Source organism: Lycium barbarum, chromosome 5 (assembly GCF_019175385.1).
Source record: "Lycium barbarum isolate Lr01 chromosome 5, ASM1917538v2, whole genome shotgun sequence".
Taxonomy (NCBI): domain Eukaryota; kingdom Viridiplantae; phylum Streptophyta; class Magnoliopsida; order Solanales; family Solanaceae; genus Lycium; species Lycium barbarum.
In genome coordinates, this window is record NC_083341.1 from 131735541 (window position 1) to 131807629 (window position 72089).

The following is a 72089-nucleotide window of genomic DNA, read 5'->3' on the forward strand; positions in this document are numbered from 1 at the left end:
TTGAAAGCGCTAAGTCCTGAGACATTCAACAGAGACATGCATTGAAATTCAAGAGAGTTTTATAACCCTTCAACCATGAGTATATCCATATTGATAGACTTGGTCTCCTTTAGAAAGTTAGAAAACTGTATAAATTACAAAACAAATTTACTGGACCGTAAATTAATTTTTGAATGCGAATTGCAGTTTCCGATTTCCGTAACAACAAGCAACAAAGTTAAAGCTAAAAAAAAGAAAAATGAGAAACAATTAAACGAATAACAAAACAAAAAAACGAAAATTAATTTTTAAATGGGAACACTTACTTTGTGGTTTCTGATTTCCGCAACAGCAAGTGAACGAAATTATTAATGCTAACAAACGAAAAGGAGAAACAACTAAATCGAAAACAAAAACAAAAAAATGAAAATTAATCAACAATGAACTGCAAAAGGAGAAACAACTAAACGGAAAACAAAACAAAAAACGAGAAATTAATCAACAATGAACTACAAAAAGGAGAAACAATTAAACGGAAAATAAAACCAAAAAATGAAAATTAATCAACAATGCACAACGAAAAGGAGAAACAACTAAACGGAAACAAAAAACAAAAAAAAAACTAAAATTAATCAACAATGAACGAAAATTGAAGGAACAATGAAGAACAACTGAAATTGTGGAAGAATTATTGGGTATTAACCCCTAAGAGAAAGAAAGATATACAGTTGAGAGGAGAGAAGATGATCCTTTCATTATTCAGAAAAAACCGAATGAATACAAACTGTTTGTTATCTTCACCTTTATACTTCTAACTAACTAATGACACTTTAACTAGCTAACTGTAATTGGGACTTCCTAACAATAATTGTGAAAAGACTCTTTTGCCCCTTTACTCACGTGACACCTTTCTTTACACTCCCCCTCAAGCTAGGCATTGCAAAGATGTTATACAATCCTAGCTTGGAACAAAGGTATTCATGTTGTACTCGGTTCAATCCTTTTGTTAGAATATCAGCAGGCTGATCATGTGTGGAAATGTATTCTGTGGCAATCAACCCTTGCAAGATCTTCTCTCTTATGTAGTGACAATCAACTTCTATGTGTTTAGTTCTCTCGTGGTAAACTGGATTTGCTGCTATTTGTAATGCAGCTTTGCTGTCATTGTATATCTTGACAGGTGTTGGAACTTCCCAGCCAATTTCTTTAAGTAATCCTAGTATCCATACTAGCTCAGTAACAATGTTGGCAAGGCTTCTATACTCAGCCTCAGCTGAGCTTCTAGACACTGTGGTCTGCTTCTTAGCTTTCCAAGTTATCAGGGATTCACCCGTCTTTACTAAGTAACCTGAGACTGATTTTCTTGTCAATGGGCAAGCAGCCCAATCTGCATCATAGTAGGCTGTGATAGTGTTGTTTTCTTTGCTTGATAGTAAGATACCTTGGCCAGGTTGATTCTTAAGGTATCTTACAATCCTAATAGCTGCTTCCATGTGTGACTCCTTTGGCCTTTGTAGGAACTGACTTAAATTTTGTACACTGAATGATATATCAGGTCTGGTCATTGTAAGATACAGCAGTTTACCAATCAACCTCCGATAAGTACTCTGATCAGACAACTCTTCATTATTAGTGATCTTAGTTTGGTCACCGCTAGCTATGAAGTCATCATACTCCTTAGTTGTTAACTTCACATTATAGTCCAAAGGTGTAATTGCAGGTTTTGCTGCACTTAGGCCTGTTTCAGATATGATTTCTAGGTCGTATTTCCTTTGATGCATCAAGATGCCTTATTCAGTTCTGGCAAACTCAATTCCAAGGAAAATTTCAGCTCACCTAAGTCTTTCCTTTTGAAGGCTTTTTGTAATGCTATTTTGGTTTCTTCAATCAACTTCAAATTGTCACCAGTGATGAGCAGGTCATCCACATATACTAGGACTATAGTGATACCCTCAGTAGATTTTTTGAAGAAAAAAGAATAATCATATTGACTCTGTTGAAATTGATCTCTTACTAATGCTTCAATCAACTTAGCATTCCATTGTCTTGGGGCTTGTTTTAAGCCATACAATGATTTGATCAGTCTACATACCTTCTTCTCCCCCTGACTGACAAATCCTTGAGGAAGGTCTATGTAAATTTCATCCTCTAATTCCCCTTATAAGAAGGCATTGAAAACATCCATTTGATGGATGTGCCACTTATTTGAAGCAGCCAGTGACAACATAGTTCTAACAGTTTTCATTTTCACCACAAGTGAGAATGATTCTTGGTAATCTATCCCCTCTTTTTGACTAAATCCTTTAGCCACCAACCTTGCTTTAAACCTCTCAATCTCCCTATTTGACTTGTATTTTATTTTAAAAATCCATTTGCAGCCAATTGGACTTTTCCCATTAGGTAATGTCACCACCTTCCATGTATTATTGGTTTCCAGTGCTTCTATCTCATTTTTCATAGCTTATACCCACCTAGGGTCTTTTATTGCTTCTAAGTAGGTAGCTGGTTCAGTTTCATTTGATGATCCAGAAATGCAGGCTTGATGTTTGGCTGATGGATAGTTATAAGTCATATAGTTTGATAAGGAGTATGGATTGGTGTGATGAGCATTTAAGGAGACAAAATCATTCATCCATATGGGTGGTTTCTTGCCTCTACTAGACACTCTATTATTTTGCATAGAGTGATAATTATGAGAAGTTTGTGCATCTGGTTGGATTGGAACTGATGAAGGTTGAGCACTGGGAAGAGGTGGAGTAGATAAAGAATGATTTGGAGATTGAGATATTGGCATTTCAGTTGGTTCTAGTATATCAGTGTCAGTGTTAATAGGTTGAGTAGAAGGGTTGATCATACCTGAACTATGTTTATGAGTAGTGTCTTGTAGGTGAGTCATAAGGTTATGTAACTCAACAAGAGTGAAGACAGGTTGTGCTTCTAAGTCACTAGTTTTGAAAGGAAAAATATGTTCCCTGAATATCACATCCTTACTAACAAACGCTTCTTTGGTAGCAAGATCATACAGCAAATAACCTTTCTGAGTAGCTACATATATAGCAACGGTTTAACGTGCGTTCCATCTGCTCGCGTGCCAATATATCTATGGCAACGGTTTCTGCAACGGTTGGTAAAACCCGTTGCTATAGCCATATCTACAGCAACGGTTGTTCCTCTTACTGATGCAACGAGTTTTTTGTGTGTATTTGGAACGGTTTCCAACCGTCCCCATACCCCTTTAAGCAACGACTTTTGAGGATATTGCAACGGTTTCGTAGAGGTTATTGCAACAGGCTTTTCCGTTATTGCAACGGTTTTTGTCTATTGCAATGGTTTATCTGAAATAGTATCCCTGGTTATAAATTGATATATATATATATATATATATAATACATTACAAATTACATAAATCAGAAAATACAATTTTTCATAATCCAAAATATCCAACATTCCTAATCCAACATATATACCCGTAAAACCAAAATGTTCAACCCAAAATACATAATTAAGTTTTACATTTCAAGATTTAGGATAAGTTTCAAAATGTTCGATAGCAAAAAGATTCTTGGAACATGTAGAAAGCTTCATAAAAGATCTTCTCAAGTAAGATCAACGTCTTCACTGTCTCCTTCCCTTTCTTCATTTTCGACACCTACAAAAGAGAATAAATAATGTCACTACCCTTCAAATGCACGCGCACATAATACAAAGATAAAACTTATTATAAACAGATACCAATTTTGAAAAGGGACAGGGACTGAATAATTAACTCCTTGAGGTTTGAACAAATCTAAACTTGAAACAAACATGGGTAATGGGATATGAAGAGGTACATCATAGTATGCTACTTAGTTGCACAAAGGCTGGACAACTTGTGCAAATAAGGTTGTTGTTGGTGGATGGCTGCTGTGATGGTATCAGAAGCATGTATAACTTGGTATTATTGCTATTGCATCTCAACAGGTCTGGACAACAATGCAAGATATAGCAGAGACAACATACAAGGACACAAGACAAGGCCACACATGCAAGACTCCTGCTGGTTTTTTTCAAAGAAAGACTGCACCAACTGGTCTGGATAGCATAAAGCAGATAATATTAATAATAATATTCAAACCAGTGGGCTGCCTCATCTGAAGATGTTCTAGTCACTTTGCTCCCATCAACATAAATGGTATGCATTCTAAGGAAATGTACAATAAATTTATCATGACAATTCTGTAAAAATCACTAAATAGAGTCATTGAAAGCCTCACACCTGCAATGCATTTTCAGCATTTCTGCATAGCTTTTTCAGCATTTCTGCACAGTTTTTCAGCATTTCTGCATTGCGTTTCAGCCTTTCTGCACAGTTTTTTCAGCATTTCTGCACTGCATTTCAGCATTTCTGCACTGCTTTTTCTGTATTTCTGCACTGTATTTTTTGCTGCATTGAGTTTCTGTATTTCTTAAATGCAGTTTACTGTTTTCTAAACTGCGTTTCAGTATTTTTGTAGTGTTGTGCTTCAGCAGTGATTTTTTTCTGCACTGCGTATTTGTATTTCTGCACTGCATTTTCTGCATTTCTGCATAGGTTTTTCAGTATTTCTGTACTGAGTTTCAGCATTTTAGTATAGTATTTTTAGCATTTTTGCACTGCGTTTCAGCATTTCTTCACAATTTTTCCAGCATTCTGCAGTGTATTTTTTTGCACTGCATTTAAGCAGATTTCTAGAAATTCTCCAACTGCCTTCATCACCCATATTTCACACCTTCCTCTACAAGAAACACTATTTTAGCATTCTGCGTATTATTATCTTCACACAACATTTCTGCATAGCATTTTTATATTTTTGTACAATGTTATGTATTCCTTTTATTGTTGGACTAAAGTATTTTTGTTCTCTTTATGAAGAATGAATCCAAGAGAAAAGAAAAAGGTTTTGAATCCAAACAAAGCTCAAAGTCCTATGAAGAAGATAGGTTACGATTTTCAATTTCGATCGAGTGCTGAACTAGCCAAGCAATATCAGATTAAGAGAGAAAATTTTGCTAATGATCAGGAGAATAGAGCTGTGAAACAGCAAGCACCATTAAGTCATAAAAGGAAGAATCCTATGTCTACAATATCAAATGCAAGAGAAGGACAAAGTAGACAAAGGTTAATTCAATCTAAGGAGTCCATTCAGCAGCAAGGAAATGGTAAATTACCTATGCACAAATCCACAGTCCAACTGTCTTCAAAGGAAATTCTTAACACTTCAAATATGATTGAAAAGAGACAAGGAGAAGGAGAAAAAGAACTTGGCATTCATGAGCTACAAAATGTCAAAATGGTGAAGAGAAAGTCGGTCTTACCGACGACAAGTCTTGATCTTTTCCTACAACAAAAAGGAACACATGTGGGTGGAGAGAAACTACCTAATATTCAGCCAGTTAATGAGGCCAGATCTATGTCATCCCCTCTTGTTGATGTCGTCCCCTCTTGTTGATGAGTAGCCTCTGGAGGATGAGTCGACTTGCTCTCAAAACAAAACAGTAGAACTTCAGCAGTGTCAGTCAATAGAATTGCTCCATTCCATGCATTCTTGTGGAAAATGTTCCTTGAGAAGGAGGAAGATTATAAGATACCCCTGAAACCATTAGTATCACTTCATTTTTAATTCTCAGCTTCATGGACACAGTGAGAAAGGAAAAAGGTTCATTGGAATTTTTAATTCTCAGCTTCATGGACATAGTGAGAGGAGTCATCAAATAATTTATCTATTGCCGTACAGTTGGGATAATTAGTCAGCCTACTACACCACTTTAAGGTACTTACAGATGCAGCTAATTTACTAGAAGAAGAAAATAAAAGATATTAGAAAACGGAAACGACCAACACAGTGAGAAATTCTACAGCATATCTTCGATCAATAATGAATGAATAACTTATCTCTAAACCCATTTTTTTTCACTTTATCCGCAACACATATGATTTTGTTCAGAACATGAATCAGATAATTAGTGTTTTGACTAAACACATGCTCATCTTCAACAATTTTTACGGATCAAATTCAATTACCAACGAAACCAATATAAAATTCAATATCAAACAGAATTGTAAGAGCTACAAAATATTATTGAAATTACCTTTCGACGAGCAACGAATTGAGACGTTTGAGAGTTGAGAATGCTTCGAGCTTTCACCATGGACAACGAGCTTAGAACAAGAATAAACAAACACAAATGAGAAGCAAAAGAAAGGAAATTCCAAGAGCAAAGAAAGCCTAATTTCTGTTAGATTCTTGAGAGAAAAAATCATGTCTCACAAGCTCATTTTATACAACAAAATCAGAACAACCCAACATTAGACACAGCATTAACTTCGAAAAAAGTAAAGCTCACATCTTTCCGCTAGATATTTACTAAATCGAAGTAATTCACCCAATTCTTACAACAACAAAATAAGCAACCAGATATTGTAAAAAGATTGAGACCAAAAAACAAAAAGGAATATCAAGAAATCAGAGTCCATACTTATTCAAAAAAAATAAATCAAAACCCATACCCCTAACGATTTTATTTTAGAATTGGAAGAACATGCAAAATAAATCAAAAAAAAAAAGATGAGAGAATAGAGAAGATAACCTGGAATTGAGTATAACGGCTACGAGATTCAGTAGAGCATTGATAATTAGGGTGCAAAGTGAAGTAGAAATTAGTAGAGAGAGAGAGAGTGAAGTGTTTAATTTGGTTAAAGGAAAACAAAAGTGACCTCAATACAGATTTTATGATTTTTGGCTAAAAGGAAAAATAATGTGGTCTCTGCTTTAGGCGGGTCTACAGTGAAAATAAGGAAACTTTGGGAGGGAATTTAAAACTGTTGCAATAGAAACAAAACTGTTGCCATATTAAAACTATCGCAACGGTTAAATAAAATCGTCCCATTAGGTACATGTATGGTGACGGTTTAGATACAATTGCAACGGTTTAGACGCTAAAGTGTAACTATAGCATTCTGTCCTTGTGCAACGGGTATAACCGTTGCAGTACCTCGGTTACAGCAACGGTTGTATAATCGTTACAGAGGAAGGCGTTGCCATAGCCCTAATTTCCAGTAGTGTTTGCTCAATGTTTCACTTATCATATCTTGTTTTGTAGTAATCATTTTACTAAGGGCAGTAGTAGATACATGGCCAACCCTCTTATGCCACAATTCTATATTTTCAGCTTCATTGTCTTTGTCTCCAGCCTTGATGTTTAGTGCTATCTCTCCATTACTTTATGATTTTGATCCAGTGAGTATGTAAAGTCCATCTTCTTCTCTATCAATTGCTCTCACCCTTCCAGTGAAGAGATCCTGGAATAGGCAGAAGTCAAGACAAAATAAAACTGAGCATCTTAATTCTCTAGTGATCTTAGAGACTGAAAGTAGATTGTACTTGAACTGGGGTATATGAAACACATTAGATATAGTATCCCCACTAGCTGATGTACTTTTTCCAATATGTAAAACACTTGTGACATCACCATTTGGGAGAAACACTTTCTTTGGTTTTTCAGGTGCCACAACTGTGTCCTTATCTAATGAATTCACATCAGAGACCATATGGTTTGATGCACCTGTGTCAACTATACATTTTAACAACTGATTATTTACTATCAAGGCACTGTGTTTACTTGCTGGACTTTCTGTTGTTGCATTCCTTTCATAATCCTTGTTAGCATCTTTGTTCAAGAATTTCAGAATTTGTTCACATTGCTCTTTAGTGAATGAGCACCCCTGTAAACTTGGATTTTTCTCAGGACCAACTGGTGCTCCTTGGTTGGTTGTACCCAAGTTTTGACTTTGCATCATATAAGCATACTCTTGCCCATGGACACAATCATCCATTTGATGTTCTTGAGTGTTGTACTCTGCTATGACATTATGAGCAGTGCTCCTGTTAGGAGGCATACCAGGACCCCCCTTTCTTCTTGTACTTAAAACTAGGAGGGTAACCCACAATCTTGTAGCAAGTATCCTTGGTGTGCCCCTTCAGCTTACAGAATTCACACTGAATATTGTAGTCCTTCTTGAACCTTTGACTTGGATTATTATGCTGAGTAGTGCTGTGACTACTATACTGGTTACCATTGTAATTTCCATTAGAATTTGCCCCTGATCTTGAGTACATTGCCACATCAAATTGTGATCCTGGATTTGGTCCCAATATCCCAGAAGTTGCAGCTACAGACTTTTGTCCCTCATCACTAATTACCATGCCATAGGCTTGATTTACTGTTGGGATTGGATTCATCAACAATATTTGACTCCTTGCTTGACTATACGATTCATTTAACCCCATGAGGAATTGAAAAATCTTTAATTTCTGCAGATGTACCACATAATCTTTTGACACTGGGCATTCACATGTAGGTGCTGGTATAAGGGCATCAAACTCCTCCCACATATTCTTTAATCTTGAAAAATATGCAGATACAGATAGTGTTCCTTGACTAAAAGTTGCTATCTCTTTATGTATGTTATAAGACCTTGAACTGTCAATCTTGGTGAACCTTTCTTGAAGTTCTTCCCAGACTACTTGTGCACTCGTTGCATACATTATCCCCCCAATTAGACTGCTAGAGACTGAATTCATCACCCGTGACAGAACGATGGCATTAACCCTTTCCCATCTATCCCCCATAGTTACAGCAAACTTTTCTTTTGCATTAACACCATTCACCAACCCTAGTTTATTACGACCTAGCAAAGCAATACGCATAGATCTGTACTAAGCAGTGTAATTTTCGATACCTGTGAGTTGAAATGATACGAGGTTGATTCCACTCACATGTAGGGGTTAAGAAAAGAGGATGATCATAGTCAATTTCAGTTGTGCCATTGCCGCCGTTGCTTGTTTCAACACCATTAATCCTTTGATTAGTATCAAGATTTCTAGTCATGTTGATGTTGGTCAGATATATCAAGATTTACAGACTTTATTAGATTTTGCAGAATTAGAAATTGAGAATAGCGATTGGTGAATTTCAGAAATTGAGAATGAAAAACAAACTAGGAATTCTAATTTCAAAAGCTCTGATACCATGAAATTGTGGAAGAATTATTGGGTATTAACCCCTAAGAGAAAGAAAGATATACAGTTGAGAGGAGAGAAGATGATCCTTTCATTATTCAGAAAAAACCGAATGAATACAAACTGTTTGTTATCTTCACCTTTATACTTCTAGCTAACTAATGACACTTTAACTAAGTAACTGTAATTGGGACTTCCTAACAATAATTGTGAAAAGACTCTTTTGCCCCTTTACTCATGGGACACCTTTCTTTACAACAACAACAAAGCGAGAAAAAAAATGAGAGAAAAAAAAAACGACACACACGCTAGTGATTTAATTTTTTCCGATGAGCTTGCAAAAGTGCAAGCGTACGGAATTTATTAGTGCAATATCCACAACTTCATTTACAGTCGTGGTGTACAACTTTGTTATGAGCTACTAAACCAGCTTTTTTTGCAAATGTTTTTTTACAACTATAACATTGAGGCATCCTTTCAAGAAATTCTGTTTGAGTGAGATTTGAAAACTTTCCTACGTGTATATATAGATACAGGGGGCGGGGTGTACGAAGAAAAAAAAAGGAATGATCGCCTCTGTCATCTCACAGCGGGTGCTGCGTATCCCCGCCAAACCAGTTTTTTTGCACAGTTAGTTGGGGTCTTTTAAGTTTTGCCATACATCTTTTTGTTGACTTTGAATCAAAATGCCAAACTGATTTGAACTTGTGCAAGATATTTTAAGCTCTAGAAAATGATTTTAAAAAGAATGATGTCTCTTTTAATACCAAGACGTTCCGAGAGGCTTCTTTATGCCCATTTGAATATTTTCATTTTTTAGAGATCAAGTACTGTTTTCCCTAGTTATCGATTTAATGCTAATGTTTTGTAACTATCTACTTTAATTTTCATACTATTATATTGCATAAACTTTAAAGGTTATTTTATTTTATACTTGCCTACATTTTTACAATTCACATTTAAGCCTAATTAATTAAGTTCGGTCTGTTAATCATTGTTAATGGATCTTAAAGGATGCTTAATACCTTCCCTTTAGATTAATTGAACCCTTACCTAGAATTTTTGGTTTCGTAGACTTTAAAATGGAGTTAACTTTAGACATTTACTTTAATAATATTTAGGTGTCCTAATTCACCATAAATAATTAGGTGGCGACTTCTTAACTGTAATTAACCCCGGAATTATTGGAATGTTGTAAACCATTTTGATTCCGACTAAAATGGGGTATGACAGCTTGGCGACTCCGCTGGGGACTATACTAAGGTTCTAACCATAACAGACTTAGTTTAAATAGGCTTTGTGTGCTTGTTTTAATTACTTTATTTGTTGTTAACTGTTTATACATACTATTAATTGTTTGTTTGATATAAACTGTTTAAGTGTTACTGTTTTAATATAAACTGTCATCCCGTATCACTTTTCTCCACATCTGGAAATTCACATTATCACACGTACACGCGAGGTGTGTTTTGTGCACCCGCAAATTTCTTTCAAAATCCCAAATTTTAGGAGAGTTGGCATATGCGCGGAGTGTCCGGATTTTTCGTGTGACCGCGTAGCCTTCTCACTCGAGTTGTCAGATCGGGAACCTTGCATCTAGTGAACCCACTCTTAGTCAACCTAAAGTAGAGTTATACCAACACCCTTTATTAGGATCATACATTTCATGACCTAGGAGGTTTGATACCCTTGGTGTATTAAGCTCATTAGATGACTTTACCCAAATATTCAAGTGGGCCCACGACCCCAAGTGACACTAATCATACTTTATATGCATGTTTGAATGATAATTGTGCCTAAATATTGACTAGTTGCTCTAACTAATTAAAATTTAGGAGGGAGGGAATGGCTAACATTTCTATGACAGGTATGGGTTTTATATTGGAGTACGTCTGTGATCAACAACTGATAAGAACCAAGGACATCACAAAATGGAGCCACAAATTTAGACATGATAAATTGTATTTACTTTACTTAGATTAGCAAGTACTTTATGTTGTATTCATTTGATATAAAATAAATATTACATTACTTTTGTACTTTATTTTGGGAAATTGAATTTGCTTAATTAGCCAAGAGCAATGGGATGACGTATTATGGCACATTTTACCCTTCAAACAAACGTTAAGCCTACCTCTAGCACAAAGAGGTCACATGCATCTAGGACGCATTTGATATACTTGTTACATTTTGCTAGACAACTTATTTGCCTTTATTTGATGAATTATTTGCTACTTGACTTATCTAACTCTACGTGATCATGACTTTATTTAGATATTTTATAATGAGACTAATATCATTTGCATTTTATGTTTCTTTTTTCTTATTATTTTTCTTTTTATTTTTATTATTCCCAAAAGAGTTGATTCGTGTTGACATTCGAGCTGGCCGATCATCCTTACTTCACAAGGTCAAAGACGTCAGCATTACCTCGCTGTAGTTGCTCCAAGGAAGGAAAACTACTATGTCTAATCTAGCCGCATCTATTTCAACTGGTTTGGAAAACATCGTGATCTCTAGTGATCCTCCCGAGACTTCCAAACATAGAACTACTATTCAACATGATGAACATATCGCCTGCCTGACTCAAGAGATTGAGGATCTACGTGGAGAGCTGAATCGGGTTAGGGACTTGACCAATTTGTCCATCACACTCCAAAGTCCACCTCCTGAACCTAGAAATGTCGCACCAAACCTACCTCGTTTTCCATAACTTGAATCGCTAGTTCCTGAACATTTCCCTCCACAAAATAATGCACCTACCAACAACAACTTTCCTCCAATCACCCTCGCAAATCCACCAAATCCATCATCCGTCTATACTCCTCTACAAAGTCAACCACCCACCTACACTACCTATGCTACACCTAATCCAGCACCTGTCAACCCACCAAGTCAATCACTAGTTCATACTCCTTATGTTCCTTTATCCACTAACACTAATCCACCACCTACAACTACTCCTCTAAACCTACTAAACCAACTACCTATAAATAACACTTATAACATACCACCTCCAATCCAAAACACTCCCACCGTCCAAACTTATCCAACCCAGCATATATGAGGGGCACATTTTATCACTCCTGATGCACAATATGTTCCTCCGGTATATGCAGCGGAAACACAAGCCTTTAGCAACCCAGTAACGGTCAGGTTCCAACCCGAGGTGGATCAATAGGAGGAAATGGAAAATGATGCAAAAGCAAGGGCGGATGATATATTATTAAAAGAGATCCACAGTCTCAAAGAAGCAATGAGAAACCTTCAAGTTGCTAGGGGAAGCAAAAGTGTAGAATATGAAGATTTGTGTGTTCAGCCTGACGTTGATTTGCCCGTAGGCTACAAGCCGCTGAAATTTGATACATTTAATGGAACAGGCGACCCTCATACGCATTTAAGGGCTTATTGTGACAAACTGGTTGGAGTAGGTAGAGATCAGAATACAAGGATGAAGTTATTCATAAGAAGCTTATCTGGTGAGACTCTTACTTGGTATACGCAACAAGATGTCCGTAAATGGCGTGGTTGGAGTGATATGGCACAAGACTTCATGGACCGATTCAGTTTCAACACCGATATCACACCAGATAGAGTCTACATGACTAAGGTAACTAAGAAGTCAACTGAATCATTCCGTGAGTATGCGCTACGTTGGAGGTCAGAAGCAGCCAGGGTTCAACCCCCGATGAGTGATAAAGAAATGACTGCTACCTTCATTGAATGCCAAGCTGGCATATATTATGAGAAAATGATAGGCATGATGGGACAAAAATTCACAAAAGTTGTCAGAATGGGAGAAGCCATAGAAGAAGGAATCAAATCGGGAAAAGTTCAGGATCTTACTGATTTGCAAGCTGTAAGCAAAGCTATTCAATTTGGTTCTATCAGCGGGACCAAAAAGAAGAAAGAAGATGTAGCTGCAGTCATGAATATCCAAGGACGTAAGCCGAGCCAAGCAATTACATACCTTAACCATCCATAGCAACCTTTCTACCCTTACCAATATGTTGAACCCTACCAAGCTCCACTAACTCCTTACCCTGTCTACAACGCCCAAGCAAACTACTACCAACCCCGAGCACCTCCCTATCAAAACCCACGTCCATATCAATCCGTTCATGCTCCAACTTACCAAAATAAACCACATGCTACACCTAAATCCCGTTCAAACCCTGAAATCAGAAACACCCACAACTACACCCGATTCGCCGAACCTTTGGCTCAATTATTTGAAAGATTGAAAACAGCATGCGTAATATAATCGATTGAAGGGAAAATTTCGGAACCTATTCCGAGATGGTTTGATGGTTCTAAGCATTGTGCATATCATTCGGGAGTTGCTGGGCACGACACTGAGGATTGCTATGGTCTCAAAAACAAAATTGAAGCCTTAATTAAGGAAGGAGCGATCCAACTTACTGGAGCTCGGCCCAATGTGGACAACAACCCTTTACCTACTTATGAAAATGCCAACGTGAAAATGATAACTGTTGAGGAAGATAGGTATTTGAAAGGAACCATTATGCCAATTGGAAAGGTGGAAAAGGGCATGTCAACAACCTTTGTTGCTCCCGTGGGAATAGTCCAAAGACAAGCACCAATTAAGGTTGCTTCTACAACTACTTACAACACCAAGACACTGACCATCTGGGGTGCCGAACCAGGAGAGAATTTGAAGAATTGGACTTGTACTCCGTCCCTGGTTCGCCGGGAGTCTTGGTAGATTGAACATGTAGTGAATTTTTGAAATAGCACAATTTTAAAAAAAAAAAAAAATTGAGGCTTTTATAGCACAGATGTATGAAGTCACATGCTCCTGTGGGTCCGTTGTGCCGTCATATTTCTAGATACCCAGCATTTTGAACCTCTTCGGGATCAATTTCGGAGCCGCACTTGGAGGAAAAGGCCTTTGGATATACCTCTTCGAATCCGGTCCCTTTAGAATAGGCGGAGCCCCCGGGATCTGGTCCACCCAAGTGTTATATGTTTCCACCCTTTTCTCAGTTGAGTCTACCCGCTTTGCCGATGTCTCGAGCATTCTCAGAACTTTGGTGGATGAACCAGCTCCCGACCCATTGCTTTTAACGATCAGTGTTTCATCCCTTCTGGGTGCGGCGCCGCCTTTCGACCTCTCCGGGGCCACTTTGCATGTTTGCTTTGCAGCTGGGCTATTGCGATTCCTTGTTCGGAAGTGGCGGTTCTCTGCTCCTGCAACATTTCAAAAATTAAACGTTAGTTAATCTCATCTGAGGTATCCGGCACTTTCCAACTTTGTGCCCGGGGTAAGGTAATTGAATTCTGAGTATTTAATGGATTAGTGACTGGCTGGGTGGCATTCTCCTGGTTCACGGTGTTCTGCCGATTGAGGCCTTCTCTCGAATCAACGAAATTTGGGTCAATGGGATCTGCTAGCAAGTCCCTTAGCCCACTGTTCTCGTTTTTGGCAACGATCTCGTTGTTAACATGACCAGATTGTCCACTGCTTGCCATTTGGTCCGGTTTCACAGAGATGGACAAAAGATTTTTTAATCTAACGGGTAAGAGATAGAAGCCAAGATTAAAAGACCACTACCATCCTAGCCCCACGGTGGGCGCCAAGCTGTTTATCCCGAATTTAGGTAATCAATTGAATTTGTAAGTGAGGTATAGGATATGTGGATAAACTTTAATCTATTTTTGGTTTATGTGGAATATATATGGATTCGTGTGCAATGGTATGTATGTATATATATATATGCATTAATTACTTGGACAAATGCATAAATATTGATGATTAAGCTAAAATTATATTGAATGAATGAGCCCAACTCCACTAGTTCGGACCAGAAAAATGAGAGAGAGAGAAAGCTTTAATGTATATTTCCTATTACAATGTTATAGATCTCAAAAAGTCAACCCTTAAAAGTAAGGAGATGCCCCCTATTTATGATTTTGTCTTATGGGTCTTGCATACAAAATAAAGCCTTTTTAGAATAAAGAAAATCCTAAAATGATAAGGTTGAGCCGTACGGTCTGACACCCGTACGGCTGTCGGTATAATGTGACAGAACGGTCTTGACGCGTGGCAATTTTGTGACTGATTAACCGAACTAACGACCACGATCAACTCGGTCATGGAGAAACCGGACTTACGGCCACGATTAACTCGGTCATGGAGAAACCGGACTTACGGCCACGATCAACTCGGCCATGGAGAAACCGGACTAATAGACACGATCAACTCGGCCATAGAGAAACTGGACTGGTTGTGATGCGGAGTTTGGTCCGGAGATACCGGACTAAACAGATTTATTTCACTTTTCTCAGATCAGTAACAACTGGTGCAACTCCACCAGTCCGATGGAAAGACTCGGTACTCATGCCTGTCTCTTCTTATCACCGGTCCGCAGTTTCACCGGTCTTGCATATATCCGGTTTTCACCGTATACATAAATATCTTTTGCTTTCCGCATGAGTTCAAACGTATTAGTGCTTACTTCATCATAATGATCCACGTATTACTGCTTTATTGATCGTAATGATGTAGTGGATGCATTTATGGGTTATTACCTATATTATGATTTTACTCCATTAAAGAGGAGTAATAAATAACACATCACACTAAAATCAAACACTTAAAGGACGAACATTATAGAATTGCATTATCTTCCTCAACCAAGAATTGTGCTCCCCAAATCTCAATTCTCTCTTTAAAGTAAAACCAATTGTATAATCATCTCTTATGCTAAGAAGTTTGAGCTTTTTGATATCAAAATTACTGGAATCTTATAGTAGTAGCATGTGCAATAGAAGTAAACCTAATTTACTCGAATGTAAAGAAATCAAAAGGCTATACTACTTGTTTTTTCTACAACTCATATAATCCTCCTTTTTTTGTTGCTATAACTCATTTTCTTTCATTTTACTGGGATTTCTTGAAGATTGACTTGTGTAGTATCTTTCGGAATAAAGCTATTGTGATTTGATGAAATTTGTTGACAGGGTGAATTTATGGAGAAAATCTTTATTGATGACCATCGAGTGCCTAGCTAATTGCTCATTTCTCATGTTAGTATACGCGTTATTTTTCCAATTAATATAATGTTTTCTCTGTTTTACCAATATTTTTTTTGGCTGGTAAACTTATAATGATGGATTCCATGTTTTGTGTCCGTGGATGTTCGAAATTAGAGTTTATAAAAAGAGCATGCTGTGCTTAAAAAAATTATGAACTTCGAGAAATTTCGGCAATTATTGGTGTGCCACAACAAGTATATATCATATTGAAAATCGTCCTGCTTATGTTTATTTGGTAAGAAAAAATGCTTATTGGTTCTCTAAATCATTTGGAAGTCAAAAGACACTATATGGGGAAACATTTCAAGTTAACAAGGTAAATAACGGCTGCACGTAATCCGCACGGCGGATAAATTCACTATTCTCTATAGCCAGCATGCTTATTTATCTTTTTTTTTTATTATTCATTTTTGTACATAACCTGCTAACTAAATGTATTAAGAAAGCCTCATAAAATAAATATATTATCAATCCGACATGGCAATAATCAAGGATGATCGTTACGAATTTCTCTCTTAATTATATTATAAATGTCCGTGATATGTTAAAGAAAAACTAAAAAGTCATTTCTATAACCTTCTCAACCTTGCTGGAAAAATAAGAGTAACTCATTCTTTTTGTCTTCCTTTAGAAAGCCCAAAAGTTTAGCCAACCTACTATATTATCTTTTAATCTGCTAAATGAATTCAATGTATAATTAACGTGGATGAAATGGTATTCATTTGATTGGATCAACAGATAATAAATGTGATATTCATTTAGAATGTAAATGATCCATAATTTAATTAGAAAAATTGAAAGCTCATTAGTTACTGTATATGGCATTCAGATGATTCAGTGAGGATTAAGCCAATTCAACAAAATTCTCTACAAAGGAATATGATCACGTCCAAATATTGAGAACTATTTTCTTCTATATACTGCTTATGGTGGTCTATATAATTTTTTTATTTTATTTTGGAAACTCAAGATTATCCTTTTCCGGACAATGTTTACTATGATCATAGAGCTATAATCAAATAGGAAAAAGAAAATTCTTATTTTTGGTTTTATTCATGAACCATGTAGCACCCAGAAGTAATGATCATCAATTGTTTTCATGCCTTTTTTTTTTTTTTGACAAATGAGTGTTGAAGAATGAGAGTGAATAGGATTAAATCCAAAATTATACATACTCCAGCATTTTCTAAAATAACTTTCGACATATTTTACTTCCCTTTTCTATTCCTAAAATTTGATTGTATGTTTATTGGAGTCAAACTTGTAACTGAAAGGGATTAGTCGGGGAGGAACTCCATTGTAGGGCTATATCACTTAGCCTTAAATGGCGTATAGATTATGAATATAAGAAAGTGTGTGTTGAATTTGATTCGATATTAATTGTTAAAACAAAAAAGTAAAAACACGTGCCTTCTGAAAATCCTACATCAAACAAATATGGAATCTTATATGTGAATTCTTCTTAATTTAGTGAAGCTTTAGCATTATTGCCGCATGTTAGAGCTACAGGAGAACCACGAATAAGGACTTTCGACTCTTAAGAGTTAAAACAAAAAACGAATGTTACTTTAAATATGGCTAAATTTTTGTACATTGTACATAAGTCAGCACCTTTTTTTTTTCTTTTTATGAAAGATGCACTATAGAAGATACTTCTGTAAAGGATCATTTGGTATATTAATTTTTAGGTAAACTTAATGAATGACAATAAAGATTAATTAATCGAACGTCAATTATATAACTTAGTTAACTAAAGAATAATAATTAGTTGAGTTTCTGCTTTCCTTTTTATAGTAAAGGGTAGAATCTTATTATGGTTGCAAAGAACTATATATATAACACGCATGCAAATTTTTAAAACCTCTCTTCTTATATTTAACTTATTACTATAATTAACTCATTAAGGGGAAGAAGGGAAGAGAACAAAAAGTTCTCATTCAGAGGAAAAAATGCGTATTCTCATATGCATAATCAACCTGCACAATAACCATATAATATCGAAACATGAAGAAGAAACCATCATGCGTACTGCAAGCTATTGCACAGAAGCGAGGTTTACCCTATGCGCACCCGAAGGATAGCGGCTGCGGATTCCTTTGTCATAAAAAAAAATAATGCATACTTTTTGTTAATAGCTTTGTGAAATCTAATCTTTATTATCCCTTTTTTATGAATTTAGGAATACTAACATGAATCCACAATTAGAGAGTTTATAGATAAGTCCTTTGTACATGAGTTTTACCATAAAAATTTGAAAATAGAAGCATATTTCAACAATAGATATCAGCTGCCGCTTTCCAAGCCATTCTTCGAGGTGAGTGAATCATCCAACATTACTTTGCCAACATTAACCTTTGAGTTATAATTCTATTACTATATCTAACAGCAACTATGATAATAATTCTTTGAAGCACAGTCGTTTAGTTAGTCTTTAATTTTATAAACTTTTTGATTTGGAGCGTATTGCGCAAAGAAAGCAAAATGACATTACATTTTTTTTTTCTTCTGAAAATAGTTAAAATAATATGCTAAAAAACAAATAAGATAATAATTTATATGATTAATTTTCTTTAACATTGGCCTCGCATCGCGCGGGTTCTAATACTAGTTTTCATAAAAAACGCAAGGAACAAACATTCCAAATATAATGGTAACAGAAAAACTTGAGAAGAAGTGTTAATTTTCAAGTACTAATAGCCTGTTTGGCCAAGCTTATAAAAACAGCTTATTTTAAAAAGTATTTTTTTTCAAAAGTACTTTTGGCTAAAAGCAGTTTGTGTTTGGCCAATTAATTTAAAAAATACTTTTCAGAAGCAATTAGTGTTTGACCAAGCTTTTAAAAAGTGCTTCTAAGTGTATTTTTCTCAAAAGTACTTTTCAAAAAAGTGCTTTTGGGCAAAAGCTATTTTTTTTAGCTTTTAAAAAACTGCTTCTGCTACTCCCCAAAAATACTTATTTTCTCCCAAAAGCTTGGTCAAACACTTTACTTTTTTTTTTAAATAAGCACTTATTGAAAAAATAAGTACTTTTAGGGAAAAATAAGCTTGGCCAAACAGGCTATATGTTACGTCCCGTATTTTTATACATTGGGACAACCCGGATTAACTATGATAATTTAAGGCCAAGACTAATCCGGGATTTGAAGTCGGGACTTTTGACCAATTGATTTTATTTTGAGGCATAAGTTATATATGAAATTGTTGGTATTGAACACTTAGGAAAAATTGGGACCACAATTCATAAATTTGGAATTTAAAATCTTGCACAAAATGAGGCTCTTGGCCGTGTAGGTCCTTAAATGGCCCACACAATTTTTGTGGTCAATTTTAATTAGTCCACCACTTGTGTGGGCCATGATCACTTGTACAATACATGTGGACTTAAAATATGACCAAGAGTTCATCTTTCTCTCATTCACCACACTTAGACTAAAATATCAAGAAGTTGAAGGAGAAAAAAAAAAAACCCTCCAACCTCTCGGCTAGCACCATGGAAAATCAAGATCATTTTTTTAGCCTCTCCAAAAATATTTCTTGGGTACGAATCAACTAGTTAGAGGTCCCTAAGTAACGTGGAAGCATCGTTGGAGCGATCAAGTCATTCATTTAAGAAGATTGCAAACCCTAACCCATTATGGAGTAAAGAAGGAAGGTAAGAATTTCTCTTGTTTTATGAGTTGTGAATGTTTTGTGCACCATGTAGTATGTTAATATGGGTGAAAATCATGAAATATAGTATGTTGGAAGTGGGGTGTGTGATGGGTGTGTTGACCATGTGAAGTATATGTGTGTTGTGTGGTATTGAGTTGATGAATTAGTTCCTTGTAGCATGTCGATTTTGGTAGGATGAAGAAATAAATTAGAACCATCTATATGTACATATGTGGGTGTGGCCGTATATATGGTCCCAATGTGTGGCCAAGAATGAATTAATATCGCTTAGCGTCGTAATGGTTATTGTGATGACTTTTATGTTGGAAATGAGAGTTTAATGTCCAAAGTTTGATATGATAAATGTGCGGACTGATTTGGAGAACTTTGTGCATTTAATGCAATCTTTATATATGAGGACAATTAACATATGTATATGTGTAGTGTAGACGAATGGGAGTCCTATAATATGTCGAAGATCGCATTACTATCGCTTAGCGTTTTAATTGTCGTCGTTATGAATTTTAGTTGGAATTGAGCATTTAATGACTCAAAAATGATGTTGGAATGGTAGGGGCTGATTTAAGGCTTATTGTACGTTTGATGTAATTTGTATATCCATGAAAATGACATCGTTATATTGTGAATTGTCGATACAAATCATGATTTGAAAATGAGGAATGTGTTAAAAAGGGTTGTTCTCGGTTGGGGACTGTTTTCGGCCAACTTGGGAAAATTATTGGATTGTTGGAAATATTATGTGAATTGTTTAGAATGTTCTTGAATGTTGTTAGTATGGGTTTGGGTTAGTATTTGAATGTATAAGCGTTGATGTTGGCTTGAAGGTAAGCCGTTGAATTGAATATTTGGAAAGTTGTCGAATGGTGTAAAAGAGAGCTATTAATGTTATTTTGCCTTTCGAATTGATTATCGATGTTGCTAGGTTGGTTATTGTGGTTGTTGTTGTTGATTTTGAGCAAGTTAAATTCTCGGGTTGGCCTATTTACAGGGGAAATGCTGCCGAATTTTCTGTAGAATTTAGTGATAGTTTGGAATAAATAATTGCTTAAGTGCCTATGGTTAATATTGGATATTCGTTGGCATATTTGTAGACCTTGGGGAGCCCGAGGCGTAGATTGGGATTAACTTTAGGTTGGATAGCTTGGAGTGCGTACGAGGTATGTAAAGCAACCTTCCTTCTTTTGGCATGCCTTAGTTTTACATAGGCTAGACTAGAGCCTTAAGGAAATTCCAAATTCGAAATCCGAGCATGATATGATCCTTATATACCTCTTGGCATTCTTATGTATGATTTGATAAGAATATGAACCATTATGTCTTCGAAATAATCGTTTTCCAAATGTTGCACAAAACGTTTGTTTAGAGAATTCCATAACTTTTGGATGCCATATCTTTCGCATAAAGGCTCGGATTGTTCCAATATTTTTATAGGAGTTTGCATGATGTATAATGAGTATGATTTCCATAGGCGGGCCCGACTCGGGTCAATACCCGTTCGTGGGTCCCGCGACTTTCCTTTATGCGATTCGGAGAACTTTTGAAAGAATTTGGTATGACTATTATTCCGATTTCGAATATGATCATTTTTACTTATGTTTGAGTTTGTGATAATGATTTTGTTCATATGACTACTCACGACTCTACTCGTGCATTCTGTTATCCCTTCGCCGAGTCCCGGGCCGGTTCTGTTATCGTGCGCATTTTGATATACTCCGGAGTTATGCTGTGTTTATGGTTCACCGAGCTACTCGCAAAAGAGGGTCGGGTTCCACCTATATTGTGGTGTTATGCTGTGTATGGCGTTATGTTGTGATGTGATATGTGACGGGGATACGGAGATTTGAGACTTTCTGGTGTTATGCTGTGTTATGGCGCCATCGACGGGTGGGCGACCATATTCTTCTATACCCGATGCATGACTTACATGTTTTTGAAAGTAAAAAAATTTTGATATGTTGGATTTGCATTTATGTTTGACACTTCCATTTCGTTTATATCTCAGATTTGCTTTCTGTACATTCTGCTTTGCATACTCAGTACATATTTCGTACTGACCCCCTTTCTTCGGGGGCTGCGTTTCATGCCCGCTGGTACAGACGCACAGTTTGGTGATCCTCCAGTCTAGGACACCCCCTTCTGCCGTTAGAGTGCTCTTCTCATTTCAGAGCACATATTTTGGTATACATTTTGTTCGTTGTGTACGTACATATTTGTTCAGGGGTACGGCGGGGCCCTGTCCCGCCATATGATTCGGTTGGTCTATTTAGAGGTCTGTAGACGTATTTGTGGGTGTGTGTGCCTACTTCTGTACAGGTGTGTTTGTATGATCCCACTCGTTATGGCAGCCTCGTCGGCGTGCATTTTGTATATGTTTATGGCAGCCTTGTCGGCGTGCATTCTGTATCTGTTGTGGGCCGTTGTGCCATTTGAAAGCCTTGTTGGCTTTTGATACATTTGATAGCCTTGCCGTCTTTTCGACATATATATATATATATATATATATATATATATATATATATATCCGTATACGGTTGCGTTGAGATGTATTTGAACAGTTTGATATAGTTTGAGACGGCATATAGTATTTATGGCCGTATATGCTATTTGTGTGTGATTCGATTGAATAAGTACGTCAGGGTGCCCAACTAGGGCGCCAGTCACGGCCTACGGGGTTGGGTCGTGACAGAAGTGGTATCAGAGCGGTTTGTCCTTGGAGTGTCTACAGACCGTGTCTGGTAGAGTCTTGTTTATCGGTGTGTTGTGCACCACATCGATAAACAGGAAGCTACAGGACATTTAGGGTGTTTCCTTTCTTTGAATCTTAGATCGTGCGATAGTGCTGTGCTATTAGGATGACTCTATTCTGATCAGTTGTTGTGTTTTTCTTTCAGTGATGCCTCCGAAAAAGGCAACGGCTGCCCAGAAGAAAAAGGCGGTGGTAGGAGAGACTAGCCGGGCTCGGAAGGGTACTCGGACCCTTGCTCAGATGATGCGTGATATTGCGCCCCGACCAACAGACTCTGCTACTTCTTCATCATCGGAGGAGTCTGGAGCACCAGCCGCTGCCACTATGGATCATAGGGCGGCTTCACCATTAGCTCCAGAGGCTCCAGCGGCCGCGCCTCCAGCTCCTCAGCCAGGGGCGGAGGATAGGACGTTGAGGGAGGTCGTACAGTTATTGACTACTTTGGTAGCGGGACAGGCTCGCAGACGCGGGCTGAGAGCTGATGATGATGATGACAGGTGAGATAGCCTGATAGTTCGTGACTTTCTGACTTGCGGTCCACCAGAGTTTTTCGGGTCTAAGCCCGAGGAGGACCCCCATGATTTTATTCGGGGGATGCGGCGTTCATTAGATTTGGTCAGGGCTTCAGAGACCGAGTCCGTTGAGTTGGCCTCGCACAGATTACGAGATGTTGCTGCCAATTGGTATGAGTCTTGGGAGCTGTCCAGGGGTGAGAGTGCTTCCCCAGCTACTTGGGATGAGTTTGTGGACACTTTTCTCCGCCACTTTTTGCCCCCGGAGTTACGACGGGCGCGGGTTGATAGATTTTTACAGTTGCGGCAGGGAGGTCGGAGTATTCATGAGTATAATTTGGAGTTCGATTCTCTGGCTCGATATGCACCTGCTATAGTGGCTGAGATGGCTGACCGGATGCACCGGTATGTGATAGGGCTAGACCGCTATTTAGTTGACGGCTGCATGGCGGTGGCATCGCAGACTGATATGGACATCGCCCGGTTACAGGCCAATGCGCAGGGTATGGAGGACCGGCACAGAGAGGATCAGTCGGGCAGAGATCGTGATAGGAGACCGCCTAAGCGGGCCAGGTCAGCTGGGTATTCTGGGGAGTCTCAAGGCGGGCAGCCTCAACAGTATGTTAGATAGTCTTCTCAGCCGGCGCAGAGTGCACTCCCGCAGTCTACCGGAGAGGGATTTGATAGTGTCAGATACTCAGGAGCAGGCCAGAGCTCCAGAGCATCAGGTTCACAGACAGCCAGAGGTTCCAGCCAGTCCAGACCACCCAGGCCCCTTTGTACTTATTGCGGGAAATCGCACCCAGGGGAGTGCTATCGAGCTACAGGAGCCTGTTTTTCTTGCGGCCGTCAGGGTCATATTATGCGTGATTGTCCGATGTCGAGTGGGTCTGGCAGTACAGTCCAGCCGACGGGATCAGCCGCAGGTTCATCTTCTACTCCCTCAGCTGTGCACCCTGCGGGGCGAGGTATGCCGGTACAGGCAGGTCGCGGTCGAGGCTGTGGCGGTGTTTCAGATTCTAGCGGTCCTTCGAACCGCATATATGCGTTGGCCAGCCGACAGGACCAGGAGGCGCCACCAGATGTGGTTACAGGTGATTTGAATTTCTAAATTTGTTACATTGATTGGTAAGAAATTGATATATGTTTCTCAAAAAAAAAAAAAAAAAAAACTCCCCCGAAATGTTTGTGAGACCCTATGAGGCTAATTTAACATTCGAGGACGAATGTTCTTAAGGGGGGGAGGATGTTACGTCCCGTATTTTTATACATTGGGACAACCCGGATTAACTATGATAATTTAAGGCCAAGACTACTCCGGGATTCGAAGTCGGGACTTTTGACCAATTGATTTTATTTTGAGGCATAAGTTATATATGAAATTGTTGGTATTGAATACTTAGGAAAAATTGGGACCACAATTCATAAATTTGGAATTTAAAATCTTGCACAAAATGAGGCTCTTGGCCGTGTAGGTCCTTAAATGGCCCACACAATTTTTGTGGTCAATTTTAATTAGTCCACCACTTGTGTGGGCCATGATCACTTGTACAATACATGTGGACTTAAAAGATGACCAAGAGTTCATCTTTCTCTCATTCACCACACTTAGACTAAAATATCAAGAAGTTGAAGAAGAAAAAAAAAAAAACCTCCAACCTCTCGGCTAGCACCATGGAAAATCAAGATCATTTTTTTAGCCTCTCCAAAAATATTTCTTGGGTACGAATCAACTAGTTAGAGGTCCCTAAGTAACGTGGAAGCATCGTTGGAGCGATCAAGTCATTCATTTAAGAAGATTGCAAACCCTAACCCATTATGGAGTAAAGAAGGAAGGTAAGAATTTCTCTTGTTTTATGAGTTGTGAATGTTTTGTGCACCATGTAGTATGTTAATATGGGTGAAAATCATGAAATATAGTATGTTGGAAGTGGGGTGTGTGATGGGTGTGTTGACCGTGTGAAGTATATGTGTGTTGTGTGGTATTGAGTTGATGAATTAGTTCCTTGTAGCATGTCGATTTTGGTAGGATGAAGAAATAAATTAGAACCATCTATATGTACATATGTGGGTGTGGCCGTATATATGGTCCCAATGTGTGGCCAAGAATGAATTAATATCGCTTAGCGTCGTAATGGTTATTGTGATGACTTTTATGTTGGAAATGAGAGTTTAATGTCCAAAGTTTGATATGATAAATGTGCGGACTGATTTGGAGAACTTTGTGCATTTAATGCAATCTTTATATATGAGGACAATTAACATATGTATATGTGTAGTGTGGACGAATGTGAGTCCTATAATATGTCGAAGATCGCATTACTATCGCTTAGCGTTTTAATTGTCGTCGTTATGAATTTTAGTTGGAATTGAGCATTTAATGACTCAAAAATGATGTTGGAATGGTAGGGGCTGATTTAAGGCTTATTGTACGTTTGATGTAATTTGTATATCCATGAAAATGACATCGTTATATTGTGAATTGTCGATACAAATCATGATTTGAAAATGAGGAATGTGTTAAAAAGGGTTGTTCTCGGTTGGGGACTGTTTTCGGCCAACTTGGGAAAATTATTGGATTGTTGGAAATATTATGTGAATTGTTTAGAATGTTCTTGAATGTTGTTAGTATGGGTTTGGGTTAGTATTTGAATGTATAAGCGTTGATGTTGGCTTGAAGGTAAGTCGTTGAATTGAATATTTGGAAAGTTGTCGAATGGTGTAAAAGAGAGCTATTAATGTTATTTTGCCTTTCGAATTGATTATTGATGTTGCTAGGTTGGTTATTGTGGTTGTTGTTGTTGATTTTGAGCAAGTTAAATTCTCGGGTTGGCCTATTTACAGGGGAAATGCTGCCGAATTTTCTGTAGAATTTAGTGATAGTTTGGAATAAATAATTGCTTAAGTGCCTATGGTTAATATTGGATATTCGTTGGCATATTTGTAGACCTTGGGGAGCCCGAGGCGTAGATTGGGATTAACTTTAGGTTGGATAGCTTGGAGTGCGTACGAGGTATGTAAAGCAACCTTCCTTCTTTTGGCATGCCTTAGTTTTACATAGGCTAGACTAGAGCCTTAAGGAAATTCCAAATTCGAAATCCGAGCATGATATGATCCTTATATACCTCTTGGCATTCTTATGTATGATTTGATAAGAATATGAACCATTATGTCTTCGAAATAATCGTTTTCCAAATGTTGCACAAAAAGTTTGTTTAGAGAATTCCATAACTTTTGGATGTCATATCTTTCGCATAAAGGCTCGGATTGTTCCAATATTTTTATAGGAGTTTGCATGATGTATAATGAGTATGATTTCCATAGGTGGGCCCGACTCGGGTCAATACCCGTTCGTGGGTCCCGCGACTTTCCTTTATGCGATTCGGAGAACTTTTGAAAGAATTTGGTATGACTATTATTCCGATTTCGAATATAATCATTTTTACTTATGTTTGAGTTTGTGATAATGATTTTGTGCATATGACTACTCACGACTCTACTCGTGCATTCTGTTATCCCTTCGCCGAGTCCCGGGCCGGTTCTGTTATCGTGCGCATTTTGATATACTCCGGAGTTATGCTGTGTTTATGGTTCACCGAGCTACTCGCAAAAGAGGGTCGGGTTCCACCTATATTGTGGTGTTATGCTGTGTATGGCGTTATGTTGTGATGTGATATGTGACGGGGATACGGAGATTTGAGACTTTCTGGTGTTATGCTGTGTTATGGCGCCATCGACGGGTAGGCGACCAGATTCTTCTGTACCCGATGCATGACTTACATGTTTTTGAAAGTAAAAAAATTTTGATATGTTGGATTTGCATTTATGTTTGACACTTCCATTTCGTTTATATCTCAGATTTGCTTTCTGTACATTCTGCTTTGCATACTCAGTACATATTTCGTACTGACCCCCTTTCTTCGGGGGCTGCGTTTCATGCCCGCTGGTACAGACGCACAGTTTGGTGATCCTCCAGTCTAGGACACCCCCTTCTGCCGTTGGAGTGCTCTTCTCATTTCAGAGCACATATTTTGGTATACATTTTGTTCGTTGTGTATGTACATATTTGTTCAGGGGTACGGCGGGGCCCTGTCCCGCCATATGATTCGGTTGGTCTGTTTAGAAGTCTGTAGACGTATTTGTGGGTGTGTGTGCCTACTTCTGTACAGGTGTGTTTGTATGATCCCACTCGTTATGGCAGCCTCGTCGGCGTGCATTTTGTATATGTTTATGGCAGCCTTGTCGGCGTGCATTCTGTATATGTTGTGGGCCGTTGTGCCATTTGATAGCCTTGTTGGCTTTTGATACATTTGATAGCCTTGTCGGCTTTTCGACATATATATATATATATATATTCTAATACGGTTGCGTTGAGATATGTTTGAACAGTTTGATATAGTTTGAGACGACATATAGTATTTATGGCCGTATATGCTATTTGTGTGTGATTCGATTGAATAAGTACGTCAGGGTGCCCAACTAGGGCGCCAGTCATGGCCTACGGGGTTGGGTCGTGACACTATAAATCTTTCTATTAATTAATTATTGCTTAACTTATTTTATGTTAAAACAACAGATCATAAAAGAAAGGAATTTATATAAGTAAAATCTTAAGTGATTCAAATACCTAAATTAGGAGTTTTACATAGTTCAAATAAGGAAAGATTTTAATAGCTAAAATTTCAACTAATGGCAAAGTCCTAAACATTAGGAAAATAATTAAATGACCTAAAGTTTGAAGTTTATTGATTTCTACAATGGCCTAAAGTTGACATAGAATAATAAATGATTCACCAAATATTTAGTGAATTTCATACATATGACGTACTAATCTAAATTCTTTGCAAACTTCATCTTGTAAAATCTGTGTCTAAAAGCCATGCACATTGCGAAGATATAAGGGGAAAATGATATTGTCAAAATTAAAGGATCATTCAATTTTATCAAAAAGCCTACTCAGTATAATCGATTTTTATAAGTATGTATGATTTTCCTTTTATTTTGGATTTAAGGAATTTATGTACTACTAATTGTTATTCTCTACAAAAAGAATTAGAAACGATACAAACACAAGGAAAAGGAAAAAGAATCTGTAGTGCATTTACTACCAGAAAAAGAGCCCAACGTGTTATATAGTTGGTAAACTTCACTTCTGTTGATAAATCTATATATTTATATATATAATATAAAGCTAGGCATATACAAGTTACTTCTAGAAAAGAAAAAAGTACTTCAAATAGCTTCAAAATTAACGTTGGGCTGTGCACAGCACGGCTTCACTCATCTACTATTATGTAACGTCTGAATTATTCATTAATTTAGTAATAATGTATTTTTTCTTTTGCATGTAGCTAGGAAGATTTTTTTTGATAGATTTTGGTGGTGCACAATTGTCCATTCTTCCCATTTTTCAAAAAAGTATAATGCACAGTAATGAATCATTGAAAATGGTTGTTGCTATTAATTTTACTATAATTACTTAATCGACCTTATCAATCCTATTACATTTACTCAAACTTACTAATTTTGTTCCATAGCGAGGACCGAGGTCATATAAATGTTTGAATAACAAAGTTTAAATAGGATATTTAACGGAGACGAGATTCAACTCTTAAGTCTTTTTCATGCTTCGAGCTGACTAACTTTTCTCCTCTACATCATGCATCGAATTTTGATGTTTTCTCTCTCAACGGAATCACACTTTACTTATTCCATATACAATTACTCAAACTTTATTTCATTTAAAAGAAATAAAAGATCTAATTGATTAAGATATACCCTTCAACTTTCCATATGCTAATTGGCTCATTTATAGAAATTGGAACATTACAGCTTTTGATACAGACCCTGCTTGAAATATGAAAATTGCATCCATGGAAATTGGAAGTCATTTATACTCTCATATGCGTGAGTTGACTAACTTATAGAGTTAATTATGTATGTAGCATATTAATTCTTTTTTATCTCAGCTAAACATATAAAAATATCATTTCTTAAATTTGTAAACAAATATCATCTGACAAAGCCAAGTTGAAATGGAATACGCCTATGACATGTAAAGAAATGAGAACCTCAAACATTGGTCTATTGATTAAAGACAGATCTTGATAACATTGCGGACAAAATACTACTATATCAAAAGCAGAGTGCCGCTGATCGATGGAGGACAAAGCAGTTTCTATCATGTCATATTAGCTACTAGTTTCTGAGAAGTATTAACAGCCACAAAAACAAGATACATGCGGTCACAATATTGTTTGATAACATTGTGGACTTCTATATCAAACAAATGCTTAAGCAAAATATGAGTTTATAGTTCTCCAGAAGACTGTATTAAAACTAGAATTAAGCATCAAGTCTATGGAAGCGAACACAGTCGCCTGATACTTTGACAAACTTGTTGGCTAAAACTCTTATCGATGCTGAAGACAATATTACTGCTGCCAAACTAACTGCAATTTCAGCTGAGAGATAATCTGGACGAGTGAATCTTGACTGGAAACTTCATTCTTGGAGTGCTTAAGCACCTCACTGCTCTTTGCACCATAGCAGCCAGCAAGATTAGGCTACAAAAAGCATATAGGTTTCATTAACAAAGTAGTTTTGTTAAATCTCAGGGTGTCTGGAAAAGTAGCAAGACCACTACAGAATCCAGACTGGTTCTACTTAACTAAATGGTGTCAACGAGCTTCTTGACAGGTCACCACACCAACATCTATAAAGTTGTCAGAGATGGATCAATTCCTCTTTTAAGTGTTTAACTACCCCTTGGGTTCTCTATGAAGAACCAAACCAATTGTGGCAGACAAATCATTTTGCATCAGTGCATAGGGTTCTATTATCAGAAGCGAAAATGAAATTATAAAGGGCAGACAGACAGAGCAAGAAATAAGTTCACCTTCTGCTGACGGACTAGAGGATAAAGGTGCTCTCCAAGTATCTGTTTCTGCTGTGTAGGAGGAGCGACAGTAAGCATCGTACTCAGGTCTACTGAACCCTCAGCGAAAGATCCAACTTTACCAGTGCCAGCAGAGGATACAACAAATCCTTCATTCACACCACGCAAATGATATTTGACCTGCCCATACATAAACTGTGGGTTTGCAGTTGACTAACCAAAATTTGACAAGAATAATTGGATGCTAATAATGTGATGAAGAACTCCATAAGGATCAATGCAAAGGATCACACACGAGAAACATAAGCAGTAAAAAAATAGAAAATACAATAGATGAACCTCATTTATAGGTTCACGACCAGCATTTTGCAGAAAAGGTGCCAAATCGGGAGTGTCCTCCTCTGGTGTGGAAAAACATACAAATCCAAAGTCCTTACTGACTCCTTTCTCATCTAGCATAAGTTTTGCACAAGTGATTTCGATACATTGACTGAACAATTCGCGCAACTTGTGATCCATGACATATTCATCAGTCGACAAAAAGAAACACTGTTGTGCAGATCAATCAACAAAAAGAAACTCAATTAATGACGAATCCAATTTATTTTAAAAGATAAGTCAATCAAGTTGTTATGTCTATTTGCAGTTGACTAACCAAAATTAGACAAGAAGGTCTATAAGACTTTGTCATCTTTGATTGACATACCCCTTTTCCATCAGGGAAACGCCAGAGGAGGTCTAGACAGGGTCGACCAACAGCATCTTTGATTCCATCAATAAGAACAAAGGTGATGATTACAGAGTACTGCAATCCTGAACAACGGCAGACGAATTAATCAATCTGATCCAGTTATATATACTTGCCAGGCAAAAGCTGATAGTCACATAGGGACAAAGAATACCTAATATAGCTTGATTCACACCGTAGACATCCCTTTTGATGAAGTAAACGACAAGTATGACCAGTAAAGGTAAGATTATAACAACAATCTGATTACAAGGAAAGACGTATGGATTATAAAATTCGCATTGCAGAAGTACAAAAAACACACATATGACTACTCCAAACACAATTTGTCTTGAAGGTTGCACTTACCGGAACAGCCCAAAATGGAATGGTATTGTCTTTCAAATCTGTCATCATGTCAGAGCCTCCAACAAAACGGTGAAACAATTCTATCAAATAAAAGAAGAAAAACACTACTAAAAAAAAAGGGCGTTTTCGACCAAAAAATTTCGACCACATTTTTGGTCGAAAAGAAATCGACCACACGCGGTCGAAAAATCAAGAATTTTATTTTTATTTTATTTTCAGTAGGATTTCGACCACACGTGATCGATTTTTTTAAATGAAAATAAAATTTCGACCACTTGTGGTCGAAATTAATTTTTGTATAAATAATAAATGGGAAACGTTTAAATTAAAAAAAAAAAACAATTTTCGACCACGTGTGGTCGAAAATTGGACCACATTTGTATATACACACTTCTTTGCAGATTTGTTCAACACCACACTTGACCACATTTTTATTTTTTCTTTCTCTCTATTTCCTCTCTCCCTCTCCTCTCTCTACCCACACACACCACCTCTCTCCCTCTCCTCTCTCTACCCACTCCACCAGCCCACCGCCCCACCAGCCCAGACCTCAACCCACAGCCTCCGACCACCGCCAGTCCACCGTCGGCGGCGCAGGTACGTTTTTGGTTTTTTTTTTTTTCCAATGTCATGAACACTTACCAATGCATAATAATCTCATGTTATTAGCTACATTACCTTCTATATTTAGTAGATTTGATAACTTTATTTAGTGTTCAATATTTGTTTTAGGGTTTATTTTATGTAAAAAAAAATTGGATTTTGAGTTGAAATTGAATGTTATTTTTTGGGTTGTTTTGATCCCTTTTTTTGGGGCTATTTTGATTATTTATTTATTTTGGGACTGTTTTTGTTAATTTTTTGGACTATTTTTTGAGACTGTTTTTGTGGACTGAAATCATCATGTTTTGGTTTTTGTTCTGTCAATAAAAGAAACAGAGATAGACTCCCTTTCTCTGTTCTTGAAGGATATAATTTTCCTATAGGCAGGTAATGGTGTTTCAAGATTAATCATTAGAAGCTTAACATGTTACTACAAAATATATTTGTGGTCCTATTTCGTTTATCATTGGCATGTTTGCTCTAAACTGTTTTGTAATGTACATAAGCTATATGTTTGGACTTTGGAGTTATATTGCTTGCTATTCATCAAAGTAATATTCCAGCATTTAGAAGTTAGATTACATTATGTAAAACGGCTGTGTCAGTTCATGTCAAGTGTGCCTACTATAAAGCTGCTTATTTGGTTTTTGACAGGGTTTTGCACCATCAGAGGCTTCACCTTCCCGTCCCAGGTATCAAACCCGCACGTCTTTGAGGGCAGCCCTTGGTCGGTGTAAGTCTATTACTGTGACACCAAGGTCTCCAGTTCGACATGTTAAGGTACGCTATTGAAACTTTTTCAAACTCCCTTGATAAGTAAGATTGAATTTTCATTCGTATATTGTAGCACCAAGAATGTACAGGCAATTTTTTAAAGAATACTCTTCAAGTAGGAGAGTCTATCATCTGAAAGCTTTGTCACATGTGTTCAATTTTCTTAACTTCATTGTGGGAGAAACTCTGTCTACAAGACGTATAAAAAATGTCGAAATCTTACACCCATATGATTCCCTACAAAAGACACCCAGTCAATATATACTGATAGGATTGTCATCAATGTTCATCTCATAATTTACTCAAATTTTCTGTAGAGTGTTCTGAAATTAATTCACTCAAGAGAAAACTTCTAGTATATTTTGGCATAATTTGATGTAAAAGCTTGATGACTTGTTTTGCCACGCTTAATGTTGATGGTCTGATGGACCCTTTGCCGGTTTTGGAGAGTTTGATTTAAGTATATTGATGTTGAATATTGAAAAATAAGAATCTTATAACATAGTTACATGCAGCTTTTTGGCTTTGCCTATCTTGGACCATTCGGGCATTTTTTTCACTTATTGCTGGACAAACTTTTCAAGGGGAAGAAAGACACAACAACTGTTGCAAAAAAGGTAAACAAAAATCCTTCTTCTTTGGATAATTTATAAGAAGTATCTGGAAAAGAAGTTCCATATTCATCTTGTAGTCACTTATCACATCCTTTCTTTTTTCCTGTTAATAGATTATTTTCATTCTTGATCAATGAATAAAACTCTGCTATATTATTTTCATTCTTGATCAAAATTAAATTGGTCTGGATGCCACCTTTATACCCGTCGGCCCTTGAAAGCATAGATGTTGCTGATGATGGCGCAGTTGATCCTAAGGAGTATAAAGCTATGAAGCATCAAGTTGCTCAGCTAACAAGAACACTTAATTCCTCGGAGGCTAGGATGTTGGGTATGCAAGCTCAAATTAATAGTTTATGATGGATATGTTTAAATGGATATGTATATTATCTTTAAGGGTTTGAATGTAGTTTTAGTTCGAATTAGAAGTAATTTTAAGTTTATAATGTTTAAGTGTTTGAATGATGTTTAAGTGTTTGAATGATGTTTAAGTGTTTGAATGTAGTTTATGATGTTTAAGTGTTTGAATGTAGTTTTAATTTTAAGTACTTTGAGGTTGAATTTGATTGTTTATAAGTGTTTGAATGGACAATGTTTAAGTGTTCAAGTGTTTGAACATTATTTATGGTTGTTGTGTTGCATTGTTGATGAATTGGATGGTTGTTTTGGTTGATGAATTTGACTATTTGGAAATTGGCAGGTGGGCTGCCAAAAGCAGGCAAATGCTGGAAAACATATTCCAGATTTTCGACCACAGGTGGTCAAAAATCAGCCCAGATATTTCACAATTTGGACCACATGAGGTCGAAATTGTACCCAGAAAAATTCAATTTCGACCACATGTGGTCGAAATTCTGGGCCCAATTTACAATTTCGACCACATGTGATCGAAATTGAATTTTTATTTTCTTTTTGTATTAAAATATAAATAATGTTTTCGACCACACGTAGTCGAGAAAGTTAAATATAATTTAATATAAAAATAATTTTTTCAACCACATGTGGTCGAAAATAATTTTTCCCTTAATTTCGGTAGAATGTGATTTTGACCACGTGTGGTCGAAATTTTTTTTCGACCAAACTGTTATCGACCTACGTGTGTGGTCGAAAAATTGGTCAAAATAAAGGTTTTTTCGACCTCGTGTGGTCGAAATTTTTGGTCGAAAATCCCTGTTTTTTTAGCAGTGAAACTAGGTTAGATATTTAACATGATTGAGAGGCCTTGTCTATATGTTGACAAGTGCAGCAAGAACCATATATAACTGAACATAAATGAGCCTCAAAATCAACTAGAACAACCAAACGAGATAGATAATAGTTAAAATTTAGATTTCGTAGCCGACATATAGGCATTACGAAATTGAAAGCGCTAAGTCCTGAGACATTCAACAGAGACATGCATTGAAATTCAGGAGAGTTTTATAACCCTTCAACCATGAGTATATCCATATTGATAGACTTGTTCTCCTTTAGAAAGTTAGAAAACAGTGTAAATTACAAAACAAATTTACTGGACCGTAAATTAATTTTTGAATGCGAATTGCAGTTTCCGATTTCCGTAACAACAAGCAACAAAGCTAAAGCTAAAAAAAGGAAAATGAGAAACAATTAAACGAAAAACAAAACAAAAAAACGAAAATTAATTTTTAAATGGGAACACTTACTTTGTGGTTTCCGATTTCCGCAACAACAAGTGAACGAAATTATTAAAGCTAAAAAACGAAAAGGAGAATCAACTAAATCGAAAACAAAAACAAAAAAACGAAAATTAATCAACAATGAACTGCGAAAGGAGAAACAACTAAACGGAAAACAAAACAAAAAACGAGAAATTAATCAACAATGAACTACGAAAAGGAGAAACAACTAAATCGAAAACAAAAACAAAAAACGAAAATTAATCAACAATGAACTGCGAAAGGAGAAACAACTAAACGGTAAACAAAACCAAAAAACGAAAATTAATCAACAATGCACTACGAAAAGGAGAAACAACTAAACGGAAAACAAAAACAAAAAAACGAAAATTAATCAACAATGAACGAAAATTGAAGGAACAATGAAGAACAACAACAAAGCGAAAAAAAAAAAAAAAAAGACACACACGCTAGTGATTTAAATTTTTCCGATGCGCTTGCAAAAGTGCAAGCGTACGGAATTTGTTAGCGCAATATCCACAACTTTTTTTACAGTTGCGGTGTACAGTTCTGTTATGAGCTACTAGAGCAGCTTTTTTTGCAAATGTTTTTTTACAACTATAACATGGAGGCATCCTTTCAGGAAATTCTGTTTGAGTGAGATTCGAAAACTTTCCTACGTGTATATATAGATCAGTGTTTTAAAAAGCGGGGGCGTAAGGCAGGCGTTTTACATTTGCCCTGACGAGGCGTAAGCCCCGAGGCATGGGGCGTAAGCCCCACGGGTATATATTTTTAGTATTCGTAAAATATTATAATTACAATAAATATTTTTAAATAGGTAAAATTACATAAAAAATAAAAGAAAACTGTAAATAAATGATAATAGTAACATTAGTATTTTTATTAGTGAGGATCAATTCAAGTCAATATGATATTAGCCATGTGTTTTAAAGACATTACCTAGGATGTTATTATAAAAACTTTATTTAAAAATATGAAGATTTGAGTAGTTTAGTTCAAAGTTTTAAAACGTAGATAGTGTTTTTTCTTTCTTTTGTTATATATATTTTGTAATTCTTTTTACAATCTTCAATATTATTTAAGAGAAACTTAAACCATAAAATTCATCGGTAAAAATTTTTGGGGCCTCAAAAGTTTGAGGGTCTAAAACAAAAGCTTTACTAGCCTCACCCTTGAGTCACCCCTGCTTACAACTTGCAATTATATATAACATAATTTTACAAGTATAAACAATACAATGAAATAAAAGCTATTATGTAATACAAATCAACTTTAACATCTTAACTTTTCAAACAATGAAAAAATCACAATTTCTTAAAACAATATTACTATCATACTCCCTCTGTTTCAATTTGTTTGAACCTATTTCCTTTTTAGTCCGTGCCAAAATGATTGACCTCTTTCCTAATTTGAAAACAAATTCACTTTATGAATGATTTACAGCCACACAAATTTTCAAGGCTTATTTTGAACCACAAGTTTCAAAAGTCTTCCCTCTTTCTTAAATGTCATGCCCAGTCAAATGGGTTCATATAAATTGAAACGGAGGGAGTACTATTCATTTTATATCAATAAACTTTATCAGTATTATAATTAAAACGTAATTCCTTCATTAATAAAATGAAAATTACTTTCAAATAGCGAAATAATAAAATATGATAATTTTGATATATAGGACAAAAGACAATGACAAGTGAAAATGTACAAATCGGCTATGTATTTTTAAAAGAAATATTAAGTGATATTCACCCTCACGATGTTCTCAAATAGTAAATATGCAATACTACGACTTGTTATTTGAGTTACACTCAATCTTCTTATTTCTATAGATGAAAAACTATATATTAAGTATCATTCATTTGTTAAAGACTTATAAGGGTCAACGATTTTAATTAAAGAATTTAATATATAAATTGTGTAAGAACTGTTAGGCGAGCCCCGAGCGTTGGGCGTTAGGCGTGTTTAGGGCGTACAATCGGGCGCTTAGGGCGTAAGCCTCACAGGAACTAAGCCTCGCACGTGAGCCCCGGGGCGTTTTGCCAGTGCCTCGCCCTGAGGCGAGCCCGAGACGAGTTTTGAAACTGCCTTTTAAAACACTGATATAGATACAGGAAGGGGGGGTGTGTACGGAGAAAAAAAAAAGGAATGATCGCCTCTGTCATCTCACAGCGGGTGCTGCGTATCCCCGCCAAACCAGTTTTTTTTTGCACAGTTAGTGGGCCCCTCCCCATCTTCCTTATCATTTTTTTTGCACGAATTGCCCTTCTTTTGGGTTGGTTTTTAGATTTCGTTCCTCATATTTGTGGTCTTTAAATTTTGTCCCTTATAGTTGTGGTCTTTTAAGTTTTGCCCTTATTCGAATTCCCGCTCAGGAATAAAATAAAAAAATAATTTTGCAAAGCAGGGCTGGAGGCGTGTACATCGGATCCGGCATACAATCCTTAAGGAAAAACTAAAGGCCACCCCAAAAGAATGGTAATCCGCACAAAAAAATGAAACTCTGCCTTAAGGTAGAAGTTTGTAAAATCCTACCCATGAAAAACTCTACCTTGCGAATCTAAACTCTACCTTGCGATTTTTTTTTTTTTTTTTAACTGAGCGCGAGTTCGAACCCGAAACCAAGGAATTTTTAGTGAAGGGCAAAAATTAAAGAAAACCAATTTGAGGGGCAAAAATTAAAGACCACCCCCAGCGAAGGGCAATCCGGCAAATTCCTCTTTTTGACAGTGTAATTGGGCCCGTGCTCTTTCTTTTTTCTAATAGTTAATAATAGGGAAACTTACATAAATAACTATCTTCTAGGAGCAATTTATCATCCGTAAGTACATTTTTTATATTTACAATTCGTAGCTAGCATTAGACATTGTCACACTGTATTTGAGTGTACATTTTCGCTGTATTCATTGTATTTGAATGCATTTCAACAAAATTTCAAAATACACTGTGTACATTCAAAATACATATGAAGCCAAATACATTCAGATACAAGACAAGAAGCAAAAATACATTTAGACAAGACAAGAAGCCAAATATATATGAGATACAAGACACATTAGCCAAATACATATGAAGAAATACACTCATACAAAGGAGAAGATCCTGTGAAAAAAATGTAACAAAAATAATGTGGTCAACTAGGTTCGAACCTGGGCGCGCAGGGGTAGAGCGCACACGGAATAACTCTTTTAAAAAAAAAATCAGGTATTCATAGATTTTTATTGAGATTCATAATATAAGTAGAATAATCCTTTTATGAATTTATCACAAAATCTAATGTCACTTTTTTATGATTGGTCTTTTAATACTACGTGCATTAAGCATAAATTGTCTTTGGGCGTGTATCGCACTCACATATTACATGTTAGTTTTACATATATTGTATATGCATATTTAAGTTTCACTTCTCTCTTATTCTCTATTGTCAGTATATAAACTACTTTTGGTTGTCATTAATGTAATATATTAAATTATAATTTAAAATTTATTTATAATATAAATAGATAGTCTTTTAGGAATTTGTTATAGAATGTACCTCTATTTTTATTAATTATTTTGTATTACCTCTATTGAAATATATTTATATAGTTATTATTGCATGTTATTTTACTTGTATAAATAGATACCAGAATTTTGATTATAATTAAAAAAAAAAAAAATTCTCATTTATTTCATTATAGAGCAGCATTAAGTTATACTCAACTAGTATTTCTCACTTTTCTTTCCCCGTCTCGAAAATAATATTTATCTATACAGGAAAGAGATAAAAAAAATATGGTGATTTTAAAGAAGTAAAAGAGAAAAAGACAAGTTGATAATGTAACGGTAAAATAGGAATTTAAAAAAATCAATTAGGAAAAAGAGAGAGGGGGAGGGGTTGGGGCATGGGTTGGGGGGGGGGGGGGGGGAGGGAGGGGGAGAATTACTATTGTTCAAAGCTGAGGGGGGAGTTTGATTTTTAAAGGAAAATTTGAGGGTGAAAATCCTACGAGCACTCTTACTTCTTCTTCTTCTTTTTTTTTTTTTTTTTTTTTTAAGTAATCTTGCTCATATTTTATTCAAACACTGCCCGCGCGAAATTAAAGTCCTAAGTAATACTTTTCTAAAATCCGAATATCATAAATATATTAATCGTCATGTCAAAATATATTAAAGTTTGAGCGTGAAAATCATACAAGCACCCTTACTTCTTTTTTCTTTCTTATTATTTTTTTTAAGTAACTTTGCTCATATTTTATTCAAACACTGCTGAATATGCTCGATCGAAATTAAAGTCCTAAGTAATATTTTTGTAAATCCGAATATCATAAATATATTAATCGTCATGTCAAAATATATTAAATTTCAGGTTTAACCAATTTGATTGTTACGATATAATAAAGTGGTACATTATTAGGAGTTTTTTTTCTTTTGTAAATTGTCAAATGTCAAAAACAATGGAACTCAAATAAGTATAATTTTCATAAAGTAATCCAAAAAGAAGTTACGCTAGCCACTGGAATTGTTGAGTCTCAACATATTTAACCTCACATGAGTACACAAAAGATTTGTGAATTGTTGGCTCGCTTACAATATCTGATACATTGAATAGGTATTGTTCTTGAATGCTTGAAAGTACACAGCGCTAAAGAATACACAACAAACAAAAACAAAAAAAAAAAAAAAAAAAGGTTAATAATCATAAATTTTACATTGGAAAATAAAAGAAAAATTCAAATGAAGCAAAAAAGCATTCTGCCATAATAATAGAAGCCATCGTCGGTTTCGTACTTCCTACCCACTGAATATCAGAAAATATTGTCAAATATTCAAAAAATGAAACTCAAATATAATACCATCTCATAAAGTAATCCAAAAAGAAGTTACGCTAGCCACTGGAATTGTTGAGTCTCAACATATTTAACCTCACATGAGTACACAAAAGATTTGTGAATTGTTGGCTCGCTTACAATATATGATACATTGAATAGGTATTGTTCTTGAATGCTTGAAAGTACACAGCGCTAAAGAATACACAACAAACAAACAAAAAAAAAAAAAAAGGTTAATAATCATAAATTTTACATTGGAAAATAAAAGAAAAATTCAAATGAAGCAAAAAAGCATTCTGCCATAATAATAGAAGCCATCGTCGGTTTCGTACTTCCTACCCACTGAATATCAGAAAATATTGTCAAATATTCAAAAAATGAAACTCAAATATAATACTATCTCATAAAGTAATCCAAAAAGAAGTTACGCTAGCCACTGGAATTGTTGAGTCTCAACATATTTAACCTCACATGAGTACACAAAAGATTTGTGAATTGTTGGCTCGCTTACAATAGCTGATACATTGAATAGGTATTGTTCTTGAATGCTTGAAAGTACACAGCGCTAAAGAATACACAACAAACAAACAAAAAAAAAAAAAAAAAAGGTTAATAATCATAAATTTTACATTGGAAAATAAAAGAAAAATTCAAATGAAGCAAAAATGCATTCTGCCATAATAATAGAAGCCATCGTCGGTTTCGTACTTCCTACCCACTGAATATCAGAAAATATTGTCAAATATTCAAAAAATGAAACTCAAATATAATACCATCTCATAAAGTAATCCAAAAAGAAGTTACGCTAGCCACTGGAATTGTTGAGTCTCAACATATTTAACCTCACATGAGTACACAAAAGATTTGTGAATTGTTGGCTCGCTTACAATATCTGATACATTGAATAGGTATTGTTCTTGAATGCTTGAAAGTACACAGCGCTAAAGAATACACAACCAAAAAAAAAAAAAAAAAAATTAATAATCATAAATTTTACATTGGAAAATAAAAGAAAAATTCAAATGAAGCAAAAAAGCATTCTGCCATAATAATAGAAGCCATCGTCGGTTTCGTACTTCCTACCCACTGAATATCAGAAAATATTGTCAAATATCCAAAAAATGAAACTCAAATATAATACCATCTCATAAAGTAATCCAAAAAAGTTAAGCTAGTGATGTCACCGAGTCTAAACATATTGATTCAAACGAATTTATGAAAAACTCTTGGAATTTTTTCTAGCTCACAATCTGATACATTACATTAATAGTATTTGCTTATGCTAGAAAAAAAAATACATTTTTAAACTCCTAAAGAATACAAAGAAAGAAGGTTAACATTAAATCACAGAAGGAAAAAAAAAAAAAAAACAAATGAAGCAAATAGAATTCTCGGAGGGTCTCTCGTTTTCCTTTTCAAGCAACTGACGTTACTCAATTGAATAAACACAATCGGTTTACATCAAGCAAAGACAATACCATTAAACCTGAATGGCTTGACAATTCATCTTTTAGCCAATCAAATGATAGAAAAAATTTAGCAGATCTTGTATGTAGTCATTTGGGAAGAATATCCAATCACCTTACTGTTGAACAAAGTACAAATAGGGAATTAACGAATTTATATAGGTTTTACCGACCTCGTCACTGTTTACTAGCCAGGAATTGACAACAACAACATACCCAAATGAAATCTCACAATATGAGATCTGGGGAGTAAAGTGTACGCAAACCTTAATCCGACCTTGTGACTGTTCACTAGCCAGGAATTGACAACAACAACAACATACCCAAATGAAATCCCACAATATGGAACCTGAGGGGTAAGTGTACGCAAACCTTACTCCTACCTCAGAAGATAAGGAGGTTGTTTCCGAAATTGACAAAAGAATCCAATTTCAATTTGGTTCATCATTCTATATTTCTATCTGGTTTCCTTCCTGAATAAGGAGGCATCCTACAGGAATCTTCACTTTTTTTTTTCGTTCATTTCTAAGCCAAATCGACTCTCGCATGAAAAAGAAAAGGGGAAAGAAAAGTTTCTTGTGTAACGTAACTTTGACTTGAGATAAAACTACCCTTCTTAACATATTATCCGCAATTATTAGTCATTGAATTAAATATGATTTAACTGCTACACTATCAAATTAGGAGCATTCCTTTTGAAGCTAAAAACCTTTTGAAGAAAATGACACTCCTTTTTGTAGAAAATTAAGGTTGTACTTCCTAAGAAAAAGATTCTTAAGTTTCTATACATATAACTAACTCCATAAATCATGGATATATATCCAATCATTTAGCTTATAATGGTCCAAATACAAACAAAACCTTCTAAAACAATTTACTGCATTTAGAGCAAAATCTAACTACAGGTTTCTGTCAGTTTTGTCATTGTAAACTTCATTCAAGCCAATTTTGTGATCACAATCAGCGGTTAAGGTGTTTTGATGAATGTTACCATTTGCATCTTCGATTTGGGCAATAAAAGCACGGGTGCCATGATTTTTCTTGCAACGGTTAACAACTACAAATTAATGATACTAAACAAAATCTAACTTATTGAATCCACACAAAATAATAATATTAGAATTATAAATATTTATATACATATGTGTGATGTGTGTCATGCTCAGTTTATATGTTTGTAGACCAGCAATTTTCCTAATTCATAAATATTAGTATTATGCAATTTCTTAAAATAAATGAAACAAAAAAATAACTCTTCAGTATTGTCCTATCAATTGAGACATGACTTGTTATTAACACAGTTGATAAACTCACGATAGTATCTTGGATCATCTTGTGAGGTAGTAGCATCATCACAAAGTTTGAAACGATTTGAGTACGGAGGGTTTGCACTTTTTATGTCTTGTTGTCGTACATGGATAAAACTCTTAAACTCTGCCATTAACTAATTTTGAAATAGTCAAATTCGTTAAACATTTCGAGATAAAACAAATAATAATTAATTAAACATTGTGTATAACTACTACATCAATTCAAGTTGTTACAAAGAAAGTAATAACTTACCTTAACCACTTAAAAATGAACTTCTCATCTGCAAATATGGTTCTTTTAAATAAGATATATGTTCTGGTCTTATTCAAAACGCGTACTTCAAAGAAAATCTTAACATAAGTTTAAATGGAGTTCTGTAATCTAAAAAAAAAATTATTTACTGTCTTTTCAACATTTTGAAGAAAAACAAAGTCTATCTCCAACATTAAACAACTGTCATTCTCATGTTTGTTTTTTAATTTTTATGGAATGTCTATTTTACCTTTCATTATTTTCATTCTCCGACCACTTTAATAGATACTATTCTTCTACTTCGATTCTTCTTCTTCCGCTTCTTATAGTTTCACTTCTTTCTCTGAGGCTATATCCACATTTTCTTCAGCTAGCCATCTAATAATGTGCCCATCACAAAAAAAAAAAAAAAAAAAAAAAAAAAAAAGATACAAATGTAAAGAACGAAAACAATTCAGCAAATAACATAACCAGAAGAAGAAGAGATTGGTGGAGGGAGCTTGGCTATAACATCAACTTTTGCTCGGTCTACCTCGATACCCTTCTCGGAAATCCTATGGCCAAGGACAATCCCTTCTGTCACCATGAAATGACATTTCTCCCAATTAAGTACAAGGTTGGTTTCTTCACACCGCTTCAATACCTTACCGAGATTGGCAAGACATTCGTCAAAAGAGTCACCAACAACAGAAAAATCATCCATGAAGACTTCCAAGAAATCTTCCACCATATCCGAGAAAATAGACATCATACACCGTTGGAAAGTAGCCGGGACATTGCACAAGCCAAAAGGCATGCGGCTGAAAGCAAAAGTGCCATAAGGACAAGTGAAAGTGGTTTTCTCCTAGTCCTCTAATGCAATGTTAATTTAGTTGTACCCCGAGTACCCATCCAAAAAGCAATAATAAGCTCTTCCGGCTAGCCGATCAAGCATTTGATCAATAAAAGGCATAGGGAAGTGGTCTTTACAAGTCGCGGTGTTTAGCTTGCGATAGTCCATACACACTCTCCATCCAGTGACTGTCCTTATAGGAATCAACTCATTCTTAAAGTTAGGGACAACAGTGATGCCCCCCTTCTTTGGCACACATTGCACCGGACTAACCCATGGACTATGTGCAATTGGGTATACAACACCCGCATCCAACCATTTGATTATCTCTTTCTTGACCATTTCTTGCATAGGAGGGTTTAGCCTCCTTTGATGCTCTACACTTGATGAACTATCCTCCTCAAGTTCGATTCTATGTTCACAAATATCGGAGGGAATTCCCCTAATATCCGCAATAGTCCACCCAATAGATCTTCGATAAGCCCGCAACACTTCAAGCACCTTTTGAGTTTGTTCCTCACTTAACAAAGATGAGAGAATAATCGGTAAAGTATTATCTGGGCCAAGAAAAGCATACTTCAAATGAGAGGGAAGTAGCTTGAGCTCAAGTTTTGGAGGCTCAATAATCGAAGGCTTAGCCGGAGGAGTGGTTCTTTTATCAAGATCAAGAGATAATTTCTTTGGCTCATAAGAGTACGAACCCCGGCCAATGAGAGAATTAACTGTTTCAATATACCCCTTCATGTCATCCGCCTCGAAGTTCACCAAAATAGCCGAAAGTGTTTCGTCAAAGTGCTCCTCCTCTAACTTATGATCCACCGCTTCGTTTATCACATTGAAAGAATCAATGACCGAAATGCTCTCATAAGCACTAGGCAATTTTAACCCCTTGCTAGCTTGGAAAGTTACCTCTTCATCATTGACCCTGAATTTTATTTCATTTTTTTCTGAGTCCATTAGGGCTCTCTCGGTGGCAAGAAATGGCCTTCCCAAGATAATTGGGACTTCTTTGTCAACCTCACAATCAAGGATGACAAAATCTGCCGGTAATAAGAATTCCCCCCACTTTAACAAGGATGTCATCAACAACCCCTACCGGTCTTTTGATGGTTCTATCGGCCATTTGGAGACGCATGCTCGTTGGTCGAGGTGTTCCCAAACCGGCTTGCTTATATATGGCTAGTGGCATCAAATTAATACTAGCCCCATTGTCACATAAAGCATGAGCAAAATCATAATGACCGATGGTGCAAGGGATAGTGAAAGCCTCGGGATCTCCCTTCTTCTCAACCTTTGACGACGAAATAATAGCACTCACATGGTGAGTGACTCCCACCGTATCATGCTTGATTGGTCTTTTCTTCGTCAACAAATCTTTCAAGTATTTAGCAAATCCCGGCATTTCTTGGAATGCATCAAGAAATGGGATATTCATTGACAACCCTTTCAATTGGTCGTAGAAGCGTTGGCACTTGGCATCCTCCGTTCTTTTCATCAATCTTTGTGGGAACGGGGGAGGAGACTTATATGTTTGAGTCAAGGGTTTAATTGCCCTCGTGACCTTGCTCTTTTGAAAGCTACCACCGTTAGCATTTTCAACACTTGGCTCCTCGTCACCCTTTAGAACACTAGGGTGTACTTCCTTCTCTTTCTCAACAATAATAGGCACTTCAATTGGGTCCTCTATTTCTTCTTCAACCTCTTCTTCAATAACCTCATCAACAATCGGCTCGACAATGATAGGTTCAACCACTCTCTGATTTACCGCATTAAGGATCTTTCCACTTCTAGTAGAAATAGCTTTGCATGAGGCAATGTGATCGCCTCCACTACCCCTTGGGTTCGGAATTGTGTCGTTAGGAAGGCCCCCTCTTTATGGTGGATGTTGCTCACGAGAAAGATCTCGCATTTGTGACTCAAGTTTATGAATCGAAGCGGTGTGAGAGCCTACCACTTCGGTCAAATTTTCCATCTTTTTGTCACTCTTATGTTGGTTGTCCAATATCTTTTCGAGCATAGATTCCATTTGAGAAGTCCCTTGATCATTGGAAGGACCTTCTCGTCAATTTTGAGAGTTAGACGTACGACCCTTTGGTGGAACATAGGCATTGGAATTTCGATTACTATAAATGTTTGTTGTTGTAATCCCTCCTGTCCGAACCACCATATTCATTTCTGTCATATTGATTGCTTTGTTGTTGGGGTCTCCATTGCTTTTGATAACCCCCTTGAGAGTGATCGATAAAATTAGCATCCTCACGTTGTGGCTGCCCCTCTAGATAAGCTTCTTCCGAGACTTGGTACATCCCGGGAGCATGAGATGGCATCTCTTCGACAACATTCACACTTTTAGCTTCTTTCTCCGTAAGCCTCTTTGACAACAAATCCACAGTGGTTTGCAATTGAGCAAAAGCATGATCTCGCTCATGATTTTCTTTGGCCACCGCGGCAGCAGAGGGACTACCATATGACAGGATTTCACTATCACTTGAGTGTCAAGCTTGATGGTGGGTGGTGATCTTATCGAGCAACCTGGTGATGCTGACAAATGATTTGTCCATGAAGCATCCCCCAGCTGCAGTGTTGACAGCAATTTGATTCATTGTATCTAACCCCTTGTAAAACTTCTCGGTGAGAATAGCATCCGGAAACCCATGAGTTGGAGATTGAGCTAGATAGTACTTGAAACGCTTCCATGCTGAATATAATTGTTCCCCCGGAAGTTGTTTAAACTCAAAGATTTTATCCCGAAGCTCAGCCTTTTTGCTTGGTGGGAACCACTTCTTCAAAAATGTATTGGCTAACTCACTCTAGGTATGAATAGAATTGCTGGGGAGCTTTTCATACCATTCCCTTGCTTGGCCAGCCAAGGAATATTTAAAGACCCGTAATCGAAGTGCATCAGCAGAAACAGCACCTTGGGATTGTTGAGCACACACATGCAAGAAGTTCTTCAAATGTCGAAGTGGACAATCCTCCGAAGAATTTCGGAAATAACCTTCAAGTTTCAGCAGCTGATAGATAGAACTATCAATTTTGAAAGTAGCATTTTCAGTTCTAGGAGGAATCACAACAGAAGCATACTCAGCTTCATTGATGAATTCCGCAAATATATTCTCGTCCTCATCCTCTTCTGGTACAGGTGGGTTCACTTGGAGTCCACCTTGGTTTCTTTGATTCCGATTCTGTCTTCCTGCCATGCTCACCTGGTTCACCACAACAGCAAACAAGGTGTGATGGAATAGAAAAAGTTTTAAAGAAGAGTACACAACAATCAGTAATTTCTAAACCGTATTCCCCGGAAGCGGCGCCAAAATTTGATACGCTCAAATTACACCTATTAATGGCGTAAAGCGGACGTTGTCAAATATAGTAACCCAAACAAGGTTGGGGTCGAATCCCACAGGGAATATGGAGAGAAAAGGGTACTAATTGTATGCGATACTAGTCTTTAAAGGCTTTAATCCTATTCCGAATGTTTTGAGAAAAAAGATTTGGTTTGTATTCGCTATCTTGAAGTGTTTGGAATTTGTTTAGATTTGGAGAACCAAAGTTGTGTCCCCGTGATGATTAGATCTTATACTATGGGTGTCAATATGATATATTTCTAATGGGTCGGAATTATGTATGCACTTAATCTCTAATGCACTTTCTAATATTTTCCAATAGTTAGAAAGTATTTCTTTTCATGATTTTCCCAAATGCAGAAAAGTTGTAAATAAGATTAATTAAATATGCCAAGTAGAACTCATCTTATCCCTAAGTGAGTTCATTAAATGAGGGTTAGCGCCTCGAGTCCTTGTTATATTATTTCGAATCACACTCTAGTTCATCTTTCCAAATAAACTAGGGTTTATGCATGAACAAGTGTTTGCAACCACTAATGAATAATGAATACGAGAAATAATAAAGCACATCACAACCCATTATATATATATATATATATATATATATATATACAATGATAGACACCCATTATATAGCACCCATCATTTTGGGTCCACAACTTTGATTAAAGAAACTACTCACACATTATGGTCTCAAAAGTAGTAAGTAATAAATGAGACATAAAACTTACAAAGTGTAATAAAGATGATGGAAAATGGAATCTTGTTGTCTTCACTAAGCTCCAAAAGGGGAGTATTCAATGCTCACCCACCAATGGAACTTTGTTCACGTGGTTACAATAAAATCTGACTGCTAAAAATAACCTAAAATGTTCTTTAAATAGGCTCCAAAAAATGTACATCAGCTACTGACAAAATTGCCCCCGATAGCAAGATCGACGGACCGTCGATCGTTCGACGTTCTGTCGATTTCTCCATCCTTTGTACCTTCAGCAATGTGTTCCATTCGACGGTGACGTCGACCAGTTCGACGGTCCGTCGAGTATTCCGTCTTTCTCTCTTCTTGTTGAGAGATCCTGCTTGACGATACAAACGACGAAGCGTCGATCAGTTCGACGCTTCGTCGATGCCTCCGTCCTTTGTCGTCTTCAACTTTGTCATCACTGGAAAATCGAGCTTATCGACGCTTCAAAGGACGGTTCGTCGGCTGATCGACAGAACGTCGATTCTTCATTTCTGGCCAATTTTTCCTTTGTTCTTTGCTTTTTGCTTTTGGGCCATTGTTTTCCTAAAACACAACAAAACATATTAACGAGAACCAGACTTACTTGAAAACAACCAAAATTCATAGTAAAAGGCGTCGAATGTGCCACAAATCCGCGGCACATCAACCACCCTCCAGTTTGGCCTTTAACATGACCCAAGAACTATTGGTTACCATGCAGATTCTACCTTCACCCGCATACTTGTATCCAAGCTTATCAAGAGTACCAAGAGAGATCAATTTTTTTTTTCAGATCAGGAACATGTCGAACGTTACACAATGTTCTTATGATGCCGTCATGACACCATATATGGGCTGAACTAATGCCTGCTATTTCACATACTGCATCGTTCCCCATAAGTACAGTCCCACTCGTCTGCTCGTAGCTAGTAAATCAATCTTTTTTGAAGCACATATGAAAGGTACAAGCTGAATCTAAAATCCACTTGTGTGTTTGAATGTCATATGTTGAAGCAGTTAACACATAATCTTCTCCAGATGTCTTAGCTACCTGAAACGGTAAATGTATTGGCTATTGTTTTATTAGTCTTCTTATTTGGGGAATCCCTTTCAAAGTGACCCTTTTGTTGACAACCCCAACATTCAGCATCCTTTCTGCTCACCCTTTTCCTAGACTTTGACTTAGCTACTGATTTGCCTCTCCCTCTTTGGCTCGAGTGACCTCTAACCGTCAACCTTCACCATGATCCTCTTTATCACCATTATTGATATGATTTCTTAATTTATCTGAATTCAATGCATGTCTTACCATCTGTAACGTGACCACCTCCGTACTGTACATCATTAAATTAACTACGTCTTTGTATGCCGTTGATAATGAAAATGGTAGAGTGCACGCTAGTTCTTCGCTCCCACTTTAATATTAGCATGAGTAAGATCCCAATTTATTAAAAACATCAAGATGATCCTGTAAAGTTGTACCTGTCTTCATCTTGAAGGTGTGTAAACGCTGCCTTAACAACACTCTAGTTGTTACTGATTTCTTCTGGTAGAGATCTTTAAGTTTCTTCCACAAACTCGTAGCCGTTTCCTCGGTATTGACTTCACATTACACGCTGTCTAATAAGGATAATTGAATTGCACTAAATGCATCCATCTCAATCTTCTGCTTCTCGGCCTGTGTCGTGTTTTTCGGATACGAGTCATTCAAAGCATAGATGATCCTTTTCTCCGTAACAACGTCATAATCTTGATCATCCAGATGTTGAAGTTATTACTTCGCCCATCAAACTTCGCTCCCTCAAAGTTCATAGATGTCATATTCTCCTCGTCTCCTAGATCTCGCGACCTATAGGCTCTTAATACCAATTGTTAGCGCGGAAACAATAAAAACACAGTAATTAATGTGGTTCAGATCGATGTTATCCTAGTCTTCAGAGAAAGATCGACACTTTTATTATTATCAAGGGAGAAAGTAAGTTACAAGATGGAACACTCTTAGGTTCTATTTTCTGTTCTCCTTAATAAACCTTAGCTAGCATGTATTTATACTACTAGGTCTAAGTCTTTCCTAGAAATGATCTAAATCTCAATAATACTCGAAAATCAACAAAGAAAAAAAATTCCTTTTATTTCTATCCGCTTCTGAGTAAGGATTGGCTTGAATATCTTCTCAATTTCACACCTTATAACTAAGCACTTGTATATATGTTTCATTTAAGAGGATATATTTTCAACTAATCTAACGCAATTTGACACAAACAAATCCTTCGGTTTAGATGAGTCCTAATTTGATCCCAAAAAGAGAAAGAGGATCCCCAATTTGATGAATAATTCCAATACCAAGTTGGAGAAACATTCCGAAACACATGTTCTCTTATATTTCAAAAATTTCATTATTTCTTTTTACGCATTATTTGATGTATTAAGTAAACAAGTTCATCATTTCCTTCAATGGATTTTTTCTACTTGAATTTTAAGGACCTATTTGAAAAGTCACATTGATTTTGAATCTAATGTTTTGATGAATTTTATCGTTTTTTCGTCGTTTCATAATGTCATGCACCAACAATATGAAGAATAAGCTACAATATTAAAAATTAAAAAAAAAATAAAAAAAAATATAGGGTAGAGTTATTATCTTAAAAAAAGGACGGATATACAATAATATAGATAGGATTATTAAATAATAAACGAAGAATGAAGAATGCCCATTTCAGCTTCAATCCCTAGTCTTGTGACTTTACCTAAATTTCAATTGCACACAATTCTCGTGCTAAGGTTCCATGTGAGCCAAGAGCCCAAGATGGATGCATTAGTGCTGATATAACCTCAATCATCTATCCCATACGAGATTGGAGGTCGTAGGAGGCGACGGCGTTGAAAAGTCACATTGATTTTGAATCTAATGTTTGTTGTCCTCTTCATTCAAAGCCAAAATTCTCGAATCCCTCTGCTCATTGCTACACATAACTGAATAATGTGTTACACTAATATGAAAAAACAACCAAAGTTATACTCCAAACAATGAGCTCACTCTCTACATGTAAAATACTTTTATGTATTACATGTTAAATGCATATAAACATATACAAATACTTAAAATTTCTGTAAAACAATCCTATAATCACACATATTGTCTCAATTGTTAGCAATTAAGAAAATTAATTAAGGATCAAAGTGTTTAAATTGGACTTAGCTACACAAATGTGAACTCTCAAAACTTTTAATTGACATAGTCAAAAGCAAACGTAATTCCTTATCCAATTATTAGAGTTTAGCATTAATTCAATCTTTTACTACTAATAGTTATTTTTGCCAATATACAAAACTCACCCTCTTATTATTTATCCTCACAACTAATTTCAACAATATTAGGAGTAAATTAACTTACCATCAAATGTCACAAAGAAGAAACTCAAAAGCAAAACAGCTGCACGAAAGATGTGGTGAAAAGAGATATCTAATATTCTTTTATCCTTAATTAGAGGATCCGATTTATTAACTGAATGATTATGCTAGATTTTCTTTTTCTAAATAAACCATACACGACCCAAATTTGGATTACTGGCTATAAACTTATCATCTCTCATCTTAACTCATCTCGTTAGAAGTTAGAACCATGAAATTCACAGTTTCCTTAATTCTCTTGTCTACCCTTTTCATCTTGTTTGTTATTTCCACTGCTAAAAAGCCCCACGTCATCAATTTCCGATCAACTAATCTCTACCCGGAATCATTCACATGGGATCCGAAATCCCAGCACTTCATCGTCGGAAGCACTCGTAACCACCACAAAATCATCTCCGTCTCCGATGCCGGCGTTGTCGAAACCCTAATCTCCGACACATCTCTCCCTCCAAACTCCTCTTTCCTCGGCCTCTCCGTCGACCGCCACAACAACCGCCTCCTCGCCGTCATCCACCGCCGCTATCCGCCCTTCAACGCCGTCGCCTCCTACGACCTCCAATCTCGCCGCCGCCTTTTCCTCTCTCCTATCGCCGATGAAACCATCGCAATTCAATCTGCCGTCGCAAAAGACGTTGCTGTCGATTACGACGGCAATGCTTACGTCACCGACTCCGGTAATGACGTCATCTGGAAAGTTGATTCCGACGGCGACGTTTCGATTTTCTCGAAATCTAAAGCGTTTAAATCCCATCCAGTGGATGTAATGACTGCAGTTGGTTTGAACGGCATAGTTTATAACACTCGAGGTTATTTACTTGTTGTTCAGTCAAATACGGGGAAACTATTTAAAGTCAACGTTAATGACGGAACGGCAAGGACTGTTACGTTAACCAAGGACTTAACGGGAGGTGAAGGGATATCCGTTAGAAAAGACGGTGTCGTATTGGTTGTGAGTAGAAACAAGTTGTATTTCTTGAAGAGTAATGATGGGTGGGGAGAGGGAGGAGTTTTTGACGAAACTGCCCTTGAAGCGGAGTGGTCGCCTACAGCTGTGACTGTTGGGGATGAGAAGAGGGTATACGTGTTGTATGGGCATGTAACGGAGGGCGTAATGGGAAATGTTGAGAGAGAAGAGTTTAGTATAGTTGAAGTGGAATCTGAGGAAGAGAATTTAGAAGAACCCGTTTGGTTATATATATTAATTGGATTAGGATTAGCTTATTTTATGTTTTGGAGATTTCAAATGCATAAGTTAATGGAAAGCTTGAACAAGAAAACAGTTTGATTTTTTCCTTTTTTTTTTTTTTTGTGGGGGGGGGGGGGGGTGTTAGGGTTCTCATATTTGTTTAGTTTATAGTGAGAATTACAAGTAGTATTTGTTTTTTTTTTCCACAATAATACAAAGATCCTATGGTTGTTTCTTGTTATAAGCAATTTCCTCTACATTTACAACATTTAATCCTAGAACTTGCTCTAATTCAATCCCAAACTAGTTGGTAAGCTATATGAATCTTAATGTTCGGTAACTTGATTTAAACTCATCTCAGTCCAATATTATAAGAAAGTTAAAGTTCTTTACATTTTTTACTGGCATATAAATTTCAACAAGACTGAAAGATTCATAGCTAAACACTGTACCTAAAGTATTTATACTATGTCTAGAAATTAATGCAATTAATTGATAGTAGCACTCATATGAACATATTTCTTCCATAATGACCTATTTTTCACTAGGTCTGCATGGTATGCTTTTGCTATTAAAGATGAGTACGTCAGTTTCCAACGGGGAGCTCATATAATTTAAGTGAAGCCCTGTAACAACATTTTAGTTGACTCTGTATGACCTGTGATCACGGGTTCGAATTGTGGAATCAGTCATTGTGATCACGGGTTCAAATTGTGGAATCAGTCATTGGAACGCATGATGCTTTGCGCATCGGGATGTCAAATGTAATTTAATGAAGAGATAAAATGAAAATCTTTTTACTGAAAATACTTCAATAGTGTTGGCATTGAACTCAATGACCCTTACAAACCTTGTCTAAGGCTTCATTTAGACATGAGTTTAGCAACAATAAATTGTAGCACTAGAAAAGTCTGCCAAGTTTCTTGAAACGTATCTGCGCGCAACAACATTTCTAAATGAGGAGTTAGGGAGCTTTCTTATTCAAAATGTTGGGAAGGTTTGGCACAGCAGGAGCTAACACTTTTTCCTTCTCTGAATGCTGAGGGGTTGATGCCTTCTTATCGTCTCCATTTTTTGGCTTCTTTTCATCTTCAACCTTTGGTTTGTTTCCATGGCTTTCCACTTTTGGCTTCTTATCATCAGTTTCACTCTTTGGTTTCCCTTCATCTTCCATTTTTGGTTTCTTATCATTTTCAACTTTCGGATTCTTTTCATTGTCAGCTCCAGTCTTTGGCTTGGCCTTGGAAAATCCAAACAGCTCCTTGATTGAACTCCAAATGTCAGCTACTTCAAGTGCTTCTGCAGGTCCCGCTGCAAAAAGGGAAAGTCCACCTAATGTGGTAGCTGCCAAGCCAATTAATTCTCTTCTTGAAACAGCAGCTGCGGTCGTCTCCTGCAGAGGTAACTCCTTTCCATTGCCTTTCAACTGGAAGGGGAAGAGACATGATAAGATATAAAAAAGAGCGTATCTAAAATCTCTAGTGGTACCAACAACAGTCATCTACTTCTTAGAAGCACTTAAATATGCTTGTATTTGCTCAGTAAAAAGAAGCAATTATCATCAAGAATGGAGAAGCAGAGGTCAACTTTGCAAATACCTACTCTTTGGTTTTCATTTTATGCATGTCAATAGGTCAGCAGAAGAGAATACACAGGAAGTACATTGCATAGAATGTATTTTATTTTCTCTAATAACATGTATATGTCAAGGCTCAGCCCATATCAAATGACAAAAGAATATGCATCTTTTTGCTAGTTTATGTAATGAGATTCTGGTTCCTGCACTTATCAAGAGAAAAAGGTTGGCTTCTGCCATCAGAATTAAAAAGCCAAGGCTGGTCGAAGAATCAAATTGTCACAAATTTGGCGGAATAGTCTAGGAGGCCCTTGTACTTGTCCATTTTTGTCATCCCGGTGTCTGTACAACTCCTTATAAAACTTAAAGATAAAATAATTTGAAACTCTTGTAAGCTTTTATCAAAATTTCCCATTATCAAACACCAAATAGGAAAACTAAAATTGGAGGAAAAAAAGAATAACAAAGCAAAAATTGGATGGAACCCTCGGAAGTACAAACATCGGGATGACAAAAATGGACAAGTACAAAGGCCTCTATTATCACCATGGGTTAAGCAACTAAAGAATCAAAATGTCGTCCAAGGACGTATAGGGGAGAAGAGAGACACATGCTTCTGCTAATTATTTCCTCTCCAGCCGAATAGCTGTAGCTTCTTTTTTTTTTTCCTTTCTTTCTTTCTTTCTTTTTTTTTTTTTTTTTTTTTTGGGATAACCGAGGAACCCCGGAGGGCCAGTGGCACACTGTTTGAAACTCGGGGGATAATAAGCCTGCCCCTCTACCTTTTTCCACTTAAATGCCAGGCTCTCTAGCTGGAAAACTGTTATTTCCACACCTTAAATCACATAAAGAGCGAATGCCCAAGGCGGGAAATGCCCTGTCATTTTGTATAAAGCTGACAATTTGGAAGTTACAAATATCATTTGGTTTCTGAAGTGTAAGTACTCATCCGCACATTAAGTTATCAGCATTTTCAACACTTTTTAACTCAGCAGGCTGAGATATCAGAGAATCAGACTTTTTTCTTAATGGGACAGTGAGATAATTTGATAAGATAAGATCTACGGAAATCGAGAAATTCCAAACAAAAATATCAAGTCAAGCAAAAGCATAGGTTATTTAGGGGATACTAATTAATGCACTTGAAAGAAGAAACCTGCCACATGACTTCATTAATTATTTCATTATGCTGACTTTACTTCTCTGTTCTGATACTACATACATTAGTTATGTACTAATGTGTAATCTAATGACATTTGCTTACAATTTTCACAATAGTATAACATTTGAAACTTTTAAGCTCTGCATAGGCCACCATATGAAATTGTCTAACCATGTAATTCAATGATTAGATTTACCTAAAGCAGAAAAAATGTTCCAGCCATCGGAATTCAACAATTTAGAAGTCCTTCAATGAAGCAAAAGCTCAATATCTTCACATATGATTGTTGTTCTATCCTACAAACTGCCTCACTCGTCTAGTTGAAAATACTGCTCTTAATTCACCCAGAATCAACTTTATGTAACAAATTTCTAAGCAGGTTGATATTAAAATATGTGCATATGTCTACTGTCCAATATATCACAGACCGTTCAAAGGTTTTACTTGATCTCCATACTCGATCGAACTGTGAGACAGCAATAGCAGATGGACTAACATGCAGCAACCTTTTAGAAACTCAAATTAGCAAAACAAAGACATCTAGGACTGGCATAGGACAAACGAACAAGCAAAGGGAAACTGCAGAAAAGTTTACTGTCCCAGGTCTGATTATAGTAAAAAAGAAAACATATAAGTGGTAGATCTAGCATATTGATTGTAACACAAAGAGCAGGGACAGGCCTCAAATTGTATGCTCTTTTGATACCTCAACAGTTTCCCCAATTAAAATACCTATAAGATATAGTAGTGACTGAAAAAATGTAAAATGCTGCAAGTCGCCCAAATATAAAATCACAAATTTATATTCACTTAAGCGATTGAAATAGATTCTGTTTCTTCTTCAGAAAAGCCCAGTGATGACAGAACAATTTCCACTCTTCTAAAGGTTGTAATACATGGCATATGTCCTGGCAGCATGATGTAATTTTGCGCAAGGAAAAACTGTTGATATGATTTGGCATGGAGAGGGACGAGTGGATGTGCAAGTTTGCTGCCAGGCTTGAATAAACAATTGAATGATATATTTTTCCTTTGCATCCAATTAGATTCATTCAATGCCCTTCCATTCATACAACATCACAGTTTTTATAGGTACACAGAAGTATTAGGAGTCTAGGTCGAAAGTATTTTTCCTCTGGAAGGAGGATGAGTCAAGAGAGTAGGACAAATACTATTTTGCATGTATTATTTGGGTAATTTGGATGAAAGAAATCAGAGATGCTATTGGTGTAACTAGTTGAATGTATATGACTTAGATGCTATAGATTTCCTCAGCTCCTTCCATGATTAACAAGAACGATAAAAAAGGTGAAATGTAGTTCTCTCTTCATAATCTGTACATCACATGCACAAGTGTTTTAGCTTTGCTTGGATGCTTGGATGCTTGTCAGCTCTATAGATCCAGTTTAGCCCTAAACGACATCTACTCTACAACAAGTCTTATCCTTTAGGCTCAGGTCTCCAAGCCTTGTGGTTGGGATAAAACTAGCCTGGATTCTTTTTTTTTTTTTTTTTTTTTTTTTTGATAAGGTAAATTTTATTAGAAGGTACCAAGATGGTACAGAATTACAACAAAACCAGCCCCTGCCATACCGGGGAAGCTACAAACCCCCGTCTCCTATAGGAAACTCATATATTGCTCCATATTTTCCATAACTTGTCTTTTACACGAAAAATACAATTTTAATATGCATCTATTCTTAATCCTGGATACGTGCTGCCTTTTTCCTTCAAAGAAAATCCTGTTCCTTTCCAGCCATATTGTCAATAACACACACAGAGGAATTGTTCTTCAAACTAGCTTTTGGGCTTTACCCATCCCTTGGTGTTGCCATGAATCCAACAGCTCTTCACACTAGAAGGCATTGCCCACTTGGCACCATGTATATTTAGAACGAGCTCCCAGCACTGTCTTGCCACTTTGCAATGAATGAATAGATGATTGACCGTTTCTGCCTCTCCTTCACACATGTAGCACCTATTACAAAGAGTGATTCGTCTCTTCTGCAAGTTCTCCAGAGTTAAACAAGCTTCCCTTGCTGCAATCCAACCAAAACACGCCACTTTAATAGGTGCTCTTGATTTCCATATCGCTTTCCATGCCCAATCTGGTTGATAGCACCCTTGTTGACTTCGTAGCAGCTTGTAACAACTATTAACTGTAAAAATACCATCATTGTTTGCTGTCCAGATTAAAGAGTCTCTCTTGTTATCTTCCAGACTAACAGTGTCCACCAATTGCATCAATTGAGCAAAATCATCAACTACCCAACCATTGAAACCCCTCCTTAAAATCAACTGCCAACCAGTGCTTGAGTAGAATTCTGATACACTTCCACTCTTGTTTGTGGAGCAGTTATACAGAGAAGGAAATTTTGATCTAAGACTCTCACTTCCCAGCCATATATCTGACCAAAATTTAATATTATTACCATTCCCCAGCTTCAGTTTCACAAATTGACTGTACTCACTCCATAACTTACTAATTGTGCTCCACCCTCCCCTCTTTGAGAAAGACTAACTACACGAGGAGCCCATATGTCCTTCCTACCATGCTTGGCATCAATCAACTGTTTCCATAATATATTACTTGCAATAGAACGACAGGTAATCTAAGACTCTCACTTCCCAGCCATATATCTGACCAAAATTTAATATTATTACCATTCCCCAGCTTCAGTTTCACAAATTGACTGTACTCACTCCATAACTTACTAATTGTGCTCCACCCTCCCCTCTTTGAGGAAGACTAACTACACGAGGAGCCCATATGTCCTTCCTACCATACTTGGCATCAATCAACTGTTTCCATAATATATTACTTGCAATAGAACGACCGGTAATGCTCGAATGCAAGTTACTTAGGCTCAATGAATAACAGAAGGTAGTTGTAAATCTTATGCATATCATGCCTAATAACAGTAGCAACATGAATAGGGTACTACTCGTTGAAGGTTGAGCTGGTGTCAATAAACGTGGGGGTTAAGTGTTCATCTAATGCTTCTTAATCTTACTTGGTCATATTTTGCATTGATACATGGAAAAATAGTCATTAACCTAATGACCAGTAGGAAAGTCCATCATTAGAGATGGAACACCTAGAAAAGGGCAACTGAGATCAGAGACGGATCCAGGACCAGTTTACGGGTTCCTAGCAATCTCAAATTAAAAACATTACTCTGTTCATAACCAAACACACCTTAAGAGACATAACTCACCTGTTTCTAATCAGGCAGTACCTTATTTATGTGGCTACTATTATTGCCTGATTCATACTACTGTGATTTGCGCAATACCCTCAAACAACTTAATCCTACAATACCAACATTATAGTCTGATTCTGATTTTGCACACCATTCTTTACTAGAATAGATGCGTAATCGGCTACAACTATAACCATCTTGCACGGCTACCTCGGCCTAAGGAAAGCACTTGCTACATCTATAATGAGGATTAAGTTGGTCTATTTACGCAAGTTCATAAGTGAAGGACTTACAAAAATTCCTTTTTTCTCTCAATTGAAATAACCAAATGATGCTTAAGATTAAAGGATCAGCATCAGAATCCCCTTATCATTTATCAAGCTCTATTCATCCAACTAGCTATTAGAGAATATATAAAACATGTTTGCATCAGTTGTTTAAGTTTTCCCAAATGAACTAACATCTATATCCATAGGCTAATCCACTCATTACATTAAACTTTTGGGTCGGACCCTACACTAAAACCCCACATAGCCCTTGCAAATACTACCTAATATCCAAGTAGAAACTTAAAAATAAGCCAAATATATACCAAAACGCTCATCTAACAAAATGTGAACTTTAACCAGTTTCAGAGCAAAAAATCAGAAAACAAAACCTGAAGAGTTATGTTCTATTCCAATATACACCAAATACATATGAAACAAACAATAAAAGATTATAAAGTCTTGTTCAACTTGAATATAAGCCAAATACATAATAAAAGAACAAAAAAAAAAAAAAAAAAAAAAAAAAGAACAATACCCATCTAAACAAAATGTGATATTTAAGTATTTCATTAGCATAAAAAAGATAAGGAATAAAAACCTGAAGAGTTTTGTTAAACTTCAAGATTGGTAGTGAAAGTGCTGATTTTGGTTGTGAGCCATGTGGTTCAGGTAATGTGGGAAGTGAAACAACAATAGGTTTCAATGTAGATGACAACATTTTTAGTCAACTTGAGATTTTCAGGCAAGATCACAGTCTCCTATTTTAGTGGACAAATATTTGTTCTTGAGTAATGTGAATTGGCAAAAATTAAATCATTGCAGGCAAATGGGTAGGTAGCTACTTTTGTTTAATAATAATTGTGGTACGGTCCCCTCTGCGCGAAAAAAACGTTTTTGCTACTATTCAAATTAAAAACCTTTTTTTTTTGGTTATTCTTTGGTGGAATACATCACAACTCTTTAAAATTGTCAGTACCAGATGAGTGTTTGAGAAGACATGCATAAAACTTTTCTAAAATTTGAGCCGGTGTGTTTAGTATTCCCACCGTTCACTTTTACTTGTCACGTTTTGACTTTTCACGCTGTTTAAGAAAGAATGATTAAAATAGAAATTTTACCGCAATACCCCTATTAAATGGTGTATAATTGTATTGGAGAGGGAAAAATGATTTGAAATGAGTAATAAATGTTAAGGGTAAAACAGGAAAAAAAAAATCTTACCTTGATATGTGAAAACTTGACAAGTAAAAATGAAAATCTATAAAGGGAATAATGGGCAAGTAAAAGTGAACAGAGGGAGTATATAGGAACACTTTATCTTGTGAACTTGTCCTAAATCGGATGCATTGTAGTTTGAGTTGTTGACGAATTTAAGAGATTGTCGATGTATTACGCTTTATTTCTCTTTTTTTTTCCTCTCTAATTTTCGTTTTTCTATTTGGTGTTTATTCATCGAAAATTTGTTCAAATCTTACAAGAGTTTCAAAATATTTTTCTTCAAGTTTATAAGGTTGCGCAAAGAATTCAAGAAGTTGTATTATGGTGTTTTTTAATCAAAGAAAACACACAATTTTTAAGAAATACTACGACTATTTGAAGCATGATTTTTTAATCAAAGAAAACACACACAATTTTTAAGAAATTCTACGACTATTTGAAGCATGATTTTTTTTCACAACTTTTTCAATAAGGTTTTCAAAAGATAACAGTAATATTAAGTTTGATTGGGCACAAACTTTAACATGTCAATATAGGATTAAATGATATTCGCAACATGTTTGAGTAGTTGTCGTTTGAATTTTAAAGGAAAAATGATACTCTAATTAAGTCATTTTATGTTTGGCTAATAGTATTATATATCTCTCTGGTTAATGGATCACTCTCTGTTTATTTTTTCGAGCTTTGACAACACCTTTATATATAAGGTACCTATACAAGGTACTTTGGAACAGACCTAAAAAGATTTCCTCTACTCCTTTTTCTTTCTCCCATCTCCACTAAGCTTGTTTTATTTTCTTGAAATTCTGTTATTAAATCCTGAGGAATATGCCTGATTACATATTATTTACTGTATCAGCAAAATATCCTCAACAAGATACATCAGTACTATATTCACATTCGACTCCTTTAGATTACGGACTCATAAAATTTAGTATTGAGATGCCTAAATGTTGTTTTAAGACTAGAACACCGCAATCCCCTTGACTTGGGAAATTGTGATAAGTGGTGGGAAACATGCATATATAATTAACCTCTCGTTGCGTCAGATTATTATGTAAGTTATTTACATGATCCAAGCATGTAAATCATCTACAGAGCAATAGCGCAGCGAAAAAAGAGAGTGGCGTACCTTCAGCCATTGTTTCAGAATCGTCGTCAATTTTCTTCAACTCCGGTGAGCCTTCTAAGCACTCAAAATTCCTCACTATAATGGTGCAGTGAATTAAAGGGAAAAACGTGCTTAGGGACCCAACTAGATATGTTCTTATGTACTATTCTACCATTAAGAATAGTTATTGTATAAGGGCAGTTTTATTGAAGTTTTCTGGAGGTTATGGGCTTATCCAGAACACAATTAGTTTAAGAATGTGGGAAAGAAGTTACAATTGGTCCATATTCTACGGACCACTCTCATACGCACGTCCAAAGTGAACGTTTGTTTACATTCTCCCACTTGATCCGTATAATAATGCCCAAAAACAGAAATACTTATGCTTTTAAAGAGAATCATAATACATGTATCATGGCGATAGTTTCTCTAAGAGTGAGTAGTATCTTCCATGTATCACAATGCACTATGCCTCTAAGCTTTAGCCCATATTACTTAACGAATAAACTCAATGTTTATTCTAGGTCCATACTTTTACCGATATTTCTCAAAGTAAAACTGAATGTGCACACAGTAACAAATTAGAGAAATATCATATAAAATAGAGTTTCAATAATATCCGTTGTTACAACAAAATTTTACATAGTGGAACTAAGTCCCATTGTGACCACATGATCCTTAAATTTTTATGGTGGCATGCCTTTAGTTAAAGAATCAGCTAACATTTGTTCAGTGCTAACGTGTTGAATGACCACTTTCTTATGTTTAACACGTTCTCTTATGGCCAGATACTTGATGTCGATATGCTTGCTTCGACTACCACTTTTGTTATTCTTAGCCATAAAGATAGCAGATGAATTGTCACAATATAACCTTAATGGCTTAGATATAGAGTCGACAATTCTAAGCCCATAAATGAAACTCTTCAACCATACACTATGTGAGGTAGCCTCAAAACAAGAAATGAACTCAGCCTCTATAGTGGAAGTAGTAAACAGAGTCTGCTTGGCACTCCTCCAAGATATAGCTCCACCGGCTAACATAAAAATATATCCTGAAGTTGATTTGCGTGAATCAACACAGCCAGCAAAGTCTGAATCAGAGTAGCCAATGACTTCCAAATCATCTGATTGCTTGTACATAAGCATGTAGTCTTTTGTTCCTTGAAGGTATCTTAAGACTTTCTTTGCAGCTCTCCAGTGGTCAAGACCTGGATTACTCTGATATCTTCCCAACATTCCAACAACAAATGCAATGTCAGGTCTTGTAAAAACCTGAGCATACATCAAGCTTCCAACAGCAGAAGCGTATGGAATATTTTTCATTTGTTCCCTTTCAAGATCGTTCTTCGGGCACTGAGTCAAATTGAAACTGTCACCCTTCACAATGGGAGCTACACTTGGTGAACAATCTTTCATTCGAAACGGCCTCTCTAAAATTTTATTGATATAGGCTACTTGAGATAGACCTAAGATACCTTGATGTCTGTCTCGATGAATCTTAATGCCAATGACATATGACGCATCACCCGTGTCTTTCATATCAAAATTCTTAGAGAGAAATTGTTTCACTTCATATAGCATTCCCCTACCATTGGATGCAAGCAAGATATCATCCACATACAAAACTAAGATACAAATTTTACTTTCACTGACCTTCAGGTATATGCATTGATCCATAATGTTCAACTGAAGAGATAATATCATGAAATTTTAAATACCATTGACGGGAGGCTTGTTTTAGTCCATATATGAATTTCTTTAGCTTTCATACCAAGTGCTCACCATTACTAGAGGAGAATCCTTGAGGTTGTTTCATATAAACCTCTTCCTTTAGATCACCAATGCGGTTTTCACATCTATCTGCTGCAATTCTAAGTCAAAATGGGCTACTAATGCCAATATGATGTGCAAGGAATCCTTTTTAGACACGGGAGAAAAAGTCTTTGTGTAGTCAATTCCTTCCCTTTGAGTGAATCCCTTAGCAAAGAGTCCTGCTCTATGTCTTTCTATATTGCATGATGAGTCTCTTCTAGTTTTAAAAACCCATTTACATCCAATGGATTTTACACCATTAGGCAAATCGACAAGATCCCAGACTTCGTTACTTTTCATGGAATTCATCTCTTCTTTCATGGCATCGTACCACAATTCTGACTCTTTACAACTCATTGCTTGTGAAAAAAAAATCAGGATCATTTTCGACTCCAATGTCAGATTCTTGCAGATACACAACATAGTCACTAGGAATTGCTGATTTTCTTTCTCTAGTAGATCTCTTTAATGTTGTGTCAACATTTTCCCGAGGATCATGTTGTTCAACTTGTTGTTCAATAATTTCTAGAATTTCTTGGACAACTTGATCTACTGGAATAGTTTCAGCAGTTTACGGAATCTCATTGGTTGTTTGCTTAACACCCGGTTGTACTTGAGGGGTGTTATGAACGATAACCAATCTTTCTCTTGAAGTAGCAAGTTGATCTCTTACAGAATTTGTATTCCGAAATTGATCACTCCCACTAATCAAGTCATTCTCAAGAAATTTTGCATTTCTTGATTCTCCTAGTGTTGTTAGATGGATAATAGAATTTGTATCCTTTACACCTTTCGGCATATCCAATGAAATATCCACTAATGGTCCTAGAATCCAATTTCTTTTCTTGTGGGTTGTAGATTCTAACTTCAGACTGACATCCCCATACGCATATATGTGTTAAACTCGATTTCCAACCTTTGAACAACTCAAAAGGTGTCTTTGGGACAACCTTAGTTGGAACTTGATTTAATATATACAATATCGTCTTAAGAGCTTCAATCCACAAGGACTTAGGTAGCTTAGAGCCACTTAGCATACTACGCACCATGTCCAATAATGTTCGATTTCTTCTTTCTGCCACACCATTTTGATTTGGAGAACCAGGCATAGTGTATTGGGCAACAACCCCATTTTCTTGAAGAAACTTCGCAAATGGACCTTGGGGCTGTCCATGCTCAGTGTATCTACCATAGTACTCACCACCTCTATCAGTTCTCACAATCTTAATTTGCTTTCCGCATTGTTTCTTTACTTCAGCCTTGAAAACTTTAAAGGCTTCTATTGCTTCGCTTTTATTATGAAGCATGTAGAGATACATGTATCGTGAGTAATCATCTATAAAGGTGATAAAGTATTTCCGACCATATGTGTCCATATCTAGACAACATATATCTGAATATGATTTCTAATATAGTTGAACTCCTCTTGGCACCTTTCTTTGACTTGTTGGTCTGCTTGTTTTTAATGCAGTCCACACAGGTATCGAAATCAGTAAAATCTAGAGTACTAAGTACTCCATCATTTACTAATCTCTTGATTCTATCTACGGAGATATGTCCTAATCTCCGATGCCATAAAATAGAGAAATCTTCATTCATAACATAATGTTTAGTACCAGCTTGGACATGCATAACATTAGGAGTGGAATCATTTTGTAAATTAAGAGAGAGGACCATCAAACAATGTACCATTTCCAACAAGTTTAGATTTATAAAATAGATTGGAATAACCTTCTAGAAAGAAGGAATATCCCAAGGGTACAAGTCTTGAAACTGAAATTAAATTCCTAGAAAAGTCAAGTACATAAAAGGTGTTTTCTAACTCTAAAATGAAACCACTGCTAAGAACTAAAGTGCATATCCCAATAGCTTCCACACGCGACTACATCTTGTTTCTAGAATAGATGCTTCCCTCAGCTCCCACTAGCTTCCGCAGGTTTTTTTAATCCCTGCAATGAATTCATAATATGGATTGTAGAAGCAGAATCAATCCACTACGTGTTATGATTAACATTAGCCATATTAGCTTCATAGCATACAAGAGAGATTGAAGTACCTTTCTTCTCAAGTCATTTCTGATACTTGATACAATCCTTCTTTATGTGCCCATTCTTTCTACAGAAGCGACACTTGGATTCTTTTTTGATATCACGCTCAGGTTCAAGTGGTGCTTTTCCTTTTCACTTCTTATTGGCTTGGCAGGTCTTCTTTCTCTAAGTATCCATGAATGCACTTTCTCCTGTTTCCATCAGCAATCGACCCTCCTCTTGAACAGATATGACCATAAGTTCATTAATAGACCATTGATCTTTATGTGTGTTATAGGAGACCTTAAAGAGGTCGTACTGTAAAGGAAGAGAGTTCAAAATATAGTGCACAAAGAAAGTTTCAGACATTTCAACCTCAAGAGTCTTTAGCTAAGCCGCTAAGTCTCGCATTTTTATGATGTGCTTACTCATACCTCTCACATTGGTGAGCTCATTGATGAGAATTTCATAATCAGGGTGCTAGCAAGTGCCTTATCTGAAGTCTCAAACTGTTCATCAATAGCCTTCAATAATGCCTTGACATTGTTATACTGTTCGACAGAACCACGAATACCAGCAGAGATTTTGGTCTTAATGAACATAACACTCAAAACGGTTCGAGCGCTCCTATTGTTCATGAAGAGCAATCTCAGCTCGAGTGCTAATTTCATTAATAGGTGGTTCGTCTTTCCTGATAGCATAATTAGTGTCCATGCATCCTAAGTGAAGAAGAATTCTCTCCTTCCAAATCTTATAGTTCTCACCATTCAGTTTAGGAATATCACAAATATCAGAGAAATTCGCAGTTTGAATAACTGCAAAAATATATACATGCTTAATAAATTTGAGACAAATAATATAACTTGAATCTACTGACAAAAAATTTGCCTGTGGGCTAAATTTTTAATTCAATTAGATTCATTCTATATGATAGAATTATCAATTTACTAACAGGATATTCTATCTTTATGATAAAACTATTAAATTCTCATTCATAATTCCTGTGGGCAATTATGAAAAGTATTTAACATTTTATCCTAATTAATTATGCAACCCAATAATAAAGATTATTGAGTTATTAAATCGTGCATAATTAATTACAATTATAATGTCTAAAATTTCTTTATGTGATCCTTAACTCTAAAAAAAAAAAAATATATTCAATTAAAGATGTTGTGGCTAGTCTTCAATCAAATAAAATTATAAACCACTTAGACATTATTCCTTATTTAATGTCTATAGTTTCCTTATGTGATCCTAGACACAATATATAACTTTACTTAATCAAGATTGCTGTGGCTAAATCTTAATTAAATAAAATCATATTGATCACTAGACATTAATTTTGAAATTTTATTGCTAAAGCATTATGCAATAAAATTAAACTTTATGTGATTAATATTTGGTTTCATATTGGTACGTAAATGCAACAGTAAACATACAACAAATGTAATTATTTAAACACAAATATTATAATTGCCAAAGATAATTAATCGGTGTGGCAGCAAAGTTAAAATGCGACCAACATAATTAATATTGGCGATGAATACATACATATTTGCATATATTGTTTGAAAACTCCAATAACGAGAACCACTGTCATCTACTTTCTTGTTACATGGTCCCACTTTATTAAAAGTTTTCACATGTAAAGGAAAACTATTATCGAAACATAATGGTAAAAGACTCTTCATCTATGCGCAGAATACAATTTAGAGCCTCTTTGGATGGGTTTATGCCTATAAACTGCAAACAGCTTATAAGCTAAAAAAAATAAGTTGGGTAGTCTAACTTATTTTTTTTGGCTTATAAGCTGTTTTCAGCTTATAAGCTGCTTTATATAAGCTAAGTCAAATGGGCCCAATTATTTTTTTGAGCTTATTTTAAGCACAAAATAACTTTAAGCTGGCCAGTCAAAAACTCAAAAAAAACTGAAAACAACTTATAAGCAACTTATAAGCCAATCCAAACGGGCTCTTAGTCTTCTTCCTTAAGCCGGGTTATTCGACCCATTTAACAGACCCAGTCCAATTTTCACCACATTAGATTCTGAAAATCAGCTATAAAGTCACGAAATTGTTAGAAAATCTGTTTTCTTATGATTTCTAACACTAATTTGCATCAAAGTTCAAAAATTACAGATCCAATTCTCAATCTTCGGAGAACAACGCAGAGATAAACAAATTGCTCTGATGTCAAATGTAAGTTATTTAAATGATCCAAGCATGTAAATCATCTATGCAATAGCGCATCGAAAAAAAGAGAGTGGCGTACCTCCAGCCATTGTTTCGGAATCGTTGTCGATTTTCTCCAACTCCGGTGAGCCTTCTAAGCACTCAAAATTCCTCACTATAATGGTGCAATGAATTAAAGGGAAAAATATGCTTAGGGACCCAACCAGATAAGTTCTTATTGAAGAGGATGACATTACTTAGAACTTAGGGGACTAATCCGTAATTACTAGAACTTAGGCAGTTAGTGAAATTAGATAATTAATGAGTTAGTTAGTCGATTAAGATGATTAGCTTAGTTGTATAAAATACCTGATGTACAGCTCATTTTTATTAAGGAAATCAGTTGCTCAATTCTCCAACTTCTTCTTCCTCATTTTCTCTCAACTTGCTCGAGCTTCATTCTCCATTAATGGAGTAAATTCATCATGGTATCAGAGCAGTACAGTCATTAGACTGATTACCCGATCCAATTTTCAAAGCTCAGAAGCAATTTGAGAAATCACAACAATGGCGGTGGACAATACACTACCAGAAAACCTAAATCACAATCATCCGTTATATCTCAGTTCAATTGACAATTCTGGAGCAGTTTTTATTGCACTGCAATTAACTGGTGCTGAAAATTACTCGATTTGGAGTCGAATGATGAAGCTTGCTATTCTAGGTCGTAATAAGCTAGGATTCATCAATGGAACTTGCAAAAAAGAGGATTATGGTCCAAATTTGACAGATCTGTGGGAAAGATGCAATGCAACTGTACTCTCATGGCTAATGAACTGCGTCTCAAAGGAATTGTATAGTGGAATTGTGTACTCGACTGAGGCAGTTAAGGTTTGGGAAGATCTCAAAGAGAGATTTGATAAAGTAGATGGTTCTCGAACCTATCAACTGCACAAGGAGATAGCAACGATTCATCAAGGTACTGATACAGTTTCTGCATATTTCTCTAAACTGAGAGCACTTTGGGTAGAATTTGATAGTATAATGCCATTTCCTGGTTATGACTGCCCTAAAACTCAAGATTATGTGAAGTTCATGAATGGTCTGAAACTATTCCAGTTCCTAATGGGACTAAATGACACTTTTGAACAAGCTTGAGCACAAATCCTTATGATGACTCCTCTTCCTACAATCAACAAAGCTTATTCTATGTTGATTGAGAGGGAGAGTTAGAGAAATATGGTAAACAACAAGTCTATGAATGAAATTAATGACCTCACTGCAATGTTAGCCCCGAGAAATGCAAATACACAAAAATAAAAGAAGAACTATAACTACAATCCAAATTATGATCCAAATGCACAGTGTGACCACTGCAAGTTGAAAGGACATACCATGGCAGTTTGTTATAGACTTGTAGGATATCCACCTGATTACAAATTCAAGAAGAAAGGATCCTATCAAAACAATAACCAAAACAGCTATCAAAGCCATCAAAACAGCTATCAGAGGAATCACAACAACTCACAAAGAGAGTATAGAGGCAACTTACATACTGCTAATAATGTTGCTGCTGCACTTAGTGAATCAAGTCAAGCTGAATACAGTGCAAATAGTCATCAAAGGGGCCTTGAACAAGCTGTGAATAACTTCGGTTTTGGTATGGGATACAACAAGGAGAAATATGCTCAAATAGTGAATCTACTCAATCATGAAACTGGCCAGCCTAGTCAGAGGGCAAGTGAGACTGGTCAAAGTGATGCCTCAATCTCTACCAATACTGCAGGTATTACCACCTCACTCATGGTTAATCACAAACAAGATAAGGATATGTGGATTGTGAACTCTGGAGCCACAAATCATATGACCTCAAAAGCTAACATAATCACTAATCTACAGAAGGTAGATAATGATCATAAGAAAGTTCATTTACCTAATAGGGATACAACAGACATCTCTCATATAGGATCATGTCCTATATTTGATAACTCTACACTGCATAATGTGCTTTTCATTCCTGAATTCAAGTTTAATCTATTGTCAGTTTCTCAGATCACAAAAAGCTTACACTGTTTTGTCTCCTTTTTCCCTGATTTCTTTGTATTCCAGGACCTCTACAATGGGCAAGTGAGGGGGATTGGTAGACAGTCTGGTGGACTCTACCTTCTACCTGTTCAAGCTCTCAGTAGAGGCATTCCATCCTCATCCATTAACTCTTGTGCTGCTCAGAACTCTAGTACTATACATCATGTTCCTCAGTCTAACACCTCTATTATTGATATCTGTCTTTGGCATAGAAGACTTGGCCACACCTCTTCCAAAGTTCTTACTCATATTTTCTCTTTACCTTTCAATTTTGTACTCAAGAAGTTCACAAATGTACTGTGTGCCCACTAGCTAAGCAAACTAGATTGCCATTTCCTGTTAGCAATTCTAGAACTGCAAATGTGTTTCATATTCTTCATTGTGATATGTGGGGTCCTTACAAAGTGCCTACGTATGATGGTAACAGGTTCTTTATCACTATTGTTGATGATTGCTCTAGAATGCTATGGATTTTCTTAATAAAGTTCAAAATGATGTTCTGGTCATCTTGCAGAATTTCCTAACTATGGTGAAAAACCAGTTTGCTGCTTCTGTTAAAATCATTAGAACTGATAATGGAACAGAGTTTGTTAATCATGAATGTCAAAAACTTTTTAGTTCTCTTGGCATTGTTCATCAGAGAACTTGTATACATACTCCTCAGCAAAATGGTGTAGTTGAGAGAAAGCATAGACACCTTCTAGAAGTAGCAAGGGCAATCAGATTTCAAGGTCACATTCCTTTAAAATACTGGGGTCATTATGTTCTGGCAGCAGCCTATCTTATCAATAGATTACCTACATCAGTACTTGATGGTAAATCCCCTTTTGAGTCATTTCACAAAGTAAAACCCTCTCTGAATCACCTGAGAGTTCTAGGTTGTCTTTGCTTTGCTGCTACTTTACCCAAGAATGACAAGTTCCAACCTAGAAGTATTCCATCTGTTCATATGGGATACAGTCCAACCACAAAGGGCTATATTCTCTATAATCTAAAAGACAAACAATTCTTTATCAGTAGGGATTGTTGACACCCAATTTTGTCCCTCCTTTATTTCAATTTATTTCCTGGAGCTTCTAATTTATTGACGAGCTAAACACTTTATTTTCACTATCATTTTTATTGATACTACTATTAATATCGTTACTTTCATTTTCACTATTTTTACTATCAACATTACTAGTATTACTTTATCACAAATTTTAATTGATTCGTCATCGTTTCGTTTTGGGATTTGTACTCGTTAAATTAATTTTACTTTATTAAATCCTTTACTTTTTACATACTAATTACTATTTGTCTTCACATAATATATATTGTACTAGTTATTAAGTTAAAAATCCCAAGAATAATTAAAATGAAGAAGGAATGACCACAATTTCAGCCAATTAATAGCCCAATCAGTCCACTATCCATTCCACCCGCGGCCCATTCGGTAATTCATTGGCTAGCCCATATTTTTTCCTACCCGACCAGCCCAACAATACTATCCGGCCCATTACCCGATCCATTCAACAACAAAAATGATCAGTAGGGTTTCGTCCCTTCCTCCTTAGCGCTGCATACTCCCCCTTTCCTTCATCTCTCTCTCCACCTTCCCTCATCCCCATTTTAGCAAAACCTTGACCATCTTTCACCATGGAAGATCCTTGCCACCCTATTTTCGTGCAACACTCTCCGCTATTTTACCTCTTTCCTCTTCCAAACAAGAAACAATTGTGCTTTCAGCCATGGCAGATTCTTGTCTTGCCATTTCCATACAAGTTTTCTCTCTCTCCTACCTTCAACGATCGAGTCAATACAAGACGACGGAAATACTTTTTTTTTCTTTATCTGAAAAGACGTGGATACAAAACATAGGGTTTCAAATTCAATGGCTCGTTTGGATTCGTTTTCGAAATTCAACTTCAAATCCCGCCCAAAATGAGTGAAACCCTAGTTTTTCGTCTACTATAAAATGGCCTTAAGCCATAGCCTCACTATAAAAAAAAAAAGATAACAGCCAGCATATTACTCTATTTTCACTTTTCGGTTTGAAACTTTAGTTAATTTAATCGGGTTCGGGTTCGTTCGTGTTGGAACATAAATCCGAGACCTCAGCGCCCAGTTCACTGTACCCAAAACAGGTCGGCACTGTCCCTCTTTGCTCTATTTGTTCTAAATAACGTACTCGGTTTTGAATGTAATTTACTTGGGTTTAGATATGATGAAATGATTATACGACATGTCGATACTGGTTGTTGATTTTATTTGGTCTACAAAGTCATGGTTGTTTGTTTAAGTTGATTGAATTAATGTCGAATGGCTAGTTTGAGACTTAGGTTAATTTACCACATCATTACTGCATGGTTTAAGTCGAATTCGATTAATGCTAGATGATAGTTGCTGGTTTGGTTAGTTGTAGTTTCCTCTAGCTTACATTGCCATGACTATTTGTTAAAGTGGAATCTGATCAATGTTAAAGGGTTAGTTTGAGGTTCATACTAGTTCATATTGTCATAATCGACTGTCTAGTCAAACATGATTAGTGTCTATATAAACTTGTGTCACTTTACTGATGTTCACCTCTATGTTGTACAATTACTTAGCTAAACAGAATTGGCGTGGACTTGAGTGTTTTGTTTAAGTCTAAAACTTGGTTGTTGTATAAGTTATTTGGGTCAGCATTGTCTAGTTCAAAGTTGGAAAACCTATTAGAACTCTTTGATTGAAGTGTTGACCAGTGGCTTAGTTGAATTAGATAGGAGTCTTTATGAGTTTATTTCAATTTTTTTTTCTGAAACATAAGTTGCAATACATACTCATGATAATCTGGAATCCCTTTGTCATGTTTAAAAAGTATAGTTCTGTTTAATGTTTGATTTACTTGGTTCATGGAACCCACTGATTTCTGTTGGAACCCTACTTTGTGCTTTTTTTATATAATCTATTCAACACATTGAGGTTAAATGAATGAGCAAGTTGTTTTAGTTAATGTTCTGGAATCTGTTTGGATTTTAAAACATTCTTAGACGCTGAGTTGTCCCTTTGTGTTGAGAGCTTTTATTTGGCCGAGGTGTTTCAATTTATAGTCAGTACTATTGGATTAAAAAGGAACTGGAATATTTTTGAGAACTGTTAAACCTTTTGGGGCAAAATTCATTTGCTGTGACGATTTCAAAGACAAACTAATTTGAGCGATCGAAATTCATTTCTGTAATCAGCTTATTTTCTGTCCTGTTTTTCTGTTTTGAGCCATTAGTGTTGAATGAATCAAGCAGATATTAGCTTTAAAATCATTTTCGAGATTTAAAAGACGAGCATCATCCTGCCCGCTTTTCCCCGAATTACTCTCCTGATGTGTGTTCTCTGTACAGCTGCATATGTTGACTGTGATAGGTATTATTGGTTGAAAACACTGCTTTAGATTAACTTGGCTGCTGCAAATTTGCAGCAAGTGTTTACTATACTTGGCTGGACTGT

The 72089-nt window shown here is 36.2% G+C and overlaps 3 protein-coding genes, 1 long non-coding RNA gene and 1 other non-coding gene across 8 annotated transcripts; 3 read left to right on the forward strand and 2 right to left on the reverse strand.

Annotated features, from left to right (window-relative positions):
• Window positions 1-29167: 29167 nt before the first annotated feature.
• LOC132642743 (uncharacterized) lies at window positions 29168-31133 on the reverse strand. Of its 2 annotated transcripts, none has more exons than XM_060359795.1 (6): window positions 31000-31133; window positions 30806-30893; window positions 30610-30716; window positions 30243-30452; window positions 29904-30083; window positions 29168-29571 (listed from the first exon to the last, which is right to left on the reverse strand). In XM_060359795.1, the coding sequence occupies exons 1-6, from the start codon at window positions 31045-31047 to the stop codon at window positions 29440-29442; spliced, it is 765 nt and encodes a 254-aa protein (XP_060215778.1). In that variant the 5' UTR covers window positions 31048-31133; the 3' UTR covers window positions 29168-29439. The 2 variants fall into 2 exon arrangements, with proteins under 2 accessions (XP_060215778.1, XP_060215777.1); XM_060359794.1 differs by having other exon boundaries at window positions 30559-30716.
• Window positions 31134-31413: 280 nt separating this feature from the next.
• On the forward strand, window positions 31414-33602 carry LOC132642744 (uncharacterized). Of its 3 annotated transcripts, none has more exons than XR_009583317.1 (4): window positions 31414-31596; window positions 32257-32382; window positions 32892-32993; window positions 33104-33602. It is a non-coding gene; the product is annotated as an uncharacterized LOC132642744 (long non-coding RNA). The 3 variants fall into 3 exon arrangements; XR_009583318.1 differs by having other exon boundaries at window positions 33212-33602; XR_009583316.1 differs by having other exon boundaries at window positions 33217-33602.
• A 12367-nt stretch (window positions 33603-45969) lies between these two features.
• Window positions 45970-46075, forward strand: LOC132643069 (small nucleolar RNA R71). Its single transcript, XR_009583520.1, has one exon. It is a non-coding gene; the product is annotated as a small nucleolar RNA R71 (small nucleolar RNA).
• Window positions 46076-50769: 4694 nt separating this feature from the next.
• Window positions 50770-53292, forward strand: LOC132641600 (uncharacterized). The gene has a single exon (XM_060358641.1). The coding sequence runs from the start codon at window positions 51014-51016 to the stop codon at window positions 52085-52087; it is 1074 nt and encodes a 357-aa protein (XP_060214624.1). The 5' UTR covers window positions 50770-51013; the 3' UTR covers window positions 52088-53292.
• LOC132641601 (uncharacterized) lies at window positions 52770-59039 on the reverse strand. Its single transcript, XM_060358642.1, has 2 exons — window positions 58797-59039; window positions 52770-53414 (listed from the first exon to the last, which is right to left on the reverse strand). Exons 1-2 carry the CDS (start codon window positions 58914-58916, stop codon window positions 52953-52955), a joined length of 582 nt encoding a protein of 193 aa, XP_060214625.1. The 5' UTR covers window positions 58917-59039; the 3' UTR covers window positions 52770-52952.
• Between the last annotated feature and the right edge of the window lie 13050 nt (window positions 59040-72089).

Coding starts and splice junctions, on each gene's coding strand:
- LOC132642743 (XM_060359794.1), bottom strand. CDS start 31,047: ATGATGACAGATTTGAAAGACAATACCATTCCATTTTGGGCTGTTCCG. Junction 30,894..30,999: donor TTCCATTTTGGGCTGTTCCG/GTAAGTGCAACC, acceptor CCTTGTAATCAG/ATTGTTGTTATAATCTTACC. Junction 30,453..30,558: donor GACCTTCTTGTCTAATTTTG/GTTAGTCAACTG, acceptor TCTGCACAACAG/TGTTTCTTTTTGTCGACTGA.
- LOC132641600 (XM_060358641.1), top strand. CDS start 51,014: ATGAAATTCACAGTTTCCTTAATTCTCTTGTCTACCCTTTTCATCTTG.
- LOC132641601 (XM_060358642.1), bottom strand. CDS start 58,916: ATGTTGTCATCTACATTGAAACCTATTGTTGTTTCACTTCCCACATTA. Junction 53,415..58,796: donor AGTTTAACAAAACTCTTCAG/GTTTTTATTCCT, acceptor TTCCCCTTCCAG/TTGAAAGGCAATGGAAAGGA.